This window comes from Podarcis gaigeae, assembly GCF_964106915.1.
Source record: "Podarcis gaigeae genome assembly, chromosome: 4".
Classification (NCBI taxonomy): domain Eukaryota; kingdom Metazoa; phylum Chordata; class Lepidosauria; order Squamata; family Lacertidae; genus Podarcis; species Podarcis gaigeae.
In genome coordinates, this window is record NC_139677.1 from 66,800,127 (window position 1) to 66,856,447 (window position 56,321).

Genomic DNA, 56,321 nt, shown 5'->3' on the forward strand with positions numbered 1-56,321 from the left:
GATGGGTCCTATTCTGGCCTTGAGCGGGAGTTCATGGAGCAAAGCAGGCTGGTTATCGCAGCACCAAGGAGAGCTCCCAGAGAGCAAGGTTACACCCACTCCATACATTTAATGCACATGGCTTCCCCAAAAGAATCCTAGGAACAGTAGTTGAGGGTGCTGATAATCATAGCTCTGTGTGGGGTAAATGAAAGTACCCAGGATTCTTTGTGGAAGGCCATGTACTTTAAATGTATGGTGCGGTTACGACCCAAGTTGCTACAACAAAGAGTGGATGTAAATTGAGGGCTTTTGTCCCCAGTTCACCTGTTCTATGCTCCATCTCCCTTTGTCAGGGCACAAAGTACTCTAAGAGGCCCAGTCCTCTGGCCTGAAGATGGGAGATCTTACTGATGTGCTCCCTGCATCATTGAAAAGGCAAGGTAGTGTAAGAGTCCATCAGTTCCTTGGGTCTAGGGGAGGACCCCTGAATACTGCTGGACTCTGGGTGTCACAACACAGAAGGCCCTAGGTTCCTTACCCCTAGCATACAGCAGCCCAAGAAGGAGAGGATCAAATACGGATAAGTTGTTGCTTATCTTTATCCCATACTGGACAAAAGTGAACATTAAAAAAAAAAATCTTACAAAATTAGAAGTGCCATTTGGACTGCAAAATGCATTTGATCAGCTTAAATTCAGTCTCGCTAAATTTTGATGGGTATTTTTCTAAAACACATCACTTCACTGATGTCCTCTCCAGAGATGTCTTTATCCTCGGCTAGCTCTTGTTAAGACGCATCATTCTAGACATCATGGAGAAGCCCCAGGAGAGCCATTGAGTAAAAGCAAAATCACAAGAAACAACCCACAGCTGAAGCATTGAGATTTAACAGCATCGCTCAACAGCTTAGTACTTGGTTGCAGCGCTCTTGGCTGACTGCAAAATTAGGTTGGTGCCAACAGCCTAAGAGCTTTATATTCCATATTCACAACAAAAACTATGATCATTTTTGCTTTGGTGATGGCCTTTCTTTCCCTTGCCAGTCCGGGCTCTTCCCCTTGCAGGAAAATCCTCTCTTAGTTTGGCCATGTAGAAAATCCTCTATATGAGAATTCCAAAATTGGTGGGGATGAATGCTTTCCTCTTAAGTTACTGTCCTGGCAAGACTAGTGTCAAGGATCAGCAAGGTCAGGCACTCACCAAGGTGAGACTGGCAGAGAACCCACCATTGTCATGAGACCCTGAGTGAGTATCCCATTTCCTAGTGGAGGAAGTACCTGCTGGCAGAAGGTAAATCAGACAGGGCCATGTGCTGCACATGCTTCAGGTGCAACTCCCACTGCAGAGGCAAGCTATCATTTCCCTGGGCAAGCCACCATTTCCCAGGGGGAGGGGCACCTGGAGGCTGTAGAACTGTAATCCTCTTGGGATCTGCTCTCTCTAAGGTAAAGGTAAAGGAACCCCTGACCGTTAGGTCCAGTTGTGGCCGACTTTGGGGTTGCGGCGCTCATCTCGCTTTACTGGCCGAGGGAGCCGGCGTACAGCTTCCGGGACATGTGGCCAGGATGACTAAGCCGCTTCTGGCGAACCATGACTAAGCCACTTCTGGCTAGGTTGGCAGGGACTGCTCCCTCTACCAGAGTGCAAAAAGGAGAGGGCTGGTGTTGGGGTAAAGTTAGCCATTATGTCCCCACCCTTAGCCCCAACTGTGAAGCTGAGCATTAAATTTAAACTTGCAATAACTTGTCCAGAACTGGAGCCCTAGTAACCAATGGTGGAAATGAAAATCAGTGACAAGACCCAAATACATTCCTTTGGATTTTCAGTGTTGGCTGGGCTGACTCATCAAATTGGAAGAGGCCCCCGAGGATAATCTAGTCCAACCGCCTGCAATGCAGGAATATGCAGCTGTCCCATATGGGAATTGAACCTCCAACCTTGGTGTTATCAGTACCACGCTCTAACCAACTGAGCTATGCTACATTCTTATTTATAGTAATTCACATAAATAGGAAGCTATGTGGAAACAAGAGTGGCTTTGGGCATTTAGGGTGGTGCTACGGATTAGCCACCTTTTAAAATCTGCAAGATAATTGCTTTGAGAAAGTCTCATCCAGAGTCTCAGATTCAAGTCTGACATCAGCCCTTTTTAATACGTTGTGGTACCAAATGAATGAGGGGGCAGCAGGAATATGCAGCCCAGTTCCCTAGATGACACCATGCACCCTGGCCACAGACCCCAGGCAGCTTAGCCTGAATCGGGCTGCCTCCTATGCTCTAGGGTTTGCAATTTGGGGGTGGGAACTTTGATTAGCCAAGGTTTCTATTCCCAAGGTCTTGAAGTAGCTACTTTCACACCCAGCCAATCACACATCAGCAGGGAGATACTGCTGGTGTGTGCAGTGAGGTCAAGTGAGTGGGCCTAACCCTGTGACTTCCCTCTGGCCCCTTCATGCATTTCATAATGAACACCCTAGTAGGGTTTAAATGGCAAACCATGCTTTTAATGTTACACGACTGGGTCTTGGGCTTGCATGCTCCTTCTTCCCTCTCCTCCCTCCCTGACATCCTGTTTGTGGCAAAAGTAGAATTTGTGACTATTTCCAAACTGTGTTTTGCACCACGAGTTGCTGGCCCTTGGGCCACATGTACCCCGCCCACCCCAGTGGTTGCTCCAGCCTCTCTGACCTTTTCTTCGAGCTGAAAAAGGTTAGCCACCCGTTTTACACACATCACAGCCTGCCTACAAATCAATACAGTCATACCTCATGTTACATTTGCTTCATGTTACATCTTTTCAGGTTGCGTCCCACGGTGACCCAGAAGTACAGGAAAGGGTTACTTCCGGATTTTGCCACTCGTGCATGTGCAAAAGCGCTAAATCGTGCTTCTGCGCATGTGCACAAGTGCCAAATCACATCACGCACCTGCGCAGATACAGCGCTTCAGGTTGCGGGCTTTTCATGTTGCGAATGGGCCTCCGGAATGGATCCCGTTCGCAACCAGAGGTACCACTGTACTGGAAGCCTTCATCAAACTAGGGTTTTCAATTTGGGACTGTGGTCACCTATGGTTTGTGCCAAGCATAATTTGCCTGGTTCAGATCTAACAGCAAGCAAGGGTTTGCTTCTGAAAGGAAGAGTGGGAGAAATCAGGCCTTGGTCGGGAAAGAGGGAAGACTAGGAGTGAGCGTGTGAGCTCAAGGTCATTCATGAGCTCATATAAGAAAGCAAGAACTAATAGCAGCAGCCATCACCAGGGCATAGCTACCACCTTCCAAGCCAGGGGTCAGCAACCTTTTTCAGCCATAGGCCTGTCCACTGTCCCTTAGACCATGTGGTGGGCCGGACTATATTTTGGGAAAAAAAATATATGGACGAATTCCTATGCCCCACAAATAACCCAGAGATGCATTTTAAATGTACATTTAAGGACACATTCTACTCCTGTAAAAACATGCTGATTCCCGACCTATCTGCGGGCCAGATTGAGAAAGTGATTGGTCCGCATCCAGCCCCCAGGCCTTAGGTTGCCTACCCCTGCTACAAGCTATGGGAAAAACAATGGTTAGGGCTGTCTATCTGCCTGGGTTCTGGATTCCAATGAACAGAAGGATCTTTTAAAAAACAGGAAACCAAGTAATTAAAGCAGTCCTTTTCCAAAGGCAGTTGCCTCTTTAATGCGCGAGGGCAAAACATGTGCAACTTATCAAAACAGGTTTATTTACCAACATACATCAAGATAATCATAGCATAAAATAAATAACCACTTCTAGCTATCTCGACTCATTGTTTGACAATGGTGTAGAAGGTCAAACAAGCCTTGAAAGCCTGCAGTTACATTACAATGATCCTTTGTGCAAGATATCTTAAAAGCTCTAAGATGAATCTCAGCTGCCCAGACTTAACCCATGGGTTACCTTGCATAAGGTAAAGTGAAGACAAAGGATGGTATACAACTAGGTTTTCCTCAGAATGGATACATTGAAATTAGTGGATCCAAGTTAGTTAAGGTCATTAATTTCAGTGGGTCAACTCTGAGTAAAAGGCCCAAGGGGCCTTGTTTAAGGAGAAAAAGCCCAAAGTGTTGTGCAAACAAATATGCCCTACTTCAGTGGCATGGAGAAATCAGGATCCTGAATCTCGTTAATGGCACCAGGCCTACAAAGTGTACACATCTTTTAATTGAAAATCCAGCAGGGCATAGAAAAAGGTTTGCGCTACAACTTTTCTCCACAGGACTCCCTGGTGCAATTTAATAGGCCAGCCACTAACTGTGGAGGAATTGGATGAAACAGAAGAAATAAAGACAATAGGTATTGCATGAACATTGATTACAAGCGACAGAGAGTGAAGATCCAAGGACTCCCTGCTTTCAAAACAGAGTTTTGTAGTCAGGTCAAGCAAGCCAGAAATGTGATTAAGATCATACAGGCCAAAATTCAACATTTGCATCTCCCCCTGTATGGAGAACTGGAGCAAACAATAATCGAGGTTTCTGTGGACTGCCATTTCTTCCAATTCAGTAGTAAAATACAGGTTTCCCTGGGGAAAATGGTGGGGCAAAACACCACCACCACTCAGATACAGAGCTGTTCCTAGAAAGCACAGCACAAAAGGAAGTGTGACTGAGCCCCAAGTTCAATGAGACTAACAGAGACCACATCTGCACTATTTAAAGCAGTACCATGCCATTTTAAACAATCAAGGCACCTCCCAAAGAATTATGGGAACTGCAACTTGTTGAGGGTGCTGAGAGTTGTTAGGGACTACTAATCTGCCCCCAACCCCCCAGAGTTACAATTCTGAGAGCTGCTTAACTGTCATAGTCTCATTGCTGAGCCACAACGTACAGAGTGGGGACCAGCCAACCAGACAGGTCTCTGAGGTGTACTTGCCTGGGGACAGAGTCAGCATCCAAAGTTGGGTCCAGTCCTGGGGTGAGGCAAACAGCAATCCTCAAGGTCAGATGGTCCAGGGATTTAGGAATCCAATGATCTTGGGGTCAAGATGAGCAGGAAGCAGCAAGGTCATGCCAGGAACTACAAGCATCGCTACAAGCATCTGGCTGCTGCTGGAAGCTCTGCCTAAGAAGGCTGAAGCCAGCTGGTTCTCATCAGTGCCTTCTCCTCTGTCTCCTTGAAGGCTGATCAGCTGCTGATGGAGTCACTCTGCCTTCTCCCCCTTCAGGCAAAGCTGACTCCTGGCCCATGACATTAACAATCAATCCCTCTTCTTAGGGAACTCAGGAATTTGTTGTTCTGTGAGGGGAAACAAACTATAGTTCCCATGTTTCTTTGTGGGAAGCCACCATAATTGCTCAAAGTGGTATACTACTGCTTTAAATGTTTTGGGTGGTATTCAACTAAGTTTTACCTAGACTGGACCTATTGAAATTAACGAGCCTAACTTAGTCATGTTCATTCATTTCAGTGTGTTTGCTCTGATTAAAAACCTAGTTGAATGGCAGATGGGGCCATAATTTGGATCCAAGCATATATGCTTACTGCAGGAAACTCTGCTGTGACACTTCTCCACACACATTTACAGCCTGTATTTTGGTGATGTACAAAAATATTTAATCTTTTAAGGATTGCACTTCTGCTAGAAGGGGGACCCCAGTATTTCAGAAGGACTCCAACCTCCTGAGTGCTGAGTGGAACAGGCAGTTTCAGTGTCCTCCTTTTATATTTATCTTTTGAACAGCCAAGTTCTGCATTTTGTGATTCTATGGTGGTGACATATAAGGTTTTGGTATGAAGGGCTGGATCTAGACAAATCAAAGAAGCGTTTCAGGTAAACATTGTAAACTTTGTATGAGAAATCTGGTTGGCAAAAACGGAACTTCACATCGCCATCTGGTGTCACAGTGTTATAATGCATCTAGGAAAAGGTACCCCTGACCATTAGGTCCAGTTGCAGACAACTCTGGGGTTGTGCGCTCATCTCACTCTATAGGCCGAGGGAGCCAGTATTTGTCCGCAGTTTTCCCGGATCATGTGGCCAGCATGACTAAGCTGCTTCTGACGAACCAGAGCAGCACACAGAAACGCCGCTTACCTTCCTGCCGGAGCGGTCCCTGTTTATCTACTTGCACTTTGACGTGCTTTTGAACTGCTAGGTTGGCAGGAGCAGGGACTGAGCAACGGGAGCTCACCCCATTGCGGCGATTCAAACCGCCTACCTTCCAATCGGCAAGCCCTAGGCTCTGTGGTTTAGACCACAGCACCACCCGTGTCCCATAATGCATATACAGTGCATCTAAAGCGCTTTTTCTTTGCCAGTGTAGCTGAGTCCAAGGCCTGCAGAATTTTACTGGGGGGCGGGGGGAAGAAAACTAAGGCTAGCAAAGTGGCCTGGGGTGTATGGGAGGAAATTAATTAATTCAACTTGGTAAAACAAAGATGATCTTCTGCTATGAACATTCTACAAGTACAGAATCTGGTGCAGAATGGATTTTTTAAAAAAAAAAAAAAAACTATCTGCTATACTGTATTTCTTAAGTTTCTCCCTTTTCAAGCAGCAACTGTAAAAGGCTCCAGCGTCTGGACTCTCCGCCCCTTCAAGGCCTTCATTTATGTTCATCCTTTAGAAATACATTCCCCCACAGCCCCCTGCCAACCTTTATCTGTCTTCTGACAACATGCTTTTGACTTGCAGTCTCTTGGAGACATTTTTTTATGCTGACAGGTCTACACAATTGTTTAAAATTTTCTTGAGTTGCCAGTCTTTTTAATGATTGCTCTTTACTGCTTTTAATGTGCGTGCTCTTTGTTTTATATTGCTGTGCATCACCCTGATATTTTGTGAGAGCGTGATATGGAAATACTGATACAAATAAAGAAAATCAATAAAGAAACATGTCAGTCCTTGGAAAAATCTGTTTTCAAGTCTACAGATGCTCAAATGACAGATACCCCCACCTGCTGTGCAAGGAGTAGAAATGTAGATATTGTCTCTAAAGACCAGGCTCGATTTATGCTCCTAGCTACGTGACTCACTATCACTCAACAACTTCCACAAACCACAATCTGAGGTACCAATTATTGCACCTAAGTCCAATAGCACTTTTTAACGTTATGTGATAATGAGATGTGAAGCTACCAGTGTAAATTGAACCAGGTCTTTAGAGGCAATGCCTTGTCCACATTTCACCCTGATTTAGCTGTTAATCCACTTTTCTGCCATTTGTATTAAACTGGAGTAGCCCACACCTGCACGTATTTCAGTTTGTATATGAGAAGGTGCAACTTCAGTCTTTCCTGGTCGTACCAGCAGCCATTTTGTGTTTGCCTCTGTCTTCTGATTTGTTGATTCTGTACCAACAGAGCATGCATGCAGATACCTGCACACTCACCTTTAAAAAAAAAAAAAAATCCGTCCCCATGAAGTATGCAACAGCACACACTCAGGCAATTGTTAAATTTGCTTGTGCATTTTCTGGTTTTGTGCAAATCTGAGGGATCAATTGTTGGGGGAAGCAGAACCCTCTGTTCAGGAGCACACCAGAATGACTGCTCCCCACATTAAATGGGGGGCGCCCTTTGCGTGGCCACACGCAGTCCCCTGGACCCTATGCAGCACTATTAACACAGTCTCTGCCTACCTCAGCCAGTTGCCCAATCCCGCCTGGGGAGGCGCTGCCAAGGTGATCAGGCCAGGTAGGGGGAGGGACTACCTGCCCACACAATAGGGGGAGGATCTTACCTGGGAATCGTCAGTTGGCTCCAGAGCTTCTCCCACCCTACCCACCCTCAGTTAAGACTTATTTTGCAGGTTAACCTTTTCTCCACAGGTACGCTGCTATGTCAAGGTCGCTGTTGAAGGGCTGGAAAGGAATTCTCCTGCATTGGCAGGTTTGCCTTTCCCGTAGCAAAACGTCACAACTTTGGCGGTATCAGGCCTTGGGTGGAATGCTTTAGTCTGTCTTCCCTCAATTGGGGGTGGGCGTGTAGCGGTGACTCACGCCCCCTTCTCTTTGCAGTGGTGATACCAGGGTTCCCCGATAAAGGGGTTGTTTTGAGGGGAAGTTTGGCCGTACGCCGAGAGGTTGTCATTGCTCTCCTCTGCGATGGCGGTGTAACGGGGGCAGGCTCTCTCTGCTTGAACATATGTTCTCCAGAGCCAGCCCCCCCCCCCAGACACACTCTGGATAACCCTGATGTTCCCCAGATCCCCCCGGGGGGGGACTGGGAGGGGTAAATGCCCAATGCCTTCTCCAAGGTCTACCCACATCTGAAACATAATAAAGTTGTGGCCAATTTTAATCCCATAGCACATTGTCTTGAGTCGTTATTCCACACGAGGGCCGCCTGGGGTTTGGGGGGACTCCACCTGTCCACACAAAGAGTTAACAAGCACATCTGGAAAAGAAATGAAAGCATTGAGGATGCAGCAGGCATGGAAAGGCGAGTAGAGGAAAATGACAATTGAGCCACCTACCCCGAAGCACTGAAACAAATAATTCATGAGTCTGAATGAGGTGGTTTGGAACCTAATTTCCCCCAATTTATCAGGTTCCCCCATTTCAGGTCAGCCCGTATACAGGCATCACAACATGGATGCATGTGCTACTCAAGTGCAACCATATATATATATGTCATGCCGGAAAATAATTAAATAATTCAATTCAAACCTGCAAATGGCAGGAGAGTGCTGGAGAGTCCTTGTGGCTTGCAAGGAGGCTCTCTCTGGAGCCTGAAGAGGAATCTAGAGAGGGCAGAGGAAGCCCCAAAGAGACCTGGGACACAGCTGGGCTTTGTTTAGGCTGCTTGGCTTCCCCGTGGAACTGCTGACGTGGGGAGTAGTGCAGCAGCAGCCACTCACCTGTGCGTCCTCCAGCCAGCCTCAGAGCTTCAACTCCGGTTGAAGAGAGAGTTGTGTGGAGAGACAGAGAGAGAGAAAGAGAGAGATGGAGAGCAGGGGGAAATAGGCATATAGAGGCTTTTGGAGGGTGCTCCCTGCTTTATGTGATTTCCCTTATGCGAGAGGGAGCCCAGAACGTAAGCCCCATGTAAGTGAGGGGATGCCTGGATACAGGGGAAAGGCATCGAGACTAGTATTGTTGGAGAGTAGCATCACATGGACTACCGAAATAAATGGGAATGCAAACAGCGGCAAACACACACTGAACTCTGGTGTGGACAAGCCCAATATCTACAGATGGTCCCTTGAAAATACAAAATAAATTCAGTGTCAGATCCTTCACCATGATGGTAGGCTCATTAATTCAAGACTACCTCCCAAAATGTTTCTACTGGGGGCAGCTCCACCACATATGCAGGAGTATCTTTCCAGAGACAATCTCTCCAACAAAGATTTCGACCCCATGCTGTCACTCAGGCCAATCTGGCTTGTCTATAAAAGCACTTTTATGCCAAGGTTTCATAGAGTTCTCTCTAATATTGGCTGAGATGGAGTGGAAGACTATATAATGACATTATATATATATCACTCCCATGTTTCAGATTAGTTCTCCTAATTCCTGCACCCATTGGGATATATGTCCCATGAAACTTGCAGTACTGAACTCTAACTCTTAGATACTCACAACATTTTCCAGCTTTGAATACCAATGACTCAGAAAGTCACCAGGTGTTGGTTCCTGCTTATGCATAAGAAAGCAGGCCTGATGAAGTTGCAACCAGCCCAAGATTATCCCTCCAAACACCTGACACAGCTGTACTTGAAATAAAGGTTCCTTTGTCTTAATATCAAAGTCTCATTACAATAAAGGCTTTTCGGTTTCCAGATCAAATGCATTTGCCCTTGTCCTGACTAGGAAAAGTACAGAAATGGGAACAACAGGGACAAACCAGGCAATAGTTTCCATTGCCATTGTTTTCACATTTTTAATGTACATGCCAAAAATAAAAATAAGGGTTTCCTTCTGGCTTCTACCTTTCAAGAGCCCAGTGGCATAGTGTGAGGGGTGCAGGGGGGGCCGGCCGCACCGGGCGCAACATCTGGGAGTTAGGGTTAGGGGGCGCAAATCCACGGGTTAGGGGGTACAAATTACTTGCCTTGCCCCGGGTGCTGACAACCCACGCTACGCCACTGTGAGAGCCTGAAACAAGAGTGCCATGACTTCAAAATGTGTGAGACAAGGTTCCTGTGCTCACCCATGCCTTACCACAGTCCTTCAGCAAAAGTGGGAGATGTTGCCTTAGTTAAAAAGCATCCAAATACCGCTGGAGGTTAGATATTCCCCAACTACCTTGTCTTGATTTATTGTATAAAATGTACACACTCAGTGAGTTTCCAAACAGGGGCAACCCATACTGTAAATGGGTTGTTTGCATATCACAAGTGAGTCATTCACAACAGCGAGTTTCTGGGTGTTTTTTAATGTATTCAATTTCCCCCAGAAAGGGTAAATCTGGATTAAGGTGGCTGGGGGATATGGACTGGCATTTTGGTTCCAACAACATCATGTGGGCACCATGACAAAAATTATGCATGGGGAACATCCATTCCACAATAAACACCCTTCAAAATGAATATTGCAGTAGGTTTGTAACAACACATTGAGTCAGCGCGAGGGAGGAAGACGGTCTAATGAATTCAGCACATCACAGCCGCCAGTTTTCACGGCACCTCATGAAGTAGCTGAGCTCTGGTCTGGTCAGGAGCTAGAAAATTCTTAAGAGTCCTGCAGAAACCAGGAAGCAGAAAGCCCTGAAAAATAGCTCATGATGTCATTGGATGCCAATTCCTGCCTAGTTCTGAAATTACACAGGAGGTGAGAAAAGGATATTAGAGTTACAACACCAATAATATATTTTGTCACAAATGTCTGCTTCCTCCTCCTCAGGGAGAAGTTGCAACTGGCTTTTCTCCCCAGTTTCCTTCTAAGCCACTCCTTGGGAACTGGAGGGTGGGTGGGTGTGGAGATCCACACAGTTCCCTGGTTTTCTTTTTTGACATTCTGTGTTGTGTGCATAGCGTTTCCCTTAATATCTATTTGCAATATTCAAGCAGAGCAAGCATAGATAGGCTTCACCAAACCACCCTTGCTTGAAACCCTGCCATCTTGCAACCTGTCTGTACCCAAACCATTGAAAGCAAAGATATGTGTGCACAGTTGCCAACTCTGTCAGGCAACATCAGCTTAGTGGCAGTTAGTGGAAACAGGCACCATGAAACCCAGGGAAAGAACTAATAAGAATCAGCAGCTCCGGCCCTGTTAATCCATCCTCCATCACTCACCCAACTTTATTACTCCTGTAAAGATCAATGATGCATCAGTATTACACCTGCATCCTTCCCTTCCTCTAGATCAGGATGGCATATATAGTGTCCCTACAAACACCTGCTGCCACCACCCACATTTTATCCCCACAACCAACCTGTGAGGAAGATTAGGTTGAAAGATGTCTGAAGTGAGCTTCTTGGCAAAGTGAGGGTTTTAACTCTAGTCTTCCAGATCCTAGTCTAACACTCTAACCACCAAACCACACTGACTCTCACATAATGATTAACTTAATACATATATTTCTAGACTTTGACCAGGAGACCTGAATTTGACTCCTCACTCATCCCTGAAGCTCAGTAGCTAAACCTGGACCAGTCACTCCCTTTCCCTCCCTCCCTCCCTCCCTCCCTCCCTGGCGCTCTCTCTCTCTCTCTCTCTCTCTCTCTCTCTCTCTCTCTCTCAGAACTGTAATGTTGGAAGGGACATCAACAGTGAAATTTTGGTGAATGGGCAGGATGGCTCCAAGATCACCCAGCAAGCTTTATGGCTAAGTCAAGATTCAAACTGGACTCACCCAAGTCCTCCCCAACACTGATTTTTTGTTGTTGTTTCTGCTGTTGTTGTTTAACTTAGGGTAGTATTCAGTTAAGTGTTACTTTGAGTAGCCCCACTGAAATCAGTAGCCATAACTAGGCAAGGCCTATTAATTTCAGTGGGTCTACTCTGGTTAAAATCTATAAACTGTTCTCTGAGCAGTTCCTAAGAAAGTAAAGAATAAAATTGCAAGGTTCCTCATAAGCAAGGATGTTAAGTGCAAGTGTTCTTTTAAAGATAAGGAAGAAGCAGTGGAGCAGGTGATGTGTGGGTTTCACAAGATGCAGGCTTTGAGCTGGCAATGTCCCACACATTCCAGGTGAGAGTTTTGCCCTACCCTTTTCCTACCTTGCCCTGCCCTGCCCTGCCCTGCCCTGCCCTGCCTTTTTACCGGAACTTCCTCCCGCTCCCATCGGTGACTCCCAGCCCATGAAAATGCTGTCCACCTTCCATTTGCATCCTACCTTGCTGTGTACATCAGGGTCAAAGAGACTGTGATTACATCATGTTTAATCCTTCAGGCTACATGAATCAAAAGAGCTATTGATACTTAATGCAGATCCAACATAATCAGGCAAGCCTCGACAAGTCTGCTGACATACACAGCATTAGCAAAGAAGACAACTCATGCACCTTCAGCAAAAACCAAGGATCCTGGAAAGAAGCCTGGCCGGCGCGGGGGGGGGTGTGTGTGGAGGGAGGTAGAGCAGAAACAAAGAAGGGGGGGGAAATACTTAGGGCAGGCATGCCTGTTCAGGCACACAGCTCCCCACCCCCACCCCAAGACATGCTTACAGGTGTATTGCAGGAAGCAGCCTCTCCAGTTTAATGGTACCACGCTACTGACCAATCTATGGCATGGAGGAGATTAGATCTGCCACCTCTTTTATCCAGCATAGAGACCGTGGCTCTAACAGCTGTGTGTCAGGCACAAAATCAACAGGCAAAGCTTTTGCTGCTGTGGAAAAAGCTGCACATGTCCATTTTCCATCTGGGAGGAGAGAGGCTTGGTCAGAAAGATGGAGGCACACACATGCCTCAAAAACAAATGATGCACAAGCTTCCAAATCAGAGGGGACCAGATACAGTCATACCCATAGGTGCCGACTCCATGGGGCCTGAGGGGGCCCGAGCCCCCTCAAAAATTCATTTGGGGGGCTCCGCCCCCCAATAATTTAAGAAAATTATTAGTTATGTTATGCTTTGTAAAATCACAAAATTATGTTGGTATTTTTTATTTTCCTTGTTTGACGATAGTTACCTTTTAAAATACATTCAATAATGAGTTAAAACAAAGCCACTCCCGATCTAGAGAGGGGGTGGGGTTGCGGGCCCTCGACCCATCAACAATCTTGCGGGGCTGGCGTCAGTATTCACTGCCCACGGCGGCAGCCAATCGGCTGCTGCAAAGGGCGGGCCCTCACAGGTTCACTTAAGGTCGGGGCAGCCCGGGGCTCGCCCCTTTCGTTCCCCCAGCAGCAGCGGTTTGGAGGTCTTGGGCCCCCCCAATATTTTTTATAAGTCGGTATGGGCCCCCGCCCCCCCCCCAATATTTTTTATAAGTCGGCGCCCCTGGTCATACCTCTTGTTACATTTGCTTCAGGTTGTGTGTTTTCAGGTTGCATCCCGCGGTGACCCGGAAGTACTGGAAAGGGTTACTTCCGGGTTTCACCGCTCGCGCATGTGCAGACGGGCAAAATGACATCACGCGCATGCGCAGAAGCGGTGAATCACAACCCACGCATGCGCAGACACGGGTTGTGTTCTGCTCATGTTGTGAACGGGGCTCCGGAACGGATCCTGTTCGCAACCAGAGGCACCACTGTACTATAGATGATAAGAAGTTGCTCTGTACCAGGTCAGACCTTTGTGCATCTGAGCCAGTGCTGTCTAATACTAGGGGCTCTCCAGGGTCACAGGAAGAGGCTTTGCATCCCTCAACTACCTTATTCTTTTACAGCTAGGCACACAGGGATTGCACCTGCAAAGGATTTGTTCTGCCATGGAGCTACAGTTCCTCTCCAAATGAAGGAGGAGAGTCTGTGCGCATTTCGTAGTTGTTGAGAAGCAGGAATTTCAGCAAGCGCTGTTTTTCCACCCCTACTTTCTACAGCAGTTTCTGTGTCTGAAGGATCGCCTCTTCCCATGCATGCCTACCCGGACCTTGCCATCATCCCTCAAGGCCCCACGAGTTGAGTTCAGGTAGGTGGCCACAAGCGAGAAGGCCTTCTCAGCAGTGGCCCCTTGCTTGTGAAATGAGCTCCCCAGAGAGGCCCACCTGGCACCTACTTTAATGTCACTTCAGCACCAGCAAGAGTGCGGTGCTTTTAAAATCTCATCTCTTTTCCTCTGTTTTTATCCCTGGGATGTTTTTAGGATGAGTTGTATGCTTCTTGCATGATTCTCATTCTCTCTCTCTCATTTTATACTGATTGTTTCGTTTTGCTTTTCAAGATTTGTGTTTCATTTTTGTTTATGCTTTTCTAAGTATAAATTCATTGATATTGTATTATTACACTTTGTAGCCAAGATCGTTATACATCAAACAAGCTTGCTTGTCAAGAAAAAAAGAAAATAAGTGAAGCAGAAAGGGAGGAAAAGAAAAATGACACGTGAAGGAGAAAGGGGGCAACGTAGTAAAAAACCTCTAAAGTACGGTAAAGGAAAACTATCATTTACATTGTCATTCAATAAATGTAAACAAAGCCCACATCTCAATAAATCTGTTTTCTTGATTTTTATGTATTGTGTTTCTCTCCTACGTATGTTTTATCATTAAGACTGTTTGTCAGGTTTTCCTTAAACAATCAGTTATAGTAGGAAGTCTTTATATTTTCCATTTTCATGAAATACACTGATTTGCTGTCGCTAGCAGTGTAGTAATGAGCTGCAAATCAGTATTAATGACTTCAGAATGAACTTTGGTGACACACATGCACATGAATACACACAACAAAGATACTTTAAAATCTTATACTGTATTAGCAAAGAACTTTATAGCACTTCATTTGTAACTCGGCAAGCAACTACAAATTATAATTGGGTCAATTTGCTCATCACCAACCATACCCTCCAACATTCCTCAGATTAAAATAGGGACATTTCTCCCTCCCTTCTCAACTGACCCTCCCCGACCCCGACCCCCATTTTTTGTCCCCATCCCCCGCACAGAACATTTCCTATCAGAAGAAGGGTGAGTACCACTGGAACACAGTAAACACACCCTCCTGAGTAAACCCCTTAATCCTCATTTTATTTTATTTTATTCTTTGGTAGATTTACGAAAAGAAAAGCACACACCAATCAATAAATGGATTTTATTTTATTTTAAAATTTTATTTATGCTTTATACATTTCATTAATTTTACAGTCATTTTAACATTTCAAAACTTGACTTCCTTCCTCCTCTTTCTGTGGTTCCTTAAATTTATTTTTAATATCTTCTGCATATCCAAATTAACTTAATTTGCTCGTTTATTCCTCTACTTTAAATATAGACTCTTATGAAACTGCAGGTTATTACAATAATCCTGCCAATGTTCTTATCTGTTTACAATTGATCTGTAAATATTCAATAAACCATTTCCATTCTTTTATTAAAAATTTTGTTATCTTGATTGGCGAAACTTACCAGAAGAACAAGAAATCAAGATACCAATAAATAAATTTTAGAAAGGGGCAAGATCAGGCGCACAAAGTGTTTGGATTTTTTTCCTTAAAAAGGAGATTCTCTGCTTTGCTTCCCCTTTCTTCCTGCCCGGGGTGGCCCTGCCCTCTGCCTGCCCCTCAGAGTCGGTTTTATGTTCATTTTAATGAACATAAAACTATCCAAATACAGTTCCAGCAGTAAAATAAACAAACCAACTATGCAGGGTTCTCATTTTCTACAATCTAGATGTTGTAATAAGCAGTGCTTTTTTTCTTGGGGGCGTGACGCAGGGGTACGCATACCCCTAAACATTTTGTTCACCAGATTATGAGTCTACCACTCTTAACCACTACACCACACTGGCTCACGCCCCTAAACATTTTGTGAATCTCAGTTTGGCCTCATAGAGGGGCAGTATTTCAATACGTGTAGGAAAATGATAGTAGCCCTACACTTTTTTAAAAAGAAAAAAAGCACTGGTAATAAGAATGAAAGTTCTATACAGTGGTACCTCGGGTTAAGTACTTAATTCGTTCTGGAGGTCCGTTCTTAACCTGAAACTGTTCTTAACCTGAAGCACCACTTTAGCTAATGGGGCCTTCTGCTGCTGCCGCGCTGCCAGAGCATGATTTCTGTTCTCGTCCTGAAGCAAAGTTCTGAACCTGAGGTACTATTTCTGGGTTAGCGGAGTCTGTAACCTGAAGCGTATGTAACCTGAAGCGTCTGTAACCCGAGGTACCACTGTACAGTGGATGGGAAAGACATCTAAAGCCCTGTTGGTTGAAACAACTGTTGTTCCTGTGCTCCCCCTACTGTTCACTTCTAGGTGTACACCCAAATTTTTTGAATATTCCATTGCAGGGAGAGAGAGAAATGTTATTGGGTGGCTTATTTGTTTGTTGTCAGCAAACAAAGCTCCTTTACACTGGGTGCTCTGCTGGCTTTATTTCCCTTCCTGCTCTCATAACATGAGAACAGCATAAGCCAGTAGTTGACAAGGGAGTTTCCTGCTGCAGAAGAACAGCCTCACAAGGGAGGCGAGACTGTTTGCCCCCCCTTTTTTTTTGAAAGAATAAAAGGGAGATATGAAATACAGTCCTCAAAATGGGGAGCATGCATTCTTCAAAGAAGAAGAAGAAAAATCAGTCTCAAGATATTGCTACAGAAGAAGGGGAGGTCTGGCTTGTATTCAATTTCCTTCCTTTTTTGCCCCATGAATGGAACAGAACAGAAGCCACCCTCGCCATAAAGGAAACCATGCTAACTGCCAAGATACAGCAAATATACTTTAAGAAAGCTACTCCATGCATGCTCAGAGGCATGTTTTCTTTTCTTCATTATTACTTCACAGATTTCAGGACTCAACCCCAATAGTAAAAACAGAGTCAGGTGGCTACAAATGCACACAGAGGAGACCTTTCATTTTTATTTTGAAGATGTGTGTTATTGTCTTTTGATATTGTAATTTGCTATCTGTTTCATGTGCCCCAGGACTGATTGTAAATTTCTGACTCCTCAGGATTTCCCACAGCTTTATTATATTCTTAGTTTCCATAAAAACATGTCAGGTAGCCACAGACAATGTTGATGGTGTGAAAATGCATTTACTATTATGGGTTGGATCCAGACCTAGCCATACTTGGAACACATCCATGGAAATCAATGGGGAATGGATTACTCATGATCCAACCCTGTATATATCTTCCGTCTAAATGCGGCCTTTCTATTAAGGTAGCCAAGGAAGTTTACAATTTTAAAATACCAAAATGAGAAAGAAGAAGAGAGCATAAAAGCAGCAAATCTCAAACAAAGTTTTCACAGGCTGTTTGATAGTCCCTTTAGGAGCTGATTATATGGATCCCTTGATCTGGATTTTTCTCTTTGGCCTTCCTTCTAGCCGCATGTTTTAAATAGGCTCTTGGGAAGGTGTGAGGAGAAACTCCCTTTAAAGTTATTTCAAGCCATTGTTGATCTCCTCAGAAGCTCCTTGATGTAGACTTCTTCCCTTCTTTACTAGTGCAAATCGTAGAAGGGCATACCTTAAAAATCTGCATTATCACAATGACAGATGAGCCATCAGTTTTGTGAAGAGCTAGCTGTGTGCCATAGAGTGTGTACATCTTTGGGTACCATTTTGATTTTCTGCCTCTGTCTTGGGCTGACCCTGTTGATGGCTGCCACCTGCTGTTCAGCATCGCTTACACATGCTCAAGCACTCCCAAATCCACCACCGGGCAATATCTTTATTAGGACAAATCAAAACACCACAGTTCTCCAAAACTAGATGTTATACACAAAGGGGGTGGACGATGGCTGTTAAGCAAATTGGGCTGGGTGTTATAGTCATGGGGATCTACAGCTAGACTTCATGCCATGATGGGAGACTGCAGACTGACTGGATTAGCCTTGGCTAGGTGGTGCTTGCGGGTATCAGGTTACATCCAGGATTCTGGGATGAAGCAGCAGCGGCTGGTTCCTGCCTGGCTGCATTCCAGATCTGTTTCACGCCGTAAGCAAAACACACAGCTTCCTGGTTAGGCAGAAAGCAGGATTAAGACAAAACACGCCAGTCTTTATGTTAACAAAGGTGGAGATTAATTTTGGGTGGTGTGCGATAGAAGGGAACGTAAGCCTCAAAAATGCAGACTTCCGCTTCAGATTCGAAGAAATCGAATGACATTTTGATTCTACCACACAGCCCTTAATTTCTTTCTTTTTTTTTTCATTTGAAAGTATGTCCCACGCTGCTCAGTTGGGCTTAAACACCCTTGTCTGTGTGTTTTATATCGCCTCACTCCAAAGCATTTTCTCACATTATGTACCCTAGTTGTAAGAAAACGGCATATTTCCACACTTAAGACCATGAATGGACTGTTATAGGTTGGGGAAACCCCGCTCCCAAACCCTAGAAATTAATAAATGTTAGGATTTTGATTATTTGGGATATGAAGAGGAAAATACCAGCTGCAGAGGAACTCCTGGGCCAGCCTACATGAAGCAAGCTGGCATTAAGAAACTACAGGGCCATTGAGGGCCATTCAAAATGCAAGAGAACTGTCCTTCCCCACTGCCCTGAGGTGTGAAGAGAGAAGTTTGGAAGGTTGCCAGGATAACTTGGCGTGATGTGACAGAAGGAGTTTGGGGCCTTTAACATGAGGCCTGGAGTTGCTGATAAAAGGGGCAGAATGCAGCATCACTGAAGGCAGGCTGGAACTCCAGTGCTTCACTGCTGGGGAAGAAGAGCCAGAGGTTTCTATGCACACACATTTCTCCATCAAGGCAAGCAAGATGCAATATCCGTACACATTCCAGCCAGGCAAAAAGCACTTGAGGACAGTGTCCGGAGCAGGGCTGGTGAGAAGCGTGGCCTGGAGAGGTGCATGATGAGAAAACATATTATCCACTAGCTGGCGCCATTACCATTTCCTTGTAACCACAGATAAAACATTGTTGTGTATAGTGGTTTCAAGGTCAGTTAATCTAAGGTCTTGTCCGCACCATTTCAAGGTTCACCAAGGACTCAGCTGTACAGCTGCAAATAAAACGTTTTAAGTTAGTTTGTAAAGTGCAATATACAAATGTGACACTAGATGGTGATGGTGAGCTATGGCAAATTCCATTTCTTTTTCAAAACGTTTTTATAAAAAAACATTTTCACAGTGTTTTCAGTATGTGTGTAGATACCATCCAGGTAGTAAAAGGCAAAAGATTTATATGAACTGAAGAGAAAACAGAGCTTTCTTTTTCTTTTTGAAAAGCAAGGATGTTTGATGCCTAATGGTTTTGGTTACAAATAATAAAGGGGGTGGGAAGAAAAATGAAACCAAACAAACATTTCACTTTGTAAATTGCTTGCTCCTTCCTCTTTTTGCAGGGAACACGTGATGTTTGTACTGACCAAGCGACATACTGGTTTATCTGGAGCTGAAATCTGCTTTTCTACTAACCAATAATAACCAAAAAAGTTTTTTTTCTAAATAAATTACATGCCCCTTTGCTGTGTAATGTGCATTTGCCATATCAAGGATTTGGGGTTCTCCCATTTCCCCCTGCATCTTATCTCCTCCTCTGTGCTACTTCTCTACATTGCAGAGCACCAACAAGCCCAAAGCCTCATCTTTTCTCCCTGCTTCTTCAATTTGAAAAAGCTTTCCTTATTTCTTTTCCTCCTGTTCCTCAGCTCCTGTTGTTGCGTGCTTACTTGTTGCAAGGCATTTGAAGCAGCAGTGTGCGATGCAGTCTAGTAGTAATGAAAAAGCAATATGACAAGTCCCATGAAATACAAACAAAAAAAACCCCCACACACTCCTTCTCAGCTCATGAATTTCCCTTCTTTCTGCTGCAAGCAGTACATGTTGGAAGATTTGGTGTGGTAGTTGTAGTGTGGTTGCTTATACCAAGTCACTGGCAAGATATTAAAAATAGACAATGTTACACAACATGTGGAACAAAAGTAAACACGTGTGTGGTCCTTGGACAACAATACGTGGGAACAGTGAACAAACTGGATAGTTATGGCTGTGGTGCACAAAACAGATTTGGAAAATGTGGATTTTCAGCTGTGGTGCACATGAGTCCTAAATTTGCAATCCTGCACGGAACCGACACCAGGCTGATAGATGCAAACCAATAGCGTTCCTTCTGACCCCTGTGGGCCAAACCACATGGTGTGGATATTTCATCAAAAGCCTCCACAAAAAGAAGACCCATTTTTAATATGGAAATGCACAAGATTCAGCTGAAGCCTGAAGCCCAGAATAAAATTTGGTCAGTGTTTTGGTGGGGGGATCCTGGTGTCCCCTAAGCTAGGTTGAGACAGGCACTGATTGCCTTGGGTCAGGTGGCCCAGAACAATTTGGTGTTGTCAGGGTGAGGGGCATCAGACAGGAGAGGCAGACCCTGAGCAGGAAGAAGGAGAGGTCAGGCAGGGGAAAGGCAAAACTATGAGAGACTAAACTAGGAGAGATGGGGCATACCTGACTGGTTGTGTCTTTCACTTAGAACAGTTGTGGTTGAAGGCGAAGGGCAGTGCCCCAAGGAGAAGTCATAGATTTATGAGCAGGAGGGATGCAATATCTGAAAACCAACAGAAAATAAAGAGCCTGGAATGTCACTCCATGTTGAAGATTGTCACACCAAGAAGACAGACCAGGGTACCAGCTGAGTGGGTGTGCGGCCTCTGATCACATACACACATAAGTATGTACATAATTCAATTGTATGCCAGCTTTCCACAGTTTAAACTATGCTCCAGGCAGCTTACAACATGAAAAAATACATGACTGCAATGCAACAAAAATAGTCATAAACAATAAATTAAACAAGTCCTACATAAATCAAATCTAAATAAAGATACAAAAAACAAGAGTAGCGATAACCTCCCGCCCCACAATAATAATGAAAAATCCAAACAACACCCCAGTTCAAGAGTCTGTTCAACAGTCTCAGCTTGTGTAGCTGGAGTCAGTCAGGGCCCCCACCCTTCCAGGCTAGGTGGAAAAAGGCCTGCAAGGCAGGCAGGGAGCAGGTCTGCCAGGACTCAAAGCCTAGATGATACGGGCCAAGGCTTACTCTAGTGTCTGCATAGGATTAGTTCATCAGTTGAAAGCAGCAATCTCCAAGAGGCAGAAGGGAGCTCTTCAAGTGATTGACTAGAAATCAATGTCCCTAGGAAATTCAGATCACTTCTGCTGCTGATTCAAGGAGAGTGGTATGATTAGCACACCATCAACGTAGATATGAACCACAATCATCATCACATGGGTCACCAAAACCACCAGGACCTTAGTGAAGTTCCTGGGTGTGGCCAAGACTGGTATTGCTGTGGTCTACAACTGAACCTCAAGGAGGGGTGATGACATTGTTAGAAAACGTCTTACTTGGTACCATTTTCACCAACAATTAAGCAACAGGGCCACATACTCTTCTTTAAAGAGTGCAGCTTTCCTTCCTTTATTACATGAATGCCAGTCAGTGCAAGAATGAGTTAAAGGGTTTGCTAAACTGAAATTAACAGTGAATATGATACATCCTGTTTAGTCTAAGCCAATCTCTAAGCAGATTTGTTGTTTGCTTTCATGTTGCCCTCCTGCCCGTGTTTTACTTATTTTGTTTGTGAGATTGGCCATGTCTGTTAGAAGATGCTCCAAGGCATACATCAACCGGAAGCAGGAAAGCAATAAAATAGGAACATTCTGGCTTATGAATGCCCACATATTGTTTGGGGAAATGTGAAATGTCTTTGCCTTAAAATGCAAACTAAACAGAATTTCTCCCCCCGCTGAGTGTTTGCTTGCCCTGCAATTGACAGCCACATGATGCCAACCACACTGGACCCTAAGCAAAAACTCAGCTCAGACATGATTCAAGTTTCCAGAGAAGACTGAGTACAGAGTGCTTCAGGGGAAGCAGCAGCCACCACTTCATAGTTCCCTTCCATCCTTTCATAAACCATGGGCTGGTGGCATTGGTGGTGGAGGAGAAAAAGAATGGTGCCCCTGGGAGCAGCAAGGAGGAGCTTGGCAGAAGAGGAAGCAACTTCCCTCTGAAATGCAGGACAAGCCAGCATCCCTTGGTTCTGGTGATGGGAAGGCAGACAGGTCAACACAGACAAGCACCCCACAATACTCTGTAGAGCTGAGATAGTGAAGAGCCTGCAGCCTGCCTCTTTATATTCAAGGCAGTGAGTTACAACAAGGGAACCCTCCTCCTACTCCCCCAGTGTTTTCATTCGTAATCTGGAGTAAGCATGGTAGGCGCTCTCTCTTGAAATGAGTCGTTTCCTTTGATGCAGCCCTTTAGTTAGCCACCTGCAGGAAACCTCATCTGCAATAACTGGTTTTGAAAAGGTAGCTGTGGATTGTGCCTGTCACTCATTCATCTCCATGCAGCAGAGGGATCTTAAACTGCTGGTACGGATGAGACTTCGAGAAGGAACATCAACAGACCTGCCCACAGATAGACATATCTGGTGGTGGAAGGTTTTGCAAGTGGCTGCCTTTCAAATAATGTCTGTTTGTCAAACAACACACTCCACACATACTGTGGCAATCGCTCAGGAGATCTTCATCCCGGGGAAAAAGAGAGAGACCTCATTAAAAGGAAAAGTGGTGGAGGGCCTCTGCAGATTTGGAAAAGAGGTTGTGAGCTGGCAATTTGGCTGGGAGTTGGGGGAGAGTAGTAAGAGAGATGTGCTTGGGAATTGTGAAGTAAGTGTGTGTGTGTGTGTGTGTGTGTGTGTGTGCGCGCGCACACACACACACACACACGCAAAACTGTAGACCAGGGCTGGCTCTGCCATTGGGCAGTGAGGAAGCTGTCTCAGGCAGCTAATTCTGGGTGTCCTGAAAGGGCAGCAAATTGTTACCTTTGCTGTTATGTACTGAAGTTCTCACCCTGGGCCAGCAGGGGGATACTGTAGATAGTTTTTACTCAGGTCCACATATGCACATAAGGGATTGAAAGTGACATTCAGTGATTGGATAGTTACAGAAAATGGTTACTGTTGGCTGAACCCTTCAGTTCTGTTCTGTTCTGTTCTGTTCTGGCCTGTGAATAAACAAAAGCTGTTTGAAGAATTGCTGTGTCGTCTGATATGTTCACCCACAACTTAACATTTTCATTTTTAAAAAACAATCTTTTTATCCCCAGGGGGAAATGCTTGTTGGAGCTTCTTCCTCAGAAACCAAAATACCTTGGTGTGCCTTGGGTATTATTGTATCTGAACTGCTGGTCTACTCTGGGGCACCAGCAATCATCATGTATTACCCAGATGAACATACAAAACTGGGCCTAACCTAATAATGTTTGGAACTAGTTTGGAGCAGACAGTTGTTTTATGGATCCAGAGTTGCTGTGAACTCTGTGGACAGAAGCCAAAGAAGAAAGCCAGTATGAGGACTAGAATGAGATCAGCGCCCAAAAAGGACAGGGCTTAAAATGAGAACCAATAAATAAATTTTGTGCAAACTTCTCTTTCTCTCAGTTTGCCACAGTGTTTTGCTGCCACCTAGTAGCAGATTTGTAAAAATGCAGTTCATAAAATAACTTGTTATTTTGATTGCTGTCGGCTGAGCAGAATTATTAACGGTTGACTCTTTTATGTGCACTTATGAAATGCACATACAGGCTGAAGTAATACAGTCCTTAGAACTTATGACAGCCTGTCCATCAGTAACAGTTGTTGTTTGCCCCCAAACCTTTTATTTTATCCTTAAGGAATGAGGAGGGCTTCGTGGCAAGCTGGAAATCCAATTTCCTGGGCCAGGGCAGCAAAACAGAACAGGAAGTTGGGAGGTGCTGGTTTGGTGCAATGCTTAGAATGGTGGACTAAGAATTCACACTCACAGGGTACACTTAGGCCAGCCACATCTCATAGCTTCACCTCCAGTGGAGAGTTGCCACAAGGATAAAATGAAGGACCAAGTACCTTCTACATTATATTGAGCTCCTTTGAATAAATCTATTTAATAACCATATAATAAGAAACAGGAGCTTTGGGTAAGTAGAGCTGAGGAAAGTGAGATGGGAATGACTTGGCATGGTTGGTGCCACATCTACACGGATAAGCTTTCCAGATGGTAGTTTTGCTATGGTAAGGAACAAAACAATGGTACAAATAACTTTACTTTTCCACATTATGTTTATAAAACAATATTTTTATTAGTTAGGGTACAGCATTATTTTAAAAAACACCATAGCATGAATGCAGATAAAAACATTACAGAAGAATGAATCTCCCAGCCTTATATTGCTGTAATAGAGAGAGAAAGAATAAAGCAAAATGGCGAGCTGTAGCTGTCAGCTGAATTTCTGAAGCTATTTTATGGCTGTCTACACGTCTTCTCTAATGCTGTAAACATGCAGCTTCCAACACATGAAGCAAAGTGGGATTCTAGAAGATCCTGCACGTTAGACTAGTACGAAGCTCAAGAGGCCTGTCAAGTAACGTGTGCCTAGTCATAGGACAGTCACCACCACAGTCACATCATGGATGGCAGATAAAGACATTAGGGTGATGGACAAGCAGGGTGCAAGTGGTACAAAATATCAGCAGATAAGGGGGCTACTCTGATGTGCTGCCACCGAGCAATCTTCTCAGAAGGGGTAGAGGAGGGGGCCTGTACATCTGGGCCCCTGGCTTGGGAATCAATGGTAAAGACACAGTAAACCATTTGGCTGGCACACGAGAAATACTAGCCTAGTCCCAGCCTTTTACTTTAAGTCTTAGAATCTCCCAGAGCATCTTTCTTCTAACCTTGGCCTCTAATGCAATATCAGGGCTGTGAATGACATCGCCTTCACTAGTGCATTGGATTTTTTTTTAAGCCCAATAGTTAACGTAAAGCATTTTCACTTTATTCTAGATACTGTTGAACTCTGTACCCTAGCATGCTCTGCAGGAGGAAAGCCCATACTGCTTTCTCCTAGCAATCCGGACTTTCAAGTCACAAGGCCAAACATCATACCAATGACATCCATGCTCATATGACATTCAGATACCATGGTGTGTTTTTTAAAAGCTTTTTAATTTTATTTTAAGGAAAGCGTTGTCCCCAGAATCCAGCTGCAAATTCTAAAGCCTTTTTATGCACAAGGCTTAAAGCAGGGCATGCGTCAGTCAGGCTTGTGAATGTAAAGTCTATGATGCCTATTTGTGTCATATGTGCATCTTTTCTGCATTATCAAACACAGCTATAAATGGCAGGAGAGGCTGGAACACAAGCAAAGTTTCAACTTTGATAACAGCCTAAAACAATGTGACTTATTGCTTAGTAAACATACCTGGCACACGTGCTGCACATCTAATTCACAAGGCCTATATAAGCCACAAAGATAGGACAAGAAGCCTTGAAATCATGTGTTAGATCTGAGTTCTAAAATAGAATAATTCAAAACATTTGTGTAAAAATGGTCTCATCAGATAGCAGTAACTGGATGTTCATGGCTCCTGGCAGTGGCAGTATTGGTAAGAAGGGGTTTTCCAGTAAATGAGACATGACTCTGAAATTAATTCTAACGCAACTCAGTTCTGTAGCCATAGAGTGGGGTTTAGTCATCAGCATTTAATATTTATAAAAGGGTCCGCACTGAACAAGGAGCTGTACGTCAAAACAAATGCATAACAAGTCCCAGCCAGGAGTTCACGATCTAATAATAGCTAGTGATGCTTAGAAGCAGAGACTGGCTTGTTTAGTCAAGGACTGACTTCTTCTCAAAGGCAATGGAATGTCACCCAAAGCCAGTACAACTGACACTCACGGGCTGCAATATTATACAAACTTACCTAGTCATAAACCTTGCTTCTGAGTACACATGAATGGAACTGTAGTGCCATTTTCTTTAATCTCCACCAATCTCTGAAAAAAGAACATTCTCAGGGCCATCCTATACATGTCTACTCAGAAGTAAGTCCCCAATGCCATTTACTTCAAGGAGTGCTGCTACCTCAGTGTATGTTCATATAGGGAGCAAATAATGTCCCCTTTAGAAGTTTCTAGAACTTAATCCTAAAGCCTATCTGCAGAGTATATGCCCAATTAAAGACAGCAGAGTGACTTGCAGTGTTTCAGGCAGCGGCAGCAAAGCCTTTCTATCTAACTAAGGGCCCAAAATAGCAACACCACAAGAAAAGAGCACCTGGAGAATCCCTCAAATTCTCCAGCCTTTCATCTGAAATAAGATGCAAGCACATCCACACAAAGGCAAGATGCAGGCAAGGAAAGAAATGGAACACCTGCTGCAAATTACAAAGAAGATATATGTGAACTGCTTGGAACACTCAAGAAAGCACAATGCGTATACAGAGAATTATCAAATTGCTTAGGCCAGTAGTCAATTTATGTTGAAAACTCCATCACAAATATAAAAACAAAATGCTGTTTCTGTGCTTCCTATTAGTCACAAACTGTGCACTGGAGCAGCTTCTTCAACCTTGTGCTCCTAGCTGTTGTTGGGACTGCAGCTCCTACCATTCATGACCATGGCTGGGGGTTATGGAAGCTGTAGTCCAACAACATCTGGATATCAAAGGTTGGAGCTGGAACATGTGCTGGGAAGCATTTTTGCATCATTCCTTTCAAAGGGGCATACAGCAGTGGGCACAGGGATCCCTACTTTCTGCTAAAAGGTAGCTGGATGGAACAAAAAATATTTAGAAATGGAAGCTTGGAGTGTCAGAACTTGCTCCAGAAGGGGATGAGGTTGGGCATCTCTTTTGGGCCTGTAAACTGACAAATGGTCCACTGTCCAAACAGTGCCACTGACCTCACTTTCCACATTCTCTGTTTTCGTGCCTCACCTCTTCCAGGTAAAGGAATTCTGTAGATACCCTCCTGGAGGGTCCCTGAAATCCATGAGCCAACATCAGTTCATATAAACACCCAGCGTAATGAATAGGACTGTTTTTGACCACAAGAATCTGCGAAAGCTACTGTGATATAATTCCAAACATCCCAGTACAGAACTCAACACTTTTTCTGGAACTTTTAGGGAATTTCTGGCCCCATTCCAGTATAAAATATGTACTTTGGGACTCCTGTATGGTATTTTGCCTGTTGTGTGTCTGTGCCTTGATAGAACCAAAAATATTGGGGTTTTGAGAAGCCTGAAAATTGTCATAGAAACAGGAAAAATTAATCAGATTGTTTGAAGGTTAAAGGTCTTGCACATAGATCTGTCATATTTAATTTGAAATCTAATTGCTACATGGAGCAAGGATACCACATTGGCCCATAAGGACTATTTTTAGGTGGGTTTGTAGATTTGGCTAACTGTAGGCAGGTGTTTTTTTAAAGGACACTATTATTATGGAGATAACATCATGGAATGAAGAAACACCAATTCCCAAGACTGTAGGAAGGGTTAAAGGGAACACATCTGATCAAGCATCAATAGGATCAGGGAAGCAATCATCCACCGTTTCCAGGGCTTCAGTGTCAACCATGACTTCTCGAAATGCTGTTTCAACATCTTCCTCTGTTTTAGTCTCCAGTGCCAGCTTAGGTTGAACTGTAGGATTTGGATCTGTCTTGTGCTCTGGTTTAAAACTCTCACAGGTCTCAGGAGCTTTAAAGGAAGTACAAGTTAGAATGTGCTATAAAAATGAATTAACATCGTCTCAGACCTCAATCTTTACTATAATCTTCAACAAAGTCTTCATCTCAGCTTTCCTTTTGCTGTTATCTTTTTTAATTTTTGATTTATAGATTTATATCCCATCATTTAAACAGAAACCTCACAAGGCAGTACATGACGTGTATCAGTCAAACAACTAAATCATCATCATCATCATCATCAAATAAGAATGTAAGAAGAGTTCACTGGATCAGACCAAAGGCCCATCTTGTCTAGCATCCTGTTCTCACAGTGGCCAACCAGATGCCTGAGGAAAACCCACAAGCAAGACCCAAGCACAAAAGTACTTGTCCCACATCATTTAAAACATAAACAATAACACTAAAGCAATACAACCAAGTGAATGGTTGACAAATATATTGAAATAGCCATCAGTCCCAGTAAAACCTTATAACTACAACACAATCACAATAAAACATCTCACAAAACTTCATCCAATTGAAATCATTATGGAAGAGCCCCAGTGTACAAGCGATTATTGTGGAGGAACTCTGTATGATTCCATTTGGCCATGTGGGGGCTACTCTACATGTTACTCTACTGTTTTGTGGAATGGCCACCACACAAAAATTGTTGCATGTGGCTTTTAGAGGGTCACCATTTCTGCATCCCTGAACTACACAAATACATTTATTCCCACACAGCTTTGCTCTTTAATAACAACAACAATGATATAACTGTACCTACCAGGATTGGGGGTGCTGGCAACAAGGGCATCTGTGGTTTCACAGGGGTCTCCATTAGGAGGACTCTTTGGTTCTTCACTGGAAATGGCAGACAGGGTTATCCCCTCATCCTTTTCATCTTCTGTTGGAAAGCATAATGAGAGACTGAAAGGGGGCAAATCAATTAATCAATTAATATGGGTGAGGTGGAGTTTCGGCTTTGTGGGTATTCCTTCACCAGTGCTAATTGCTGTCTACTAAACTGTACCTGGTCTCTCCATAAAAAACCCAAAGCACCCCTAAAAAAAATTCCCTGTACAATTGCCATGCTTCATAGAGCAAAATAGCAGGTGCCCTATTTTACATCAGAGGTGGCTAACCTGTGGCCCTCTACTGGATGACATCTCATCCAAGAGAACATTGGCCAGCCAGGCCGAGGCTTTGGGGAGCTGAAGTTCAGCAACATCTGGAGGGTCACAGGATCCCTGCTTTCACCTGTGCATTTGTTTAGGATTGAGGAATTGTTCACATGTAACTAAACTGTTGATTATTTTTATGAGGATGAGCCAGTAAAGGGCACTAAGAGAATAAGAATTATAGGCAAAGAGGAGGAGAAAACTACAAAAATGCATACAGTGAATAGTGGGTATAAGCAGTTTAATTCCAACTTGTATTAACTCTAGGTAAAGAAGGGCAAAGTCTCCAGATGGTCTCCTGATGCCCCTTTGGAATAAGATCAGTAGGTCTGGATTTTTTCCCATGGGGATTCTCCTAAACTTCAAAGACAAATTGTGGAACAGGGGCCTCTTGTTCTGGTGATGCCAGAACTGAGTTCTTGCCAGAGGCCTAATCATGCAAGGAGACCTACAAAATGTGACACCTTGATGTCAACATCACCAGCATCATGATTTGTGGTGCCTGTAGGCGAAGCCTCTGTATCCCTTCTGTTCCCATGGCATATTATGAGACCTTTCTAGTTGCAACAACCTACATTAAGAGGAGTGTAAGGAGTTAGGGTGAAGGATTTTGAAGAAATATCGGGTAGGCTTGATAAGAAATTTGGAAAATAGATCCCATGGTGCAGGGTCCCTTCTAACAGTTCTATGATGTTAAGTGCCGAAGGAGCTGCATACCTAAAAGATAGGTTAGGATCATATGAATAAAATCAGCTAAATGATCCTTGGTCTCTAAAACAAGAATGATGTAACCTTATGATAAATATACCTTTGCAGAAATGCAGTCAAGTGTAAAACTTGAGAGGCAGGCTGGGATATGGGCAAAGGAGCCATGGAAAGTAAATATGAGCTTTGGCTGGTTGCAAAATCCGCCTAACTTCAGAATTGTCACTTTTGTCACAGAGTGTAAGCAACTGCAGTTATAGGAGGAGCTTAGATTCATCTACAACAGGCATCCCCAAACTCGGCTATCCAGCTGTTTTAGGACTACAATACCCATCATCCATGACCACTGATCCTGTTAGCTAGGGATGATGGGAGTTGTAGTCCCAAAACAGCTGGAGGGCTGAGTCTGGGGATGCCTAATCTACAATAACCTATTTTTTTAAAGACTGTAACTGTGGTTACAGGCCCATGCATTGCTTACCTGGGGAGTAAATGCCACTGGACTTAGTAGATTTCACTTCTACGTAAACATGCAATAGGATTGTACTGCAAAATACAATGCAAAAAAGAAGAGGGGAAACGGCTACTCACCTGCAGGCACTGGAGTGAAATGATGCTTGCTCTTCATGCAGCAGCATGTGATCAGTGAGGCAATAATGGCCAGGAGGAGAGCACCCCCTCCACACGCTACCATAATATACAGGAAGTGCGGGTGCTGCAGCAAATCTCCTGATTGAAAGAAACAACGTTGTTCTTAAGCTTTAAAGAAACAGGAGCAACCTAAAGACAGGACTCAGGGTCACCACAATGTTAAAGGTGTCTTTGCCTATAATATGCAAGGTGTGTGATTTTTTTAATGCAAATAATGTTGGTGGGGAGAAGACCACTGTTGGTTAGTAGAATCCTACCAGGCATGGAGAAGTTATGTAAGGATGCTTCTAGACTGCTACTATTTGGGGGTGGCACATTTAGGTTGCAGTCACACCCATTAACACCCATATCATACATTTAAAGCACATCTAAAGCATATGACTTCCCCACAAAGAAGCCTGTGAATAGTATTTTGTTAAGGGTGCTTTAAATCACTGGTCTTTGGCTCATGGGGAATGAGCTACCCTTTGATCCTTCACCCCTCATTTTACTTGAAATAAAATTTACTTACAAAAGAACATGATTCACTCTGCCTCCTACTTCACTTAGATCAAACTTAAAAAACCCCACTTAAGGCTAGAAACATTCCATTGATACATAATACAGTAATCCACTTTATAGCCTTGTATGCTTTGCTTCCATTTTATATTTTAGCTCCTAGGAATTGAAGCGGCTTTTAGTCACTAATATTTACATTTTTATTATTAAAAAATATTTTTATCCCCACTACCACTGCTTTTGGAAGCCAAAAGGTTCCTGGGCTCATTCTGAATTACAGAGTGCCAATGGGATTTTCCAGACCTGGTCCACTCAGTGTGGATTGCCTGCTGTACCCCACCTATCTAGTTGCAACAGGGCCAGCCCTTCCATGAGGCAACACAATTTAAGTATCAACAAAGGGCAACAACTTATTAGTTATTTAATTTGTTGTCATTGTATTTTTTACAAAGTAGAGGGATTCTGGGGTTTTCTGTCTCAGGTGGCAGGATAACTTGGATGGATGGCTTTGGGGATTATGTACCTTGACTTGGTAGGAATTCATGGCACCATTTCCTGGTCAGCTGCAGACAGCAAAATGTGTTGTGCTGACCCAAATAGGTAGGAATGATCCTCCTTTGTTATGTAAATTCAAGAAAATTCAAGAATTCAATAAATTCTTCATAAATTCTTCATAAATTTTCTCCATAAATTCAAGAAAAAGGAGGGTCCAGAACAAAGGACCCAGCGCTCAAACCTCCTCAGCCATGGAGCATAGGGGATATCATCATGAGATGCATAGAAACTTATTCAGACAGACATGCAGTGCCCATTTTAAACCTTCATCACATGAGGAGGCCACTGTTTGCTGATTCTTGCGGCTGCTGCTACATCTCTCTAGGTCTGTAAAGGTTGGAGAGTGCAGAAATAGTTCCCTGTGACTGAGGGGATTGAACTGCACAGTTACTGCGCCATAAATATCACAGCCACGCATGACTGCTTGCAGTTAGCAGTCTGTGAGCAACCCATTGACTGCAATCCATTCAAAACATTCAGGGGGCAATAGGTATCCAATAAATTGCATTCTTTGTTTGCTTGTTTTTATTTCAACTGCCTGGTCCAGGACATAGACATTAAAAAGCAAAATACATTGCCAAAATGATGAATGATTTACCCTAACCATGAATGTCAGGTAAAGGAGATTTTATTGTGAGCTACTAATATTTCTGGTTATTTTGCAATGAATATCTAGGCAAGAATCACAAGATGGGGCCAAAATGGAAGCTGAGCCTTGGAGCATTCAGCTAATTATGCTGAGGACTGCTGTGTCAGTTGTGGTGCTGGTAACAGAAAGATTATTACATCAGTTTCAGATGTGTCTCAGTGACTTTTTAATGCTGACAGGCCTATGCTGTCTAAAATGTTCCTTCAGCAGCCAGTCATTTTAATGATTGCTTTGCATTGCTTTTATTTTTATTTTACTTTTATTTTGTCATACACTGCCCTGATGTTTGTGAGATGGAAATGTGTGTGTGTGTGTGTGTGTGTGTGTGTATTTCTGGCATACATATTCAAATATGTTGTAAGATGTATTCAGACATGTTTTTCCCACTTCAACATTTTCATTAAGTTTTCCAATATACAGAGGAACAAGAAAAAAAAAAAGTCCCCCACCCAAAAAAAAAAATCATCACAGCCTGGAAGAAAAAATGAGAATGCTGTATGGAACAAAATAAATAACAAACCATCATTTTTCAGAGGGCCTTTCACCAAAAGTCTTTAAAATAAGCATGAAAAGGGGGAGAAGTACCCTCCCTTGTGTGTCTGTTAATTATATATTAAGGTCCAGAAATTAAATTTACAAAATCCCAATATCTGCATATGCGGGTGGGACCAAATGTCCATGTTCTTTCAGATTTGTGTATAATATAAAGTCATTCCACATGGCAAAGTAATGGTCACTAGTGATTTGGCCTCCCATTAGCCCCTGTCAGCATGGCCAAAGGTCAGGGATGATGGAAGTTGTCCAACAATGTCTAGAGAGCACCCAGTAGGCAGGGGGCTGCTTCATGAATGAAGGATTTTGTGTTGGTGAGTTAGAGAGACAGATCTGCTGATATATAAATTCAAATAACACTTTGAACACCCATAAAAAGAAGGTAAAATATAACTTACGATCGTTACCACCATTACATGACAGCTCAATGGAGGAGCTGCTGCAAGAGTTTCTTCTATGGCAAGCAAGCTTTCCCTGTACCCCTTTCCCCAAAATAATGCTCTTGCCACCATCTTTCTCACAAGCATCAACATCATTTATTCTTCTCCCATTCCGAGTCCAGTAAACTCCATCATTGAATTGACCATCTGCTTCACAGGACAAATTTGCTCTTCCATCAGGTAGACAATTGATATAAACAGCTGGAGGCTTCTCTAGGCAGTGGAAAGAGAACAACAAAACAGAGAGAAAAATGTTACCATGACAGGACAGTGGGAACCATCATCTGAACCCTTCCTTTTTTTCATTTAATCCCCTATTACCTCCTTCAACTATATATAACATTCAATGGATCCTAATGGATTTTTCCTGCTGTTTGCTTCCAGAGAAATTGAAAGCTTCTCATGGTCCTTGTAAATAGACTGGCTCCTCTACTAAAATTTACCATCTTCTAAATTGGGATTCCAGGAATCTTCGAAAGCAAATCACATGGACTGCAGGTTCCTATTCACTTTGTTTTTAGGGGTACCAGCCCAAGGGCAGGTAATTAAGGTGCGATCCTGTATTGAAAATATAGCACAGAGGATGAGCACACTTATGTTACTTCAATCCGTTGCCATGCCCATGTCAATCAAACTGCCTTGCCAAACCCTCAACTTCATTATGTGTTCACCATCAACTTCATCATGTCAGAAGCCACTAATGGTTGTGTGAAGTTGGTTCATATTAGCTCCAGTCCAAAGAATGTGAGTCCTCTTGTGACTTGTTGAATTCAAGCATACTGGAAAAAGATGGGGTGGTTTTGTTGTTGTTGTTGTTTTCCAGATCAGAACAAATATATGGAAAATCTGGGTCACAATATAGAAGCTTGGCAAAGGAATATTTCTGGCAAAAACATTCCCATATAAAGTGTGATTCTCGCAATTCAAGCATGCATTTGAAGTAATGAAGAAACTGGTGTTCCCTTCTCCCTCGTTGGCAAGTTGTATCTTTGCTATTTAAAACCCACTTACGTGTGTACCCAAAGCACCGTTGCCTTTGCTACAGCATTTGCAGTTCTGCCTGTTTGCCTTTGGGTGGCACTTAAGAGTAATGTACTTAAACACTTGAATCATAAATGCATACCTTTCTTATGGCACTTTCTTCTGTTTTAACAAACTGATCCGAGCACGTGCAGAGCCGTCAAGTGCTTTTATTACACTAACCAGAATAAATTAGCTCCCTCCTTTAACCTGTTGTATACCAACCCACATCTTTGAACGAAACCTACACTCCCAATGATCAAACCCTATTTAAAAGGGATGCGGTAATTGTGATATTTTCCCAATGCAGTGCTTTAAGGTTACGAAATTAGAAGGCATCCGACAGCTTTAATATTTTAATTCTTGAAATATACTATGTTGCCAATAGCCTCAAATTTGAATTATGGATGGAAACATTTTCACAGATTTTAGGTATCCTAACTGACAAATCAATTGCCCGACAGCCCAGCCCTACGAGTTCAGGGAAGGGGGTGGTCCTGAGGCAAAGTTCTCAACTCAAGGTAACTCTTCCAGGTTAGCGGAGTTTGTAACCTGAAGTGTGTGTCACCTGAGGCGTTTGTAACTTGAGGTACCACTGCACTTGGGTACTCTGAGGCAGACTGAGGGCAAAGCACATAGCAGCATTATTATTATTATTATTATTATTATTATTATTATTATTTTCACACAGTGAAATGAATTATCTGAAACACTTGAAACAAGCACAAATTAAAATTTGGCATACCACAAAGCAGTTCACTTAAGGGAGATTTGCAATGCTGTGTCAAATCAGCAGGCCTGTTTACCACATGCAGCGTCTGTCAGGTGGTGGTAGTTATGAATGACAGCTGAGTGTGAGAGGTGATGTCCATTGGCCTCTAGAATAGTCTCCAACTGCCCCCAAAATGCCAGGACTGTCATGAAAACCCTTAAGCCATCATAGCTTCTCACGTTGTCATGTCGAGTCCCGAATTCCCCTCTTTACTGAGCTACACTAACTGGAAATGGCTTCATGTTGGCGGAAGCAAGAGGAAGAAAGAGTTGCCAACTGAGTCACTTTCTCCTCCTCCTGCGCCTCTGCTGCCATGTCCTTTGCCGCTGCTCCTGGGAGTCGGAGAAAATGGAGTAAGAGGGAAGAGCCTTGTGCCAGATCCAGGGGAGGGAGCCAGGTAGGTTAGCTGGCTAGCTGGTTGAGGAGCAGTAGCAGGAAGAGGAGGAAGGAGGGAGGCAATGGAGACGACAACGGCAATGTCACTGCCATCCCTGCCCTGGGAGGTTGTGACTCTCAGGCTGGCAGGGCCCCAGCCACCCAGCCACCCAGCCAGCCAGAATAAAAACAAGGAGAAAGTGTCAAGCCTGAAGAGAAGGCGGAGGCTGAAGGAGACCCTGGGCAGGATCGGGCCCTGGGGGGCGGGTGTGCAGCTGGCGGTGTACAGGCAGCCCTGTGCAAGGCTGGAGCTTGAGGGGAGGGGACAAGGAGATTATTGTGGTGAGGGTGGGTTCTGGAGCTAGGTGGGTTTCAAGTGAGGTTGTCTGTCTCATGGAAAACTTTAATAAGAAATCTTAACCTGCAAAAAAAGTCCTCCTCCTCCCCAGCAGTGATATTGAAGTACAGTGGTACCTCGGGTTACATACACTTCAGCTTACATACACTTCAGCTTACAGACTCCGCTAACCCAGAAATAGTACTTCAGGTTAAGAACTTTGCTTCAGGATGAGAACAGAAATTGTGCTCCGGCGGTGCGGCAGCAGCGGGAGGTCCCATTAGCTAAAGTGGTGCTTCAGGTTAAGAACAGTTTCAGGTTAAGAACGGACCTCCAGAACACATTAAGTACTTAACCCGAGGTACCACTGTAGAATAGAATGCCTCATTTTATCTGAGGCATGTTGGAGGGTACGCTTTAGTCATTAGGCTGTGACTCTCCAAGTATTGCTGGACGACAGCTGCCATCATACATGTTTTTGGCCCTCCAACATAAGCTGGAGGGCCACAGGTTCCCCATCTGTGTTTTAGGCAAAATATCACTGAGTTTAAGCTTAAATTAAAGTGCACTTATTTGTGGATCACAAACTAAGGCTGCATGCTTCCTTGGAAATAACTCCCATTGAACACCGGCACCTATTTTCTGAGTGAGTATGCTTAGGATGTTTGAAGCAGAACCAGCAATTAATTAACCTCTTAAGATTTTTCCATTGTTGATTCCAAAATGAGGATGCTGACCACAAGGAATGGATAGAATTATGTCAGTTTCTCTCAGTTACTTGTTTTTCCCATCTTAAATTTAGTGCTCTATATTTCCACATCAGTTTGCCAACGCTTTCCGAAAAGTCCTCATGAAAATCGATTGGCATGTTGATCCAAATTTCTCTTTTGGGTAAGGAATTTCTGCAAGCAATTTCCCCGGATATGCCCAGTTTTGCAAGCAATTTCTCTGAACACAGAATAGTTTTGTATGTTGATTTCACTAAGATATGAATATATTCTAGTATATGCACTTTTGTGCATATACTACCTGGCTGGAGAACGGCTAAGCTGCAAAATGAAAATAAGTGCAGGTTTTGAAGGATGTCTGTGTTTCGATTCATGCTTTGTTTCAGAAAGTGCAGATTCGGTATAAAATGCAAACAGGTATTGGATGCAAATGAAATCAGTTCCCATGAAAACTGATTCCAATTTATCCCCCCTCCCTACTTACCACACACTTTGAGCAAGAAAATTTCGCTGTCGTTTCCAAAAGCAAATGTATATTTCCCCTCATCGTTTTCTGATAAATCCGTCATCTCTACAATCCCGTTCCTCGAGCACAGCCTTTTGTCACAGTCATTGCAACAGTCCATCGTAAAATTCTCCGGCTTAGAACAGTTCGTTTCTTTCATTACTAGGATGCCATTTCGATTTTTAATTTCCAAAGGAAAAGAAACATTGCCACCAGCGTCGCCAAAAAGCTGTTTGAGGTCCATACAAGTCACACCTGCAACAGTAATAAAAGATTTAAGTAGATTTTTTTTTAAAGCAGTTTATAAAAACTATTAAATAAATAAATACATATTGGAAACCACAGTAAGTCTAATCAAAGAGGTAAGACTGTGGTCACAGAAAAAGATGAGCAACCTCTCAGTCGAAGAAAACATATGAGAACTGTATTCTTCGGGTTTTCCCCCTTTTGAGCTCATAGCGTCATGTTATCTGACTGAAAAGTGGGATGGAATCAACTCAATATTGGTTACTAAGACTGAAAGCCTTAATTCATGAAATAGTGCAATTCATAATTTTATATGAGTGCTGATCCTTTTGAAGGATACTTGATGAGCCACTGCTGTAAATAAATGACCTAAATGTAGCTTTTAATTCAGGTATCATTTAATATATTTTTACAAGAAAGTATGTAGTTTGTCGGTTAAATAAGTGTTGTTTTTCATGTAGCTTAAACTGTCGCCCATAGTGTGTATGTATTTGAATTCATTACTCATTGGCCTCAAAAAATGTTAAATGACTTCATATGGTCCACAGATTTATATTGATTACACCATAGAATGTTTAGAAATGGAAATAATCACCATCTACTTACTAGTTTAAGGGGGGAAAGAATCTAAGCAGTGTTTGCAAAACTGGATGAATTCAGGCTAGTTACTTTCCCTCACTGCAATTCACTGTCTCCAAAATCATGCACAGATATTGAAAAGGACTTGGAGTATTGTTTTCAAAAGGATTTTAAACTGGAAACCTATGTACATCAGACTTGTTTTTGAGATGTTTTCATCAAGTATTCTAAATTATTTGTTCAAGGTCACGCCGAGAGACAATAAAAGAATCCCAGAATCATTGTGTTGACCACCACCCCACACGAAAAGCCTCGCAACCTCTTATTTCTCTTGCATTTACAAATGCAGTACATCAGGCGACATGGTTGCAATTAGTTTATGAGAAAATCTGTCTTACTTTGGAGTGACTGTCCATTTTCATGCTTTGGCGGTTATGACACCAGCATTTCCCTGAGTCCCGTAGACTAGCCTTCCTTTAAAGGAGAGGGGTGCCGGGGGTGAAATCTGAACGAAGAGGATCATTTCTGCTCACCTAGGCAAAGCAATGCCAATTTGATAAAAGAAAATTCCCACTTACCATCAGAAATGGTCAGAATCACCAGCACGCATGGCAAGGGAAAAGAAAAGCGGAAATCCATTTTAAGCACCTTCTTGCATCGTGTGCTGAGAAGAGGATCTGGCTTTGCTGTTAAACTAACGCACTAGTCAGGAAATGATGTCAGAAGCAGGAATTTAAAAAAAGAAAAGAAGAAGAGCATATACTGGAGGGGTGCAAGACTAATGTACAGTCAAAACAAAGCAGAAGGGTGTTTGGTTGACTGACCTCATGCTTTAGCCACATCACCTTGATGATCTATTTCTATGGCCCTGTATGCAGGAACTGGGGTGTGTAAGAATAAGATTCAGAAGGAGGGGTGAAATAGTGCTCTAAGCAAGCCCATCAGAGCCAACAGGACAGAGCTAGCAAGAATCCCAAGCAAATCCTGATATTGTACCACTTTTTCCGATTCATTGAAGCCCTTGCTGACTGATATAAACATGGGAGTGCAAAATGCAAGGCAACATAAACGATCTAATCCCACTAACAGTAATCATACTGAGTATTCAACTACTGTATGTCATACGCAGAAGATGCCCACTGAAATCAACTAACTTTTACCCAGAGTAGACCTATTGAAATGAATGGCCCTAAAGAAGTTAGGACCATTCATTTCAATGGCTCCACTCTGGGCTGGCGAGGTGAATCCTGCCCAACAGAACAAGCTAGATTCAACCCACTGAAGTGGATTCAGACCAGAAGCTGCAGCACATACCGGTAGTGTTTGTGTGTGTAATTACTGTATATGCTTTGAGCATCAATGATAGCTCAAAGAATTCTGTACCTTTGTGGATGGAACCAGCAGGACATGCCCCAAATGCATGAGGTCTTTTTTCTGATGACAAATATTCAACCATGAATGAACTGTGCTGTATATGAAATTAATCCAAAACTTTGGCCAATTTAGAAAAGATACAAATATGGTGCTGTATGTTAACTCAATTTGATACAGCAGCAGTATAGTACAGTGGTGTCTCGGGTTAAGTACTTAATTCGTTCTGGAGGTCCATTCTTAACCTGAAACTGTTCTTAACCTGAAGCACCACTTTAGCTAATGGGGCCTCCCGCTGCTGCCACGCTGCTGGAGCACGGTTTCTGTTCTCATCCTGAAGCAAAGTTCTTAACCCGAGGTACTATTTCTGGGTTAGCGGAGTCTGTAACCTGAAGCGTATGTAACCCGAGGTACCACTGTAGTTGTAGCATACATGTCGCTGTGGGAAATTATCCTGTTACAAATACCTCTGATAATACTTTGCAGATACTCACATATGACTCAGTTGAGAGGGTCACAGTAATGGCCCCATATGTGTGTGCAATGCATGTGTTATCCCCCACCAGAAAAGTGCACTCTCACAAGAATGGCCAGGCCTAGCTTCACAGTCAGCATTCTAGAGAATTCTGCCCACCCCACCCCCCCAAAAAGCTACCAAACTCTGTCTCTACAGGGTTGGCTGAAGGTCAGGATAACTATTCTGTCTCTACCACACGCACATACAGTGGGACGGGGGGAGGGGAACCTCACTGTGATCTAAGATGTGACAAAAATAGCCTTCTGTGAGAAAGGCAGTGATCTGAAACTTCAGACATCTGCAGGCCAGTGGAGAGAGAGAGAAAAGACATCTGCAATTAAGAAGTCACCCATGGGTGCACTTGCCCTTTATATATATTTTTAGACCAGAACCATGCAACTGCAACCTATATGTAGACCCCACCATCCTGCCCCTAAGTGAATGCACTTGATTGGGGAAAGGATCTATATTGCATCCAATAATTATTCTGGAAAGCAACAGAGGGATGAGGAAGAAACCAGCTCTCACCATTTTGGAAACATCAATTTTAGGCTACTATTTTTTCCTGGTCATTTCAATGTGTTCAATATACATTTTATTCATATTGCAAGTCAGATGCTAAGTTGGCACTTTCTCTCTCTGAACTTTCACTTTCTCTGTCCTGGTTCTAGACTTGCCTGGTCTTCTTCCTTAATTTCCTCCCATGGCCCAACATATGAATTTCCGCCTTCCTGGGATTGTCTCATCCTGGCATTCTTTCCAGGCTGACTCTTGCCCGGCATCCCTTTGCAGAGGAATCAGGGGAAGAACCTTGAGAAGGGAATGCCGAGGGAGGGGTGGAGCAAGGGCGAGTCTCCAGCCAGGATTTGAGGGATACCCATTGCCCTCTGGTGAGCTTCCGTAGCAGTGGTAGCAGGCAGCACCAATGAGCCAAAAAGCACTGGGTGGGAGCTCCCAGAGCGGTGCAGTGTTTTCCCACGATGCTGCCAGCGTGATGCTACACTGGCTTTGCAGAAAACTGTCATTGTAACTAAGTGCTGACACTTGGAGCACTGGAGCCAGAAGAAAAATGAAGCGGGTTCCAGGGCAGGTGACAGCAATGGGTCCTGCCATGGTGTTGGGCCCCCAACACTCGCCCAAGGATTCCAGGGACCAGCGCTAACCCTGCCTGCAGTGCCTTAGTTATCCTGAATCTGGTGTCCTCCACATATTGTTGGACTACAATTCCCACCAGTCCCAGCCACCACATGCTGGAGGACACCAAGCTGCTGTTGTGCAACACAATTCACTTACCCCTCTCATGCAAAACCTTTCTTCTGTCTCACGTTCACCATCATCAGCTTGATCACCCAATCAAGTCTATTGCCTCCTCCACCTCCAAGTCTATCACACACTCCCTTTGGTCTTCCTCAGCCTTGCATGAAATGGTCAAGGTGAGACCACTGAGGCAGAGAAAGATGAAGGAAGCAGTGTGTGGCCAATTCATCTCACAGTCTTCCTTAGTCCCTGCTTGACTACCATCCTAACATATGTATTGTGGGCTTACTCTTCGTAAAACCCAGGTCCACCACCACCACCCCAAAAAATACTTCTGAGGCAGCACAATGCATCCATCTGTCAAGTTTTGAGCTCTTTGCTCCACACTTTTTGGAGTTCTTGTTTGTTCTTTCCTTCACTTGTCGCATTTATATCCCACATTTTTTTCCAAGGGGCTCAAGGTGGCGAAGATGGTTCTCCTCTCCATTTTATCCCCGTGACAACCCTGTGAGGCAGCTTAGACTGAGAGGCAGCAGCTCTCCCAAGATCACCCTGTGAGCTTCATGGCCGAGTGGGGATGTGAACCCTGGTCTCCTAGGGCCTAGTCCAACCCTCTATCCACTACACCACACTGCCTCTCACAACTGTTGGAGCTCAATACTCAGTTGCTGCAAAAGAAATCTCCACTTTATGAAGCTCTTTCATAGAGAGACGCTTTATAAAAAGGAGTGGGAACTGCCAGATGCAATTCTGTTTAACACTCTGAATAGGCCTCAGCAACTGCGCTTTGCATCTCCTTGTTAACTTTCCTTCTGGGAATCCTGTGTTGTTTCTCACTCTGCTGCTGAAAGGTGGGGTGCTTGGCTGGCAGGTTGCTCGAAAATCTGCATGAGTCTGTCTACCTGGCCAGCCAGATAACAGAAGTCGCTTTTGGGTGGATTCCAGCAAGGGAAGTGAAACAACCATGCTATCACTTTCTTTGAGATTGAAAGTGAGACGCTACGGATGATAAGATTTCCCCAGTTGCATTTCATTATTGTGGGCTGACTCTGTCTCACACTCTGCTCTATGGTCTCATTTTGTATGGAAAATTTCTAATTAATGTTGAGGATTGCATGTGCGTAATTTGTCCTCGTTCATTCATATTAGTTTCTCTCTATCCACATGATCCATGCCCATAAGCTGTTGTGCACATTGAAACTTTTTTTAAGTTTGTGACTGAACGTGAGTGCACATCATTTGAAAAGCTGGGCTTAGATGAGAGGGAATGTGCATTGCCACTTAATCAGAAAGGAATACTCTGTATTGACCTTCTTGAAAGAAGGTTATGATTAAAATGAAAAAGGTGGTGAATCACCCAAGGCAGAGAGAGACATTGCTTAAACACAAATAAGATTTATTGAGAAAAGAAAAACAGAAATTCGGACTTATAGGAAAATCAAAGACACATAAATTATCTGTTTTCTAATGACTTATGCTACAATCCTAACCATTTCTACTCTGACACAAGCTCTATCGAGTTTAATGGGTCTTATTCCCAAGTAACTGGGGTTAGCTAGCATTAACCATGAATTACGATGAACTACTTAAAAAGTGTAAAAGTTCACACAAAGTACTGGGTAACAAATCAGGGGTTGAAAGCTAAGAAGCGCAATCTTTTGGCATCGCCATCCAGAAAGGCAAGAAGGCTCAAACTAGATTTCCAAGGGCAACATTTACAGTTTCAAGATGGCGGTTATTTTGGTTCACGTAGCTTTTGAACTGATGCAGATCTGACAGGCAAGTTAGCAGCTTTTACGTTCAATGTGACTATTTATATGGTCAAAGGCGGCCTAAGACCACAGTCTGCAACCACAGTTCTATATCTTGGTCATTAATGAATGATTCTGAAACACTTTATACTTACAGGTTTAGTACCTAGCAAGGGGATGTGTATTTAGTCGTGGTTTAGGCAGGAAGCAGAGTAAAAGCCAGTCGTATACAGATCTATTTTCAATTTGGGCTGAAACGTTTGCTGTGAACAAGTCAGCAGGGTTTGCTTTTTTTTAGAAAATCAACTTTTGCTTTTCAATGCATACACTTTTAGTAACTAAATTACAATAAAACATGTTCATATGCCATTATATATATGGAAAATATATCCACTCCAGTCCCGTTGCAAAAGCATAGCTTGAGCTTCTATAGTCTTGGATTAAAAGACTATAGAAACCTGAAGAATGACAAGTCTAGAAACTCATACCAATAGCAATTTTAATAATGCATCCACAATATACATAGACAAGGATAATTTATGATCAGGGACAATGCAAGAGGGAAAGTTGGATGATACACAATACAAATTAAACATTGCTTATTTTAATCAGAACAATACAGTACAGTTAGGTCTTAACAAATTACTACATATTATTGTATCTATACATAAAACTCACCCCATTTGCTAGCAATGTAATGACAATTTGCTGAAAGAGCAGTTTCTCATCATGATGAAGAGGTAAAATGGCCTTTTATTGTTTCATATTTGCGAGATTAAAATTAGTAATTAGGTTTATTTTTTTACATAAGCGCACTTTGAAAGCTTCTGCCTAGCTACTAAATGAACTGCATCTTCTGACAAATGAGATAGCATGTTAAATAGAACTGGGTCTCAGATGATTTCAGAATTCCATTGTCTCTTTTCCCATCATACATGTGGGCTGGGTCACTGGAAGAAATGCATATTTGTTCTCTTAATTCGATTGCATCATCAAACCTCTCACAGAACACAGTCCACAAGATCTGGAAGAACACAGCCGCCATCCCAGCAAACAGAGCTGTCACTCCTCAGTAGACTAGCACTACAACTCCTGACATTCATACACAGTGCTGGTGGTAAAGCGTTTTCTTTCTCTGAACAGAAAAATAATATGCATACAGTCATACCTCGGGTTAAAGTTGCTTCAGGTTGAGCGCTTTGGGGTTGCACTCTGCAGTGACCCAGAAGTAACGGAATGCGTCACTTCCAGGTTTCCCCGCTCGCGCATGCACAGATGCTCAAAATGACGTCACGTGCATGTGCAGAAGCGGCGAATCACAACCCACGCACGCGCAGATGCACAGACACGGGTTGTGTTCTCTTCAGAATGCAAATGGGGCTCCAGAATGGATCCCATTCACATCCAGAGGTACCACGGCACATCTATAAGATATTTCTCACCCTGTGGTCTCCAAACTTTCCCAGCTTTCCTACATTGCGGGGGGCTGGACTAGATGACCCTGAGTCCCTTCCAACTCTATGATTCTATGAGTTCTCCCTCTGGCTAAAACTGGGGTGAAGAAGAAGAAGAAGAAGAAGAAGAAGAAGAAGAAGAAGAAGAAGAAGAAGAAGAAGAAGAGTTTGGATTTGATATCCAGCTTTATCACTACCCTAAGGAGTCTCAAAGCAGCTAACAATCTCCTTTCCCTTCCTCCCCCACAACAAAAACTCTGTGAGGTGAGTGAGGCTGAGAGACTTCAGAGCTGTGTGACTAGCCCAAGGTCACCCAGCAGCTGCATGTGGAGGAGCGGGGAAGCGAACCCGGTTCACCAGATTACGAGTCTACCGCTCTTAACCACTACACCACACTAGCTCTGGATCTCCAGATGATGTTGGAGTACAATTCCCATAATTCCCGATGGCCATGCTCATGAGATTTGATGCCCAACAACATCAGGAAGCCCCACATGCACCAACCCTGGTCTAAAAGAAAGAGTTGGTTTTCTCTATACAAGACTTGCCAGAGCCAGCCCACAGATGCGGTGGGGTTGTGCTTCTGCCTCAGGTGGCAGAAGTACAAGAGGCGGCACCCCATCTGCCCCACCACTTCCACCACCACCAAATTTCAATATGAGAGGGGGGCATTCCTGTGATGGTGGAAGTGGTGGGGCAGGAATGGTGCAGGGGCGTGGCAGGGCCAACAGAGTGGGGACAGGAGACAACACATTCCCATTTCACCTCACGTGGTGAAATGGGATGCGCTGCCCCTGAGACTTCCCTATTTTACCACAGCTCCAGTTGACATTTGTGCAGTGATCATGCTGCAAATGCTGAACATTTCTGCTGCTTTCACTGTATAGAGAGAAATTCCACCTAGTCCAGCTTTCTGTCCTCATAGTGTCCAACCAGATGCCTATGAAAGGCCCAGGAAAGTGCTGTTGTGCTCAAGTAATTCTTTCAGGCTCCCCACAGGGATCAGGTTGCACACTATGGGAACAAAACTTCCAAAAATTACTTTTGTAAGTGTCCCCAAATTTCATGGAGGCTCGATCGCAGTTACGATCACTTTCAGCATATTTATATTTCAGACTTAAGCTGGTTTGTCTGCTAGTCATTCTCCTTCCCCAGAAACCTGATGTTCTATGAAGATGGCCAGAATAATCAGAGAATCCTCAGCACAGTTCCCAGAAGGCTGTGGGGGTGTTAAACTAATATAAAACCTAATATGTTTGCAAGATAGGTATGTCCTTAGACATTTAGACAAGCAGTACAACCTCATCTGCCTATTGCCTTATAATTAGAAAAGTCCTCAGGATGCTCAAGAGATGCTCACAGCTAAACTATTTTAGATAAAAATGTGTCCTTCCTGTCTGCAGTGTGGTTCGGTTTTGGTCACTTACCTTGAAAAGTAGAGATATTTAAAAGCATGGGGTTTTCTGTGTTGGGAGCTGCTGCTGTTGCAGTCTCTTTTTCATTCCCAATCGAAAACCCTTGACCTTCTTCTGTGGTTTCTATAGCCTGTGGTTTCTGTAATTCTGGACTTACAGTTGCTGAGCAAGAAAGCAAAAAGCAGAAAGTACAACAACAATGGATATTAAATGCTGGGTTAGCACAACATTAACATATAATTATGTTGTAACACGGGAACAAACAAAATTTACTAAGTATAGGGGGAACAGGTTTTAGCATGATTTCACAAAGTTTCTGTATACTATGGAGCTTACTCCCAGGTAAGTAGCCTTTTCTGAATACCATAAACAGAGGATCCAAAATCTGCCTTGGGTCCTTACTGGGGGGGGGGGGGACGGGACGGATAAGAAACAACAAGAAGATGCTTGGAAAATGTGACTTGTGGGACTTCCTGATAAATACAAAACCATAGTAGCCATTTTTTGTGAGCATGTAGCTCAATGTAAGCCAGGTCCATGAGAGGGCCAAACTAGATAGGACCAGGGAGAATTGTGTGAAGCATTTCCTAACTGAAAAACTTGAATTGCAGGGGTGGGGTGCCCCAAATTTTGTCAAAGCAGCTGCAGTGGAAGGGAGTGATTAGTAGTCCCCCATCACAATCTGCTAAAACCCACCCTCTTGAATCTGCTTTTTCCCCTGTAGGGAAATTTTGAGCTAGTTTTGACTGAGAAAACTACTCAAGATAGTAAAGTGTCTTCTCCCTCCTGCTACTGCTCCAATTACATTTGGAGGCAACAAGGGTGCATTAAAGGAAATTGTTGGAAGATACTTGCTGTTCCTCCAGCTCACCTCTAGTTGGACCCTCAGTGTATGTGCTGCACTAGAATAAACCCTTCTGACCACCAACAGTTGCACTGAATTCTCTAGAGACAGCAGACATGATATTTGAAGTTCCTTCTCTACGTGTGTGCATTCCCCACCACCACTCTGCCCCAATACCAGCACTATGCATCACTGCATACACCTGTGGTTAAAAACAGTATCATCAACCTCCATGAAAACTTTCTATTGCAAGCTAGCATCTCACACAGGGTCTTATTTCAGCTGGTTTTAAACATTTCTGAGGATGAACAAATCCTTACATCAACTACCCTTGCAGCAATCTTTCTTCATTAATTCTATGTTTTGATTTCTAGCAGCTAACACTGAATACTGTTCAAACTCCTTTACTGAAATTGCTTAGGGCAAATGTCCCAAACAGTTGGAGCACCAGTTGGGAGGGTGTGGAGTGCTGGACTTGGACTAGGGAGAGGTGGGATCGAGTTATTGCCCAGTCTAGGTGGCCCATGAATGCTGCCTGAGCTCCTTGGAAGAAAGGTGGGCTAATGTTTAATTTGAATAATAATAAGGAACAACAACAATTAAAAAAAATAGCAACAAGAAGGAGCAGTTGTCATATCAGACCCAGTTTGCCGATGTCTTAAGATCTTCTGGAGAGATGCTGTTCCAAGTACTCTCTTTAATTGAGGTATGCTACTCTTTAAAAGAAAAAGAGGGCTTTTTTCCACAGTGCCTCTCCAACTTTTGAGTGCCTTCTCAAGGGAGACATGACTGGATCTGACATGACAAGCTTTCCTATTTGCTCTCCTATTTGCTCACACATGTTAGTTTGGGGGAGGAAGGGATGGAATGGTTTGTTTCTGTTTTTAGCTTTTGAGATATTTGTTTTGTTTCATTTATGTTTTGTTAAGCTGATTTGCTGATTTTAAGGTGTGTTTATATATTGTCCAAATTAATTATATTCCTATTTTTGGACCTGGCTCTAGAATCTTCTGTTGAAAGACGGTTGAGAAATATTTAAAATTAAAAAAAAAACTTAAAAATGAGTCATTGTGAGTCATGATTCACTTATATCTATTGAATTCAGTGGTCTACTCTGAGTCCAATAACAAATAAATAAATAAATAAATAAATAGCGGCAGCAATGTTTCAGTTTTTAATTCATTAGACTAGTGGATTTTTAAAGTATTTTAATCTACTAAAAGAGTGGATCAGGAAGCTTATTTATTTATTTATTTATTTAAATTGGTTCTTTAATGCGAGTTACTTATTAAAACTGTGGGTGGCAAGCAGGAATGCCTCTTCGAAAATGACACTTGCAATGGCATATGGGGGGAGGGGACCCAGCCTGTGGGCCTAATTAGACCTACCATGCCTCCTCATTAGACTTGCAAGGCAGTTTTTGCCCAGTCAAGCTCACCAGCTCTACGCCCAATTTATATGACATCACATATGGGGCAGTTCAGGGCATGGCTGGACTGAAAGAGGGGTTGCAACTGACTGGCCCATCTCCAGAGATGGAGGTGGCTGCCCATGGGAGTGAAGGAAGAATGGAGGGAGGGAAGCACCAACTTGCAGAAAATATGGGGGTGCCCCCTAAATTATGCTCCACAGAGTTGGAGCATATGGGACCAGCGGTGCAATTTTATACATGTCTACTCAGAAGCAAGCCCCACTGAATTCAATAAGACTTTCCCCCAGCAAGGCGTGTGTAGGGTTGCCACCTAAAGCACATATGGTTAATCAAGTTGCAGTAATTATAGTAATAAACAGCAGTTCAGATAGATGACAGTGCTGCCCAGTGAGAAGACATGGCCCATTCACTCGCTGAATTAGCTTTGTTTCTCAGAGTAGACCATGACATTGCCTTCTGTTCATGATATTGTTATAGGTGGGGGGAATTCCACTCACCCCCCAAAAAAACCCCTAGAAATTAATAAATGGTAGGAGTCTGATGATTTGGAGTATTGAAGGGAAGATTGGAGGCCTGTGGAAAAGTACAGGCTAAGGTTCCTTCCTGTCACCTGGGATGGAGGCATTAACATGAGAAAAGGTGTTGTTGACCCATCTAGGATCTTGGGCCTGGGCAGATAGGCAGAGGTTGCCATGGTGATGGGGTATGTATCTGAGGTTTTTAGAGAAAGGTGTGCTGGGAAGAAGAAGGGAAGAGAGCAAAGGGGGAGATCCATCTTGGGCAAGCTGGTTGAAGGCTGACTGGGAGAGATGCCTTGCACTCCAGTGCTGCATTGCTGTGGGGAACAAGTAAGAGCTGGACTCCCTCCATGCAGACTGAAGGTGTAAATATGCAAATAAAACAGATTTCTTAAAGCAGGCTCCACTACATCTTCAATTCTCCAGAGGAGCTCAAACCATCGGTGAATGCCTGAAACCCCCTGGAATCTTGCTACTGCTTGGCAGAGAGTGGGGGTGCCACCCAACCTTTGTGAGAATATGCACAATTAATACCTTGTTGGAATGGAGTTTAATTTATAAGGAAGGAAAACAGGCAGAACCATCACTTCTTTGAGGTGAGTAGCCTCCAAAACAACCAAAAATCCTTGCTTCCAAGTCAGTGTATCTGAAGAAGTGTGCATGCACACAAAAGCTCATACCAAGAACTGACTTAGTTGGTCTTTAAGGTGCTACTGGAAGGAATTTTTTTTTGTTTTGACTATGGCAGACCAACACGGCTACCTATCTGTAACCTTGCTTCCAGAAGCTGATCGGCAGTGCTTCAGAATGTCCTACTTACTAAATGGCACTGTTCACATGAGTATTCTGCTCACTGAACTGTTAAATGCACTTGGTGGCAGCAGAACGTAGTGTATGAATCACCCCATAATGAATAACAAACTACACTTGGCAAAGATGCACCGACACGACCTAAATGCAAGCACAGTAAAGAAGCTCTGATAGCTTTCTGGTTTTTTATTTGTCTTTTAACTGGCACGTAAAACCATAAGAACTGCAGAAGAGTCTAGCTAGCTCTAATGAAACAGATTTATGTTATTGTCTATGTATTCTCTTCCATTTATATCCCATCTTTCTTCCACCCTGAATCTAAACATACTTGTTGTTGCAGGAAGTCCCCAGTCCAGGAACTGACCAGAACTGAATTTCATATATTAATTTAGGCCTGCTTCACAAATCATGCTAACACAAACTATCATAGAATCATAGAATCATAGAGTTGGAAGAGACCACAAGGGCCATCGAGTCCAACCCCCTGCCAAGCAGGAAACTATGTGTGAGTGTGGAGGCTCCCAGAGAGGAGATCACAGCCACTTTGCTTCTCATCAGTTGTTTGGCTGCTGCACCAAACTGGGAGAGGTAAACCATGAGCCTAGGTTTGTACAACACATCAGCCCATACCATGGAGTTGGAAAATAATTTCCCCTCAGGCCCAACTGGCCCAAGACATTTCCCTCCCCCAACCCCAGCAGCTGCACTATAACTCTATAACTAGTCTATAACTGGTTTTAACTAGTCCGAGAGGCATCCTTGTGTAGTTGGAAGGTCATAACTGTTGGATTACACATGGCTTTGTTGGTGGCCTTAGGCAGAAACTTAGGTTGCAGTGCAGTGCCAGACTGTGGGAACTGGAGGACCCATGGCCTTCTTCTGTAACATATGGCTTGGCTCATTTCTCTCTGTTGTCTAGAGCTAAGGATTCCCAACAGAATTTGCTTCCTTCTGCTTTCTGCTTATGTGGTCTAAATTATATAGACCAAACTTGAATCTCACCTATTGGTCTTTGGGTCCCTTTCTTCTTATAGTTCTTTGAACCAACCCCTGAGGTATCTCCAAACCAATTTGTTCCAGACCCGCACACCTTGATTTGCAATAGAAACCTATCACACCAGAACCACCTTTGTTTGTTGTCCTCATACAATTACCAGGGAGAAAGGTCACACTTTTACAACCTCTTTCTGTCCTGCCCTCAACTGCAACATACAGAGGTCTCTTCACAGTTCTGGATCCCATGGAAGCCTAAACACATAGAGATTAGTGTACACTGGTTTGGCAGCTGTAATACTCACATTGGTCTTGCTTTCTCCTATAAACTACTGCATAGTCAGCCACATTCTTTCTCCAACGTGCATGGTGTTGTCTTCTTGTTTTCCAGAGATCTTAAACCATATAAAATAAAAAGTGTGGAAATGGTTTTCAGTGAGAACTGAAAGCACACACTACTGGTGCCGTAGTCACTCCTAATATCCCCATCATCTCCTAATTTTATTGCAGGGGTGCAGACACAATCCCATTTCTTCCTTTGCCTTTTCTTTCTCTAGAGCAAATGACAGATGGGTCTCCTCCCTCCTGCCCATTACAGCCTTTGTGAAAAATGGCACAGATTTTAAGGGAAGCTTTGAATAAAGCCTTTCCCCAGAGGTAACTGGCTTTCCAGCATACGCATACTGAAGAACCCTCAACCTATTTTCTTTTTAACAAACCAGCTTAGCACCACTTAAAACATGGCCTGAAATATCCATTGGCAACTTCCTCTTATCAGGGACCCTATGAAAGCTAAGAGGACAGGAGGCACATGCGAGAAACGGTGTGGGCATCATTTAATTGCTCACAACCCATCATGTGCTCATAGCCTTTCAATGCTGGCAGAAGGAAAGGCGATGGATCCAATTATTTGTGTTTTCCCTCTTCAGAGGTTGAGTCTTGGTGGCTAGAGATGGGGGAGTTCAGTTCACATTCAAAGGCAAATCTATTAAATTCACAGAAGCAGAATTCACAGGTCCTTCCATCCAAAAAAAGGGTAATGAGACAGGGCAGATGGGCTTGATGATAGTATCTTCACCTCTTAAAAGATATCTACAGTAACTTGTTTTTTAATCAATGCATGCATATACTTGCTATCTATTAAGTTCACAGTCCTACCTAGTACACTGTGATTCATGTTAGTTAGTCAGCAAACAATTCAACAAAGCCAGCAATTCCAAAGGGGATCTTCAGTTGAAAATGTCTTACTTTAGACTCAAGGATGTGGCTCTCCCTGGCATGTGCCAGAGGGTGGCAGAAGTCTGCATCCTGGTTTTAACTAGTCACAGTGCAGGGGACTGGAAGTGACACACTGCCCTGACACATTCACTGCAGCCTGATAAAAGATGGCTGGTCGGTGTGGGAGAGTGTGATAGCTGCTGCAGTAGCAGCAAAACACACACACAAAGGGCGGGGGGGGGGGGACATGGGGAAAGAATTATTGACAAGTCCACAACAAAGAAGGACATCTAAGAAGCAAGGAGGGAGAGAACCTCTCTCCCAGCGAAGCTGCTAGAAAATAATATTAATTGTGAGTGAGAGATGAGGGAAACAGAGAGGAGAAATCTGCAGCTAGAGACAAAGCAGAGGCAGTGTGAGAGAGATGTGAGAGAACAGCTGTGAAAGAAAAAGAGACAGCTGAGGTTACAAACTTCAGTAGAGAGGCAAGAAAAGCTGAGAGAAGTTGTATGGGGCTGCTGCAATTGGAAACACCTGTATGAAACCTGGAGCAAGGAACCATTCCAGGTCTTTGAGGCCTCCCGTGTGTTGGGGGGGGGGGGGCACAGGGGCTCTTACATGGAACAGGAATCCTGACACACAATATGTTGTTATGTCCGAACCAAGAACTGCATTCACTTCAACAAACTACAATTTAAGCTGAACCAAGGTCAGAAACTGCTGTTTCAATAAACTATAGTTTGGCCCTACCCATAGTTTGGCCCAATTCAGATGTAACCAATTATGGTCAGCTCAGCTCAGGAAGCAGATGAAGATCTCTTCCTCTGATGCATGTTGGAGGAGGACAGAGGACAAGAGGATGCTTGAGTCCACGTCTTGAGTAGGCTCACTCCTATTATGCTAAAGCATAGTTTAGCATTATGCCCAAACAGGTGTTATATGCTGTCCTCCATCTTGTGGTGTGTGTGTGTGTGTGTGTGTGTGTGTGTCAGAGAGAGAGAGAGAGAGAGAGAGAGAGAGAGAGAGAGAGATCCCAGTATGCTTGGCGTGCTTGTAAAAAAAAAGAAAAAATCAGGCTGCACATGGATTTTTACCACCATAAGATGCAAAAGGTTTTATTGACAAAGTAAAAGAAGGAGTTGCATTAGACAACCATCTGTACCTTTTGAGTGAGTTTCCCCCATTATGGTAAGCAAGGTAAGGCAAGGAAAGATTACCTGGCTTCCTCTTCCATTTTCCAACATGATACATATATGAGCCCAATATAACGAGAAATGCTGCAACAAGAGCTCCTTTTAAGATGAAGAAGATTAAATGAGGCAAAAGTATTGTCTTCTGTGGATTAGGTTCTAAAATTAGAATGAAATTGTGAAAAGAATTACCTATTTTAACTCACTTCTGACAGGTAGTGTTACAAAGAGCTCTGTTTGTACTTTTAATGACATGCGGCACTGTGTAAAACATTAATATTACCCTGTCAATTTATTTAATCATTTCAATTAACTACCTTGCGCTTAACTTTTTCATCAATTAACCATGTATAATAAATGCTACATGAACTCAACAGAGCCTATAACTTGACGGGGGCGAAGGCAGCACACAAAACTATGTATTGTCATACATTGCTTGAAAATCAGCTTCAGTCTTATACAAGCTTTCCTAGGAATAAGCCCCACTGAACTGAATGGGGCTTACTTCTGAGTAAGCATGCATAAGATTCTAGATATATCCCACCAACTCTACCAATTCTAAAATCTTTTCATAAGGAGCAATCTTAGTTAAAACCAAGTGAATCTGTTATCAGACTGAGAAATACTCTTATGTCTTTAAGTCAAGCCACTAGCTCATCCAGTAAAGTACCATGTTCTCTGATTCATAGCAGCTTTTAAGACCTCAGAACAATGCCTGCTGCTTGAAAGCCTTTTATCAAGGGTCCTTCTGCATGCAGACGTATGTACTCTACCATGGCACTATGCTTTCTTCCAGCAATACAGACAGCTTTGTTAAGTATAATTGTTTAATGTGCATTGAATGGAGGGGGGATCTATAATGTGCCTATATAGCATGGCTAGAAATTTCCACTGAAGCTGAAGAAGAGCCTAACTAGTGAATCATGAAGTGGGGATGAATCTCTGTGCCTCGATCACAAGATGTTTAGCTCACAGTCATATGAAAAGGATTGTATTGCAGGTCTATGCATATGCTAATCTGTAGGCATCCCTCTTGGGTGATGTGCTTTCTGTGTTCCAAGCTACTGAAAAGAATGGATGTGTGAATCTCTGTCTCCAGCAAACAACCTGAGACTAATGGAGGCAGCAATGGAGGAGAAACAGAGCTTTGATTTCTAGCTGAGAATACAACATATTTGTAATCTAAGATATTATGGCTTCTGCTGGGAGCGGTGTAAAAAATATGCATCTAACTGAAAGTAACTTTTATTGTTTTAAGTTGTTTGGAATTAAGTTCTGTAAGTAAAGCTTCTGAGCCTGGAGAATATTTATTTCAATAGAAGCGTCAGTTTTTATTCATCCAGAAGACTGGATATGTGCAATATTAATAGTCTCAATAGGGTTTCCTGCTGAAACATAACTTGGTTTTCATTCATCAGGTTCTCCCTTATTACATGAAGCAACACCTAGCACCTGTAATTCCAGGTGCTTTTTGATACATTGTGTAAGGAGGGGGAAATAATCTCTGCTAAACTATGAATATCATTTTCAATTTTAGCTGCAAATCAACATTTCTAACAGTTTCTTAGCAGTGAATGAACCCAATTTCTGTTGTTCCATTTTAAGGGACAGGCTACCACACTGTGGGCACATATGTCACAAAAAGTTAAGTGTCCGTAGGTTCTGTTGATTAGAACAGAGCAAGTCAGTCCAATTGGCTTAGCATGGCCTAAAGGTACATAATGCTGTCAATGGCATGAATAAAAAAATAGTAATATCCTTCTATTCAGTAAAATTACCAACCTTCTTTTATTTGGAGGTAAGTGTTACTGTACTTTACTAACGTATTTGCAGCAGGCTCTTGTCAAACAGAATGTATGAAAGATATACAGTTACAACAAAATTACATTACGTATAACTTCCAGTGGTTGGGTTGGCTATTGCACAGATGAACCTTGTAAATACTTGCTACTCATCTTAGAGCATGGGAATGCCCATCTAATACTGAAAGCAAAGTAGTAAAGGCAACTCTCAGGGAGCTATTCAATTTGAAAATTATACTACAACGCCTTTTAGCTGCATAATGTAACTTCTCTGCCCTCTCCCCTCCCCATGTGCCCTAAATCCGCTCCTAAATGTGTTCCTCTAATTCTCCAGCTGTTCTGGCTATTATACAGCTGAATGCTGCAAATGCATGGCACTTATTTTATAGGAATAACACACAGTCCCTTAGAGGGCCTATCTGATACTTACGTGTAAGCCGCAGTTCCTTTCCGTTACTGTATTGAATGCGTCCATCCTCAGTATATGCTGTCACTGTATAATGCCCAATATCGTCCAACTGAGTGGGACACAAGCTCAAGGTGCCATTGTTATAGATAAGACATCTTTTGCTATGGATTGTACAGTTTGCTTCATTCTGACCATTGATCACCATCCCAATCAAGGCTTTGCCTTTCTTCCAAATCACGTTGTGAATGTGGATTGCTGGGTTCCTGTTCTCCAGATCAAGGAGAATACAATCACCAAGCGTTCCATTGATGAGGCTATCCACTTTGGATCCTAAGCATGTCAATAAGATGCAATGGGAAGACATTTAATTCATTAACACCCAAATTGAACAAAGCATACCAATTCATAAAACTGTGATTTCATGAAATCAAAATGTTCAGATTTCAAGAGGGCATCTAAAATTTTCAGACACAAAACACAGCACAAAAGCAAATTCAAATCTCCATTCTACGTGGTAGAATTCATTTCCCAGCTGTAATCAACATAATTTCACACTTTTTCAGAAGTGAAATATGACAGCTTTTAATATAGAACATCCATTTTTAGCATTCTTATCTGACATAATAAATCCCAGGAACGTTTATACCCAATATATCTTTTGTTTCTTTCTTTGTTTAAAATATTTTATCTGACTCTTCAATTATTCCAGGGTGGTTTACAAATTGCTCTTAAAACAGTAAAGCACCAATAATTAATATCTATCCCTTCATTGTAAGTAGTTGCAGCACCACCAGGTTATCCAATTGGATTCAAAGAAACCGGGAGTGGATTGTTCAAAATGGTGGGTGTAGAATGCCCTCTTGAATCCAGTAATTGTGTCACTGGCTACTTCTTCCAAACAGTCACTGCATGTTGAAATAGTCAACCCAGACTCAAGTTTTTCCAAGCTTACGGATGTGCCAGTATGGTGGAACCACCCCCATAAAATGCTGAAATCCCATTAGTATGCAGTGCTGCAGCTGTCATGGTTGGACACAACTACCTATCTACATGCTCATCTGATCATGCCATAAATAAGTTTGACCATGATTCCCCTCTCTCAGTAAAACATGTATAGAAAAAGGGGCATGAGCTCTGGCAAATCCTCTTTACCACCTGGTTAGTCACATGACTGTGTGTGCACAGTGGGAGATAGCCAACCACTGTCCCTCAGTACACTAAATTATTATTTTACATCCAAGCAGAGTTCTATGATAAAAGAGGTTTGCGAAATTTCAAAATGTTGGAAATGGACAAGAGCTGTCTCAGCTAAAGAGACAGGTAAAAATACTTGAAGTAAATAAATAATAGGCCATTAAGTTCAACTCCTTGCCACTGGTCATGATTCTCCACACACTAGCATCCTGGCCCCTGAGCTGACAACAAGCAGAGAACAGACTCAAAATGGACAAAGAGATAAATATCTAAAATGTTGTTAAACAAGCTATATTCTCTCTGTAACATGTTCCCTTTTCCAGGCAGTCTCACCAGAGTATTGACTTTTGCGTGGAAAATCAGCAGATTCATCCAAAGCCTTATTTGCTCGCATGCCATCACCAAAAACTGGACCAGAAATATAAAAATAATAACATTAAAAAAGCTGCATATCAAATGGTTCTTTCCACCATATGAATAGATAACCATAAACAATACTACAATCGTAAGGCAGAAATGTATTAGTTTTAGAACATGAATCTGGAGGGCAAAGTTCCTGTTTCCTAGTTGCCTCCTCATTTTGGAGTTGACACAAGGCTTTGGACATGGGCATCTCATGGACCAGTATGAAAGCAAGAATGCTGGATTGGATGAGAGTTTGGTCTGATCCAGCAAGGCTCTTCTCATAGTTTTATGTAACTATTAGAGACCTTACAACCAGCTCCAGATTTTCTTCCATCCCATCACAATGACGGATGTGTGGACTTTAATCATAAATTTTGACAAAAATATGTATCCTTTCTTTCTATACCTGTGATTTTTTTTAAAGGCATGTTGTTTTTTAAACATATCTGCAATCTCATTGGCTTCAGTTTCTTTCTGTGATCAAAGCACCATTTT

The 56,321-nt window shown here is 43.1% G+C and overlaps 2 protein-coding genes and 1 long non-coding RNA gene across 4 annotated transcripts in view; all 3 read right to left on the reverse strand.

Moving 5' to 3' along the window:
- Nucleotides 1-24,059: 24,059 nt before the first annotated feature.
- On the reverse strand, nucleotides 24,060-37,946 carry LOC310843598 (uncharacterized protein). Its single transcript, XM_083737190.1, has 6 exons — nucleotides 37,825-37,946; nucleotides 36,401-36,676; nucleotides 32,643-32,897; nucleotides 29,931-30,068; nucleotides 28,241-28,360; nucleotides 24,060-27,484 (listed from the first exon to the last, which is right to left on the reverse strand). The coding sequence occupies exons 1-6, from the start codon at nucleotides 37,883-37,885 to the stop codon at nucleotides 27,300-27,302; spliced, it is 1,035 nt and encodes a 344-aa protein (XP_083593316.1). The 5' UTR covers nucleotides 37,886-37,946; the 3' UTR covers nucleotides 24,060-27,299.
- Nucleotides 37,947-41,770: 3,824 nt separating this feature from the next.
- LOC310844142 (uncharacterized protein) lies at nucleotides 41,771-53,105 on the reverse strand. 2 transcript variants are annotated; one of them, XM_083737910.1, is made up of 4 exons: nucleotides 52,044-53,105; nucleotides 49,914-50,003; nucleotides 45,024-45,173; nucleotides 41,771-43,092 (listed from the first exon to the last, which is right to left on the reverse strand). In XM_083737910.1, exons 1-4 carry the CDS (start codon nucleotides 52,075-52,077, stop codon nucleotides 43,046-43,048), a joined length of 321 nt encoding a protein of 106 aa, XP_083594036.1. In that variant the 5' UTR covers nucleotides 52,078-53,105; the 3' UTR covers nucleotides 41,771-43,045. The 2 variants fall into 2 exon arrangements, with proteins under 2 accessions (XP_083594036.1, XP_083594035.1); XM_083737909.1 differs by having other exon boundaries at nucleotides 41,771-43,277; nucleotides 52,044-53,098.
- A 1,149-nt stretch (nucleotides 53,106-54,254) lies between these two features.
- Nucleotides 54,255-56,321, reverse strand: part of LOC310843909 — a 3,938-nt gene continuing 1,871 nt past the window's right edge. The window contains exons 2-3 of the long non-coding RNA XR_014563771.1: nucleotides 55,755-55,829; nucleotides 54,255-54,557 (exon numbers count right to left, since the gene is read on the reverse strand). This is a non-coding gene — a long non-coding RNA (uncharacterized lncRNA). The remainder of the gene's footprint in view (nucleotides 54,558-55,754; nucleotides 55,830-56,321) is intronic.

Coding starts and splice junctions, on each gene's coding strand:
- LOC310844142 (XM_083737909.1), bottom strand. CDS start 52,077: ATGTATCATGTTGGAAAATGGAAGAGGAAGCCAG. Junction 50,004..52,043: donor AAAATGGAAGAGGAAGCCAG/GTAATCTTTCCT, acceptor ATATGGTTTAAG/ATCTCTGGAAAACAAGAAGA. Junction 45,174..49,913: donor TAGGAGAAAGCAAGACCAAT/GTGAGTATTACA, acceptor TTTCTTGCTCAG/CAACTGTAAGTCCAGAATTA.
- LOC310843598 (XM_083737190.1), bottom strand. CDS start 37,885: ATGGATTTCCGCTTTTCTTTTCCCTTGCCATGCGTGCTGGTGATTCTG. Junction 36,677..37,824: donor GATTCTGACCATTTCTGATG/GTAAGTGGGAAT, acceptor TTACTGTTGCAG/GTGTGACTTGTATGGACCTC. Junction 27,485..28,240: donor TGCCAGCACCCCCAATCCTG/GTAGGTACAGTT, acceptor CTTCCTTTAAAG/CTCCTGAGACCTGTGAGAGT.